This window comes from Hemitrygon akajei, chromosome 16 (assembly GCF_048418815.1).
Source record: "Hemitrygon akajei chromosome 16, sHemAka1.3, whole genome shotgun sequence".
Taxonomy (NCBI): domain Eukaryota; kingdom Metazoa; phylum Chordata; class Chondrichthyes; order Myliobatiformes; family Dasyatidae; genus Hemitrygon; species Hemitrygon akajei.
The window spans coordinates 69,904,786-69,976,874 of record NC_133139.1 but is presented as its reverse complement, the minus strand read 5'-3'; the positions used below and the strand labels follow the sequence as shown (position 1 = coordinate 69,976,874).

At 43.9% G+C, this 72,089-nt stretch overlaps 1 protein-coding gene across 1 annotated transcript; it reads right to left on the bottom strand.

Annotated features, from left to right (window-relative positions):
• Positions 1-21,154: 21,154 nt before the first annotated feature.
• On the bottom strand, positions 21,155-66,170 carry LOC140740400 (tetraspanin-1-like). The gene is made up of 8 exons (XM_073069537.1): positions 65,992-66,170; positions 42,344-42,424; positions 38,669-38,875; positions 32,781-32,855; positions 30,108-30,215; positions 26,306-26,431; positions 22,871-22,954; positions 21,155-21,472 (listed from the first exon to the last, which is right to left on the bottom strand). Exons 2-8 carry the CDS (start codon positions 42,398-42,400, stop codon positions 21,407-21,409), a joined length of 723 nt encoding a protein of 240 aa, XP_072925638.1. The 5' UTR covers positions 42,401-42,424; positions 65,992-66,170; the 3' UTR covers positions 21,155-21,406.
• Between the last annotated feature and the right edge of the window lie 5,919 nt (positions 66,171-72,089).

Here is a 72,089-nt window from a genome sequence, read left to right as displayed (position 1 = left end):
GGTTGTAGCGGTCAGGGACACTTCTCGCGGTTGTAGCAGTCAGGGACACTCCTCGCGGTTGTAGCGGTCAGGGGCACTCCTCGCGGTTGTAGCGGTCAGGGACACTTCTCGCTGTTGTAGCGGTCAGGGACACTTCTCGCTGTTGTAGCGGTCAGGGACACACTTCTCGCGGTTGTAGCGGTCAGGGGCACTTCTCGCGGTTGTAGCGGTCAGGGACACTTCTCGCTGTTGTAGCGGTCAGGGACACACTTCTCGCGGTTGTAGCGGTCAGGGACACTTCTCGCGGTTGTAGCGGTCAGGGACACTTCTCGCGGTTGTAGCGGTCAGGGACACTTCTCGCTGTTGTAGCGGTCAGGGACACTTCTCGCGGTTGTAGCGGTCAGGGACACTTCTCGCTGTTGTAGCGGTCAGGGACACTACCTTCCCACACCCTGCAAGAGGAACATCCCACATATACCCACGGTTCTATCAAACAATTCCAAAATCATGTTCCACCCAGCAATGTCTTAGTAGCAACAAATTAATGTGACATCCACATTAAGTTTAATGACATTCAGAAGGTAAGTGACAACAGCAATCAGAAAGAAGTGAAGCTGCAGAGACCCAGTCGGAAGCTTCCTGAGTTCACACTCCATCTGTAGTGCTCTGTACATTCTGACCAAGTTTAGTGAGAGCATAACCATTCTCCAACTGAGCAATCGTAACTTTCTGCATTTTAGGCTACAAATTCTATTTATTCTTCTTGCTTCTTTATTCTTCTGGTGCAAAGTTTTTGGTAAACTGCAGATTACTAAATAGGTGTTCAGTGATAGTCTACTGCGGATCCCTGGATTGGCAGGGTACAGCTCCATTTTAATGACAGAACTGTGCTATTATATACACACTGCAGCCTGATTTCCTCAAATCATTCAGTAATGATGTGACAAATTACTTCCTTAGTAACATTATGGATAACATACAAATATCACACAGACTACTATTGATATTACAAAAAAAAGATTGGAATGAAAATAGGCTCCATTAAACGTTTTGTCTGATGCTGGAGTTTTTAATAGCATGACAATAGTTTGCAGAGATTTTATTATGACACTGTTTTATTGACCTGTTTTATTAATCCTTTAATCTGAGTCTATTAGTGAAGCTGAGGAGAATTATGTGCATGCATTTGTATTGATTAGCATAAGGACTATGGACCAAGTGTTATTGAATAGTTGGATATTGTGAGCAAAGGGCCTTTTTCTGCACTATATGCTTCCATAAAATGAGCTTTGATGATGATTTTAATGAAGATGGCCGGATGAGTGAGGTCCTGACCATTTTCCAGCAATGTAGAATGTGCACCTTACGCGGAACAATCTGAGTCCAGTTGTAGACTCAGCCCAGTCCATCACAGGATAAGTTCTCCCCACCACTGAGCACATCTACAAGTAGCGTTGCCCAAAAGAAGCAGCATCCGTCATCAAGGGGCCTCATCATTCAGCCTCATCATGCTCTTTTCTTGCTTTTACCATCAGAAAGGAGGTGCAGGAGCCTCAGGTCCCATGCCACCAGGTTCAGGAACAGTTATTACCTATCATCCATCAGGCTTCTAAGCCAGCATGGATAACCTCACTCACTTCAGCACCTGAACAGATTCTACAACCTACCGACTCACTTTCAAGCACTCTACGACTCATGTTCTCAGTATTATTTATTTATTTTTTTGAAAACATTTTTTCTCAGCTCTGGCTGGTAAAACCTGAGGTACAGGCATGGCCAAGAATGCTTATTTCTCCTGATGAAGGGTCTCGGCCCGAAACGTTGACTGTTAGTTCCCACGGATACTGCCCATCCTGCTGAGTTCTTCCAGCTTGTTGTACATGTTGATGCTTATTTCTCAATTGCTAGGAACTGTCAGACTATTCTAGTGGTGTTTAGAATTGTGGCTTTCTGAAGAATTGCATTGCTGTGTAGCCGTAATTGTTTAATGCTATTGTGTCGTGCCTTTGGGATGATACCAGCTGTAGATATTACTATTGGGATAATGTATACCCTGTTCATGTTCCAAAGTCCTTGAATTCCCTCTCTTAATTCAGCATTGTTCTGGTAATTTTACTTACTGATTTCTGTAAGTTGTGTGTGTTTGGAATGGCTGTACCTATGAAATAAGTTGTTCTTGCTTGTTTATCATGTATTATTATATCCGGACAGTTATTATGGATTGCACTATCTGTAATAAGTGATCAATCATAATATAATTTCTGGTATTCTAACCCTAAAACTGGATGACGCTTGTAGTTATAGTAAGGTATGATTTCTTCTTTGAGTTTGCCTTTTAAAGCAACATTTTGGTGAATGATGTTTGACACTTGATTGTGCCTGTGTAAGTAATCAGATTGTGTTAAACTGCTACAGGATCCTGCTGCTGGATTGTTTCTGATTTTACTTGGCATTTTCTACATTTATCACCTTGAATTTGTTGGTCTTTTACTACGTGTTTTTGATAATATTTGGTGTTAACCACCTGGTCCTGTATTGCCACAACGCTTCCTTGCCAACATCTAGTGGGCTCGGATCATGTGGATGCCTTCCATGGAGGGTCATCTTTTCTTCACCTGTGATCATTTCTTCATTTTTCTGGGTTATGCTCTCATTTATGTTTAGTGGCATATACTTCTGATCAGAATTGTATATGGTCGTGTGGAGTGCTGAATCCTGTTTTTTTTTATTTATAAAAATATGTCCTCAGAAGCTTTAACTGACTGTTGTGTAGATTTTAATGTCTGTTATTCCTCTTCCCCTTCTGTCCTAGGTAGTGTAAATCTAAGCACATTCAAGAGTACAAAATGTTTTCTGAAATTTGTCATTTCAGTTCGTATTTTCTTCGTAAATTTTCCACTTCAGTTTCAGACAAAGTTATTATACTAAAAGAATATGTTAATATAGGCATAGCGAAAATGTATATTGCCTTTGTTATATTTTTGTTGTTGAGCTCTGTTTGGCAGATTTTCTTAAACACTGAAGTAAATTCTGTCAAAAGATTTTCCCTTTATTGCACTATGGTCGATATTCTTTCCTCGTTTATATCCCAGATACTTCTACGTTTCATACTCATCAATCGGTTGTATTGTATCCTGCTGCTCTGTTTTGTTTTCAATTAGCTCTGTTGTACCTTTCTTTATGCTTAATGTTTTGCATTTATCCAGTACAAAACTTAGCCTAGCAGAAAAGACAGTGGAACAGCAATGGCAGGTATTCTTGGAAATAATGCACAAGGTGCAAAATCAGTTCATCCCCCAGAGAAGGAAGAATTCAAAGGGGGGAAAGGGGCCACAGTGGTTGACAAAGGAAGTCAGAGATTGCATAGCATTAAAAAAAGGAAGTATGACAGAGCTAAGGTGAGTGGGAGGACAGATGATTGGGAAGTTTTTAAGGAACAACAGAACTTAACTAAAAAGACAATAGGGGGAGAAAAAATGAGGTACGAACGCAAGCTAGCCAGGAATATAAAGGAAGATAGCAAAAGCTTTTTTAGGTATGTGAAGAGAAAGAAGATAGTTAAGAACAATGTTGGGCCCTTGAAGAATGAATTGGGTGAAATTGTTATGGGAGACAGAGAAATGGCAGAAGAATTTAATGAGTACTTTAGATCTGTTTTCACTAAGGAAGACACAAGCAATCTCCCAGATGTATGGATGGGCCAAGGACATAGGGTAACAGAGGAAATGAAACAGATTGACATTAGGAAGGAAACGGTGATGAGAAGACTGATGGGACTGAAGGCTGACAAATCCCCAGGTCCAGATGGTCTGCATCCTAGGGTACCAAAGGAGGTGGCCCTGGAAATTGCGGATGCATTGGTAATCATTTTCCAATGTTCCTTAGCTTCAGGATCAGTTCCTGAGGATTGGAGAATAGCTAATGTTATCCCACTTTTTAAGAAAGGAGGGAGGGAGAAAACAGAGAACTATCGACCTGTCAGCCTAACATCGGTGGTGGGGAAGATGCTAGAGTCCATTATTAAAGATGAAATAGTGGCATATCTAGATAGCAGTGATAGGATTGGGCCAAGCCAGCATGGATTTACCAAGGGTAAATCATGCTTGACTAATCTGTTGGAGTTTTTCGAGGATGTAACCAGGAAGTTAGACGGGGGAGATCCAGTGGATGTAGTGTACCTCGATTTTCAGAAGGCATTTGATAAGGTCCCACATAGAAGATTGGTGGGTAAAATCAAAGCTCAGGGCATTGGGAGGAAGACATTGACATGGATAGAAAACTGGTTGGCAGATAGAAAGCAAAGGGTAGCGGTGAATGGGTGTTTCTCAGAATGGCAGGTGGTGACTAGTGGGGTGCCACAGGGCTCGGTATTGGGACCACAGCTGTTTACAATTTACATCAACGATTTGGATGAAGGCATTGAAAATAACATCAGCAAATTTGCTGATGATACTAAGCTGGGTGGCAGTGTGACATGTGATGAGGATGTTAGGAGAATTCAGGGTGACTTGGATAGGCTGGGTGAGTGGACAGATACTTGGCAGATGACGTTTAATGTGAATAAGTGTGAGGTTATCCACTTTGGGAGTAAGATCAGGAAGGCAGATTATTATCTGAATGGTGTAGAGTTAGGTAAGGGAGAAATACAAAGAGATCTAGGAGTCCTTGTTCATCAGTCACTGAAGGTGAATGAGCAAGTGCAGCAGGCAGTGAAGAAGGCTAATGGAATGTTGTCCTTTATTACAAAGGGAATTGAGTACAAGAGCAAGGAAATCCTCTTGCACTTGTACAGAGCCCTGGTGAGACCACACCTGGAGTATTGTGTACAGTTTTGGTCTCCAGGGTTAAGGAAGGACATCCTGGCTGTAGAGGAAGTGCAGCGTAGATTCACTGGGATGTCTGGACTGTCTTACGCAGAGAGGTTAGAGAGACTGGGCTTGTACACGCTGGAATTAAGGAGATTGAGAGGGGATCTGATTGAAACATATAAGATTATTAAGGGATTGGACAAGATAGAGGCAGGAAATATGTTCCAGATGCTGGGAGAGTCCAGTACCAGAGGGCATGGTTTGAGAATAAGGGGTAGGTCATTTAGGACAGAGTTAAGGAAAAACTTCTTCTCCCAGAGAGTTGTGGGGGTCTGGAATGCACTGCCTCGGAAGGTAGTGGAGGCCAATTCTCTGGATGCTTTCAAGAAGGAGCTAGATAGGTATCTTATGGATAGGGGAATCAAGGGATATGGGGACAAGGCAGGAACTGGGTATTGATAGGAATTGATCAGCCATGATCTCAAAATGGCGGTGCAGGCTCGAAGGGCCGAATGGTCTACTTCTGCTCCTATTGTCTATTGTCTATTGTCTAAAACTTATGTTTACATCTTTTGAAAATAGTTCTACTGTTTGAATTAATTGTTTTAGCTTTACTGATCAAGGTGCATATAACTTCAAATCATACATGTTTAGAGGGTGTGTTAAAATTTCATTGTTTCTGATTTGATACCCAATTTTCTTCTGATTCAGTAAATTGGAGGGTGGGTTTAAAGCTAGCCAGAACCATAGTGGACTTAGAGAGTCACCTTGGAAAATGCCTTGGTTTAGTTGGACAATGGCGACTGTTCTTTTTTGGTTGTTAATAGATTGGGTGATTATAGTACGCCAATGTTTCATCAGATGTTGAAGGATTTTGCAAGTATTGGATGTAGCTTATATATATTAAGAACTTCTATCAACTATGAATGTGAATACCTTTGGTAGTCACTGTAGCAACATGAAAGATCTCTGCTTTTTAGCCGGGCTTGATTTAGAATTACAAAATCAATTATCTGTTGGTTTTTACATCCTTCCATAACCTCCCGGCATCCTTTCTGCTGTTCTGTAAGTATATTGTGAATATCTGAGTGAATGCTGATTAGTTGTGAGATACATGGCTTACAATTTCACATATAGTTTGTCAACAAGTAATATTTTGATGGGTGAGTCATTTGTGATTTAGCCTTTAGGTAAAAGATATGTTTTACCTTCTGTGAAAAATTCAGGCAATTTCTCAGGATTTTTAAGAAAATTGTTGATATGCATTAATAGGTACAGATGAAAGCAAGTAAATTTTTTATACCTGTAATTATGAATATTATCACTTCCAGTACTTTTCCAGTTGTGGGTATTTTTCATAACCTCTTTCAGCATATCCACTGTAACTTCAGGTATTTACATTTTTCCAATCGTGTGTGTGCGCTCCTTGTCCTCCCTAACCCAGCCTGCTTCATGATTGTGCGTCACCCTGTTTGACCAAAAATTCATTATCTCTGTGTTTGTTGGTAATTCTGTGTTAGGGTTGTGACATTTTGGTGTGTCAAATTTAGTTTCAATGTCTTGTATAAACCCTTTTCATTGTTTCTGATCTGATAATTCTGTTTTCTTCAGCCAGTGCATTTTATGTACCAATTTAATCTGGCTTTGTGTGCATCAAGCTTTTGTTTTAGTGTATCTATAAACTCTACAGTGCTTTTGTTAGGTTGATCATATCTTGTATGGACCTTATATTTCCTTCAAATTTCCTTAGCTTTCCTCTCAACTTTCTTGCTCAGGTTATCCATGTTATACCTTATTAGGCAGGCTATTTCTGCTCTTAAGATTTCAATGTTGTTTTTCAGTCTCTTCTGCCATTTCGTTGTTTTCATTTCATTTCTCAGTTTTGAGTTTCTATTGATGTGGCCATTGCACTACACTGCTGTTAATGCTGCATGGTACATTATTGTGTGTAGTTCTTCAAATGTTTCAAATTTTCCTAAATGTTATGGTAATATAATGTTGTTGAAAGTATTATCTATTATTGCAAATTCTGATGATGTACTTTGTTTTGGTACATAGGGTCTTTTTGTTGGGTCAATCCCCGTATGTTCTGTTAGTGTAGTGTTAAATATTAGGATATCTTTGTCTGTAAGCTCAGCTTCATCATTGACATTCTCTAGATCTATGTTATCACTGTTAACATCCGATTGCGAAGCAATTGAAATAATTGTGTTTTCATCAGTCTTCAGTGGGTTGCATCTTCATTATTTTCTTGCGCAGTATTGTCACGGTCTTTAGGTTGTTTTTTTCTCTAGCTTTTGTGCGACTTCATGTTTTATTTGGTCTCGGTGCAGGTTGATGAGAGTAGGCAGTTTAAATATTTTTGGCATGGAATAGATGGGCCGAAGATCCTGTTTCAGCGCTCTGCTCTCTATGACTCTATGAAGGCTCTGAACCAAGTGCTAGTAAATGGTTGAAAGCTGGGCAAGGGCAAAGTGCCTTTTCTCTGTGTTATATGCTTTTATAAAATGATGTTTTTGATGATCTTGAGGGCACGAGAGAGGTTTTAAACTCTAACCCTACCTTGGCGATAGAGCACTATGGGCTACCTCTTGCGCTACTCTGGCCTTTACTCTTATTATTTTTTTTCACTGTGATCTTATTTATCCTCAATCTCTCTCATCCCTGTCTTGTGTTATTTGTGTGCACAAATATATCAGTGCTGTCCCAATTCTGCTCACCAGTCGTGGAATATCCAGCAGTAAAGTGTCATCCTTTTTACCTACCACGGGAGTTTTCTGGGGTCATTCTGATAGTGGTATACATTCCACCTCAGGCCAATGTCAATCAGGCTTTAGATGATCTGAGCAATGGGGTAACAAACACTAAACAGTGCACCCTAACGCCTTCACCATCGTTTTAGGAGATTTTAACCAGGCCAGTCTGAAAAAAATCACTAAGCAATTACTATCAACAGATCACTTGCAGTTCCAGAGGAAACGACACACTGGACCATTGCTACACCACCATCAAGAATGCCGACCATGCTATTCCACGCCCTCACGTCGGGAAGTCTGATCACCTGGCTGCACTTCTGCTCCCTGAGTACAGGCAGAGACTGAAGACTGCAGCACCAGCAGTGAGGACCAAGAAGGTATGGACAAGGGAAGCACAAGAGTGCCTACAGGACTGTTTTGAATCGATGGACTGGACTGTATTCAGGGATTCATCTTCGAACCTGAATGAGTATGCTGCAGTTGTTACCGACTTCATTAAAACCTGTGTGGATGAGTGTGTGCCCACAAAGACTTACTGTACATTCCCAAACCAAGAGCCGTGGATGAACCAAGAGGTACGTCGTCTGCTGAAGGCTAGATCTGGTACATTCAAGTCTGACAACCCAGGCCTGCACCAGAAAACCAGGTATGATTTGTGGAGGGCTATTTCAAGGGCAAAAAGATAACTTTGAACAAGGTTGGAGGTGATATCAGATGCATGGCAACTCTGGCAGGATCTGCAAGACATTAATTCCTACAAAGTGAAACCCAATAGTATGAATGGCAGCGTTGCTTCACTATCAGATGAAAACACCTTCTATGCACACCTTGAAAGGGAGAACACAACTACAGCTGTGAAGATCCCTGCTGCACCTGATGACCCTGTGATCTCCATCTCAGAGGCTGATGTTAGACTCACTTTAAAGAGAGTGAACCTTCACAAGCTAGAAGGTTACAATGGGGTACCTGTTAAGGCTCTGAAAATCTGTGCCAACCAACTAGCGGGAGTATTCAAAGACAGTTTCAACCTCTCACTGCTAAGTTCCCACTTCTTTCAGAAATGAAACAATTATACCAGTGCCAAAGAAGAATAATGTGGGCTAACTTAATGACTATCGCCCGGTAGCACTCACATCGACAATGGTGAAATGCTTTGAGAGGTTGGTTACGACTAGACTGAACTCCTACCTCAGCAAGGATCTGGACCCATTGCAAATTGCCTGTCGCCACTATAGGTCAATGGCAAATGCAATTTCAATGGCTCTCCACACAGCTTTAGACCACCTGGACAACATCTACACCTACATTAGGATGCTGTTCATTGACTATAGCTCAGCATTTAATACCATCATTCCCACAGTCCTGATTGAGAAGTTGCAGAACCTGGGCCTCTGCAATTGGATCTTTGACTTCATAAATGGAAGACCAAACTCTGTGCGAATTGGTGATAACGTATCCTCTTCGCTGACGATCAACACTGGCGCACCCCAGGGATGTGTGCTTAGCCCACTGCTCTAGTCTCTGTATACACATGACTGTGTGGCTAGGCATAGCTCAAATACCATCTATAAGTTTGCTGATGATAGAACCATTGTTGGTAGAATCTCAGGTGGAGACGAGAGGGCGTACAGGAGTGAGATATGTCAACCAATGGAATGGTGTTACAGCAACAACCTGGCACTCAACGTCAGTAAGACGAAAGAGCTGATTGTGGGCTTCAGGAAGGGTAAGATGAAGGAACACATACCAATCCTCATAGAGGAATCCAAAATAGAGAGAGTGAGCAGTTTCAAGTTCCTGGGTGTCAAGATCTCTGAGGATCTAACCTGGTCCCAACATATCGATGTAGTTATAAAGAAGGCAAGACAGCAGCTATACTTTATTAGGATTTTGAAGAGGTTTGGCATGTCAACAAATACACTCAAAAACTTCTATAGTTGTACTGTGGAGAGCATTCTGACAGGCTGCATCATTGTCTGGTACGGAGGGGCTAATGCACAGGACTGAAAGAAGCTGCAGAAGATTGTAAATCCCGTCAGCTCCATCTTGGGCACCTTTAGGGAGCGGTGTCTCAGAAAGGCGACGTCCATTATTAAGGATCTCCAGCACCCAGGGCATGCCCACTGGTTTCTCACTGTTACCATCAGGAAGGAGGTACAGAAGCCTGAAGGCACACACTCAGCGATTGAGGAACAGATTCTTCCCCTCCACCATCCGATTCCTAAATAGACATTGAAGCTTCTGACACTACCTCATTTTTTTTTAATATACAGTATTTCTGATTTAGCACATCTTTTTTAAACTATTCAATATATGTAATTGATTTACTTGTTTATTTATTATGTTTTTTTTGCTAGATTATGTATTGCGTTGAGCTGCTGCTGCTATGTTAACAAATTTCACGTCACATGCGGTGATTATAAACCTGATTCTGATTCTGATGCTGATCGTCATTCTCTGTGCTGTCTGTGCCTCGGGCCCGTGATGTTGCAACAAACAAGCTTTTCCTTGTATCTGTAGCTCGCTGTACAGGTGCACATCACAGCAAACATGCCTTGAAACTCCTTCCTGCAGTGCATTCACATCATGAATAAGTTAATCTTCAGGTGACCGAGCGGCATTCTGTGATTGGCATGGGGAACATCCTGGGGCCCTGGTCATAGAGTCTTAATAAGCTGGTAAGGAAGGCGGGCTCTGTCGTGGGCAAAGTACTGGAGAGTTTAACATCGGTAGCTGAGCGAAGGGCGCTGAGTAGGCTACGGTCAATTATGGATAACTCTGAACATCCTCTACATAGCACCATCCAGAGACAGAGAAGCAGTTTCAGCGACAGGTTACTATCGATGCAATGCTCCTCAGACAGGATGAAGAGGTCAATACTCCCCAATGCCATTAGGCTTTACAATTCAACCGCCAGGACTTAAGAACTTTTTAAAAGCTATTATTAATGCTTTTTGAGATAGTGATTTAGATGCATATCATATTTTTTTTACTGAGTTAAGTATTGTATGTAATTAGTTTTGCTACAACAAGTGTATGGGACATTGGAAAAAAGTTGAATTTCCCCATGGGGATGAATAAAGTATCTATCTATCTATCTATCTATCTATCTATCTATCTATCAGCTGTCCTCCTCTTTGATTTAAGCTTCAGAGCTCTTTACTGTCATCCATCAGTACACAAGTGTAAAGGAGAATGATCTGATTGTTGCTCCGGATCTGTTGCAGCATAAAAAAACACAATAAATATAAATACCTAAGTTTATTTTATATACATAGTCTGATTGTATGTACATAAAGTGATGCTAGGTGCAAGACTGTCAGAATCAGAATCAGGTTTATTATCACCGCCATGTGACATGAAATTTGTTAACTTAGCAGCAGCAGTTCAATGCAATACATAATATAGCAGACAAAAAGAGAAAAAAATAATAATGATAAATAAAATAAAACATAATAATGAATAAACAAGTAAATCAATTATGTATATTGAATAGATTATTTAAAAAGTGCAAAAACAGAAATACTGTATGTTAAAAAAAAGTGAGGTAGTGTCCAAAGCTTCAATGTTCATTTAGGAATCGGATGGCAGAGGGGAAGAAGCTGTTCCTGAATCGCTGAGTGTGTGCCTTCAGACTTCTGTACCTCCTTCCTGATGGTAACAGTGAGAAAAGGGCATGCCCTGGGTGTCTGCGCATAAGGTAACTCCAACAGGAAATGATAAAGTAGTGCTGGTGGGGGCTGCTGTAGATGGGTTATAGGTCGAAGTATTGATCAGCCTGAACGCTTGGGGAAATTATGGATGAAGCCACTCGACCAACATCCAAAACTGGGATCTACAATCCGCCAAGGTGTGCTGCCACTTTCCCAGAGAGCGGAATGACTTCCGACAGTGGATGAAGACCACGAACCCTTCCGCTGTCAGAGGTGAAGCCCTGGTTTCAGTGAGGGAGCTGTGGCTGCAGTGCCCTGACCTTACACCGTGTAAACAGTGAGTTTGCCCCTGACCAGACCCCATCGTCGTTAGGAAGAACTGCACAAAAGAGCTTAGTTGGAACCTGCAGTTGTACAGGGTCCTCATTCCCCACAATTCCAACACACATTTTCCAATTGGATCTCTTCCCCTTTCCTGCAGCATCAGAAACTGACTGTAGTTACTCGATTTTCCAAAATAACCTCATTACAGAATAAATCAATGGGTCTTTGTAACTTACTGTTTTCATAAGAGCATCCCATCCAGTACTTGCTAAGTTTTTGTCACCAAATCCAGTGTAGTTGTTTTTTAATAATTTAAGGGCCTCATCTTGAAATAGTAACGCAATCTAAAGGAAATACAGACACAGACAGTCGGCAATTACATCTTCCTGAATATTGTTACATCACAAGGTCAATATTTATTGTCCAACCTTACTTACTAAATTGACTTGCCCGGCTACTTCAGAGGCAATTTAACTGTTCACCACATTGATAAGGGTTTCGAGGCAGACTGGGTAGGGACAACAGAAATACACTGCACTGATATTTTTTCTACAGCATTCCACATTTTATTCTAACAATATTAAAACATTAGTAAGTGTCATAGACCTCAGGAATATTAGTCATGTGAAAAACACTGTGCTGACCCACACCATAGCTCCTATACTGAACTGTGCTGGAAATGTTTGTCAATTTTATTTAAGTCCAGACATCTGACAGCCCAAATCAGTCAGGTTTATTACACCACACTGACAATGTCATGACACTTGTTGCTTCATGGCAACAGTACAGTGCAAGATATAAAAAATGACTGTAAGATAGAATAAATAAATAGTGAAAAAAGAGGAATAGTGCTCATTTTTTCATGAACCATTCAGAAATCTGATGGCCAAGGGGGAGAAGCTGTTCCTAAAATGTTGAGTGTATGCCTTCAGGCTCCTGTAAATCCTCCCTACCAGTAGTAATGAAAAGAGGGCATGTTCTACACAGTGAGGGTCATTAATAATGAACACCTGCTTCTGGAGGTGCTGCCTTTTGCTGATATCATCAGTGTTGGGGAGGGCGGTGTGCCTGATGGAGCTAATTGAGTCTACAATGCCCTCATTTCAATCCTCTGCATTAGAGCCTCCATTTCTGGTGGGATGCAACCAGTCAGATTGTCTCCACCATACATCTGTAGAAATATGCCGGACTCCTTGGTGACACACCAGATCTCCTCAAACCCTAATGAAAGAAAGGTGGTGGTGACCCTTCTTTATGACTGAATCAACGTGTTGGGCCCAGGTAGATCTTTTAAGATGTTGGTGCCCAGTAACTTGAAGTTGCTCACCCTTCCCACCGCTGACCTCTCAATGAGGACTGGTGTGTGTTCCCCTGACCTCCCCTCCCTGAAGTCCACAACTCATTGGTCTTGCTGATGTTGAGTGCAAGGTTGTTGTTGCAACACCACGCAACCAGCTAATCTATCTGGCTCCTGTACGCCTCCTCGTTGCCAACAGAGATATCATCGACCAATCTACAGGGGGAGATTAGAGACAGTAGAGCAATTGTTTTATGCAGGATGCAATATATGCAAAAAGCAAAGAAATGAAAGTAAACAAAACAGCACACACAAAATGCTGGTGGAACACAGCAGGCCAGGCAGCATCTATAGGGAGAAGCGATGTCGACGTTTCGGGCCGAGACCCTTCGTCAGGACTAACCGAAAGGAAAGATAGTAAGAGATTTGAAAGTAGTGGGGGGAAGGGGAAATCCAAAATGATAGGAGAAGACCGGAGGGGGTGGGATGAAGCTAAGAGCTGGAAAGGTGATTGGCGAAAGATCCATGAACATTGACTTCTCTAACTTCTGTTAATGCCCCTCCTCCCCTTCTTAACCCATCCCTGACATATTTAGTTGTTTGTTTTTTTTTCTCTCTCTCTCTGCCCATCACCCTGCCTGTTCTCCATCTCCCTCTGGTGCTCCCCCCCTCCCCCTTTCTTTCTCCCGAGGCCTCCCGTCCCATGATCCTTTCCCTTCTCCAGCTCTGTATCCCTTTTGCCTATCACCTTTCCAGCTCTTAGCTTCATCCCACCCCCTCCGGTCTTCTCCTATCATTTAGCATTTCCCCCTCCCCCCACTACTTTCAAATCTCTAGAATCTCTCCTTTCAGTTAGTCCTGACGAAGGGTCTCGGCCCGAAACATCGACAGTGCTTCTTCCTATAGATGCTGCCTGGCCTGCTGTGTTCCACCAGCATTTTGTGTGTGTTGTTTGAATTTCCAGCATCTGTAGATTTTGTCGTGTTTGCAAAGTAAACAAAACTTGTGTTTTATTTTTGAAAGGTGAAATGAAAAGCTTGATAACGACAGTAATCTGACTTTCTATGTTTTCATGATGGAAGGTGCCATATAAGATGTAGAAGATTGAATGGGTGGAGTGAAAGGGCCAAGTAGACAAAACAGATTCATTGTGGAGAAAGGAAAGTTGAGGTAAATTGTTGAAGCTTGAGGTAATAGTTGGATGGACTATGATATCAAAAGCTGAGGAGATACAGGCAAGCAAATGTAAACAACTTTATGGATGTCGAAAAAGTTTTACAAATAAAAAATACGCATGGAACTTAAAGAGATTGTAAAGGGAGCTGGAAAAACATGTAATAAGGGTAATAACACAACTGTAATGGGGAACTTCAGTATGCAAGGGGGTTTGGAAAATCAGGTTGGTGTCGGGCCGCAAGAGAGGGAATTTGTTGAAGGCTGGCAAGATGGCTTTTTAGAACAGCTTGTGCTTGAGCCTACTTAACCCAGATCTTACTAGGGAGCTTCACGCAAAGGAACATTTAGGAGGCAATGATCATTATACGATTGAATTCATACTGCAATTTGAGAAGGAGCAGCATAAGTCACATGTATCAGTATCGCAATGGAATAAAGGGAATTACAGAAACATGAGAGAGGAGCTTGTCCAGTTGGGTTGGTGAAGGAAACTGGCAAGGATGATGGCAGAGCAAAGATGGCTGAAGTTTCTCAGAATAAATCACAAGGCGCAGGTTAGATATGACCCACAGAGGAAGAAGCTCTCAAATGACAGGTGTGGGCAACCATGGCTGATAAAGTCTGCATAAAAGCCAAGGAAAGAGCATATAAAATAGCAAAACTGAGTGGGAAGTTGGATTTTCAGAAGGCATTTGATAAGGTGCCACACATGAGGCTGCTTAAAAAGATAAAATCCTATGGTGTTACAGGAGAGATACTGGCATAGAGAGAGGAATGGCTGACAGGCAGGAGGCAGCAAGTAGAAGTAAAAGGAGCCTTTTCTGGTTGCTGCCAGTGACTAGTGCTGTTCCTCAGGGGTCAGTATTGGGACTGCTACCCTTCACATTGTTTGTCAATGATTTGGATAATGGAATTGATGGCTCTGTGGCAAAGTTTGTAGATGATACAAAGATAGGTGGAGGGGTAGGAAATACTGAGGAAGCAATGTGATTGCAGCAGGACTTAGACAAATTGGAAGAATGGGCAAAAAAGTGGCAGATGGAATACAGTCTTGGGAAATGTACTATAATGCATTTTGGTAAAAGAAACAATAGTGCAGACTATTATCTAAATGGGGAGAAGGTTCAAACATCAGAGGTTCAGAGAGACTTGGGAATCATTGGGCAAGGTTCCCAGAAGGTTAATTTACAGGTTAAGCCTGTGGTAAAGAAAGCAAATGCAATGTTGACATGCATTTCAAGGGGAATAGAATATAAAAGCACGGAGATAATGCTGAGCCTTTATAAGAGAGTAGTCAGGCCACGCTTGGAGTATTGTCAACAGTTTTGGGCCCTGTATCTCAGAAAGAATGTGTTGTCTTTGGAGAGAGTCCAGAGGAAGTTCACGAGGATGATTCCAGGAATGAAAGGGTTAACATATGCGGAGCGTTTGGCAGCTTTGGGCCTGTACTCACTGGAATTTAGCAGAATTCATTGAAAACTGCCAAATGCTGAAAGGACTGCACAGGGTGGATGCTGAAAGGATGTTTCTTGTGGTGGGGGTATCCAGAACTAGAGAGCAGAGCCTCAAAATTGAGGGGAGATCTTTCAGAACAGAGGTAAGGAGGATTTCTTTTAGCCAGAGAGTAGTGAATCTGTGGAATGCTCTGGAAGCCAAGTCCATGGGTGTATTTAAAGCAGAAGTTGATCAGTGAGGACATCAAAGGATACAGTGAGAAGGCAGGTGTATGGGGTTGAGTAGATCTGGGATCAGCCTTGACGAAACACATGGTGGAAACCCACATCAAGGAGCCCAGGAGGTATATCCATTTGGGTTACCCGGAAAAATTGCTGATAGCAGAACACTGCATTCGCAATGGCAATAGGATTGACTTCAACGACACAAAACTAATGTGTCATGTCAATGGCTTTTGGGACATCCTGGTAAAGGAAGCCATTGAAATCACACTAGGGGAAAAGAATTTTCACAAAGACGAAGGTCTCGCTCTACGTAAGAACGGGAATTCATTTGTAACCAAAGTGGGAGAGCAGAAACCTGATCGGATGAGGACTAACCAATCAGGAGGGAAGGAATACAGGGGTATAAATATCACCAGACTAGACATGCCCAGGCATCATCCCTGAAGAAGACGGCAGAATTTGTCATTGATATACTGGTTTTAATTGATACCTGTACCCGGCTGGAAACCCGAGAAGAGTTTTTGTTCGTCATATACGAAAGCACTAGGTCCTTTTTCAAAGTCAACATTGTTTAGAAGTTGGAAAATGATGTTTAAGCAAGAGCTTAAGATTGAAACTTCCCTCATTTAAAAATCAAATTAAGTTTGCAGGTCAAGAAATGATGCCATGGCTTGTATGATTAGTTCCAGGAAATGAAGGGGTTGGCTCACATTTAAATAAATTTTATTCTGCAAAATATTGAAAGTAGAACAAGCTTTCTTCATTTCCACAGCATGGTAATGCATGGTTATTTGAATTACTGTCGCTTCCCTGTCAGCTTCAACCAGTCTGGCCGTTCTCCTCTGATCTCTCTCATTAATGAGGTGTTCTTGCCCACAGATCTGCTGCTCACTGGATCTGTTTTTTTATTTTTCTCACCATTCTCTGTAAACTCTGAAGACTCCTGTGTGAAACTCCCAGGCGATAAGTAGTTTCTGAGATACTTAAACCACCCTATCTGGCACCAACAATCATTACACAGTCAAAATCACTTAGAACACATCTCTTGCCTATTCTGAACAACAACTGAACATTTTGACCACATCTGCATGCTTTTATACATTGAGTTGCTGCTACATGATTGGCTGATTAGATATTTGCATTAATGAGGTGTACCCAATAAAATAGGTACCAGTGTATGTCACGGGCATCATTAAAATCTAATTAAACTACATCCACTACCTTTCCTCGTTCTGTCTTGCCTCATGTTTAAAAGAAAAAATTACGTAAGTTGAAAAGACTCCCTTCATTTCAGCTGTACAATGCTATCGTTAACAATAAGTAAACCAACGATGTAAAATGAACACAGACAAAGTTCCTGCACATTCCCGTCACGTTTATTTAAACTGGGATTCTTTGCAAGTCCAGTCATCTATTGGAATCTCTTTGAATGGCAATACTAATTTCCTTTGAAATTATGCACAGGATTTTTGCTGCTTGGTTGAAAGCTTTAGAAATTGCATGGAATCAATCCCGATTATATTTTACAGAGGTTTATGAACAGGAAATACATAATAATGTGGTCACTTAGTGCATGTACTTTGGTTATAAAGTTACTTTGAATTTTGAGACAATTTCAGCAATGGAAAAGGTGAGCAGCTTGAACTTCGAACTTCCTTGGTGTCATTGTTTGAGGATCTATCTTGGGCCCAACACGTTAATGCAATCACAAAGAAGCCACACCAGTTGTTATACTTCACCAGGAGTTACAGGCGATTTGGGCATTTTCTGTGGATATTTGGTGGTGAGTATTCTGGCTGGATGCATCACAAGCTGCTCCAATCTGCACAACACAATGGAGCACAGATGTTCTGAAGTTAGTTTTATCAGCACGTGAATTGAGGAATTAGATCACCATCGCTCAACTTGTCACATTCCTCCAGCACAGCTTAATGTCTGCTCCTGTCCGCCATTGGACAGAGAGGTGGAAAGATCTGAATTCAACTGTAAAAGAAACAATGAACTATTGCTATTGGATGAGGGGCTCAAAATGTCCACAAGTTATTGGCTGGTGTTGTTTCTTCCCAAGTACAGGACTGAACTATGTTCCTGCTTTCTGCATCCATATTCATGCCTTAATAGGGCTTTGACGGATGTCCAATCTGGACATTGTCAGTGTGGAGAGGAGGGGCCTTCAATCAGGTCCACTGCCCGAGGATAAAAGGCAGGAGTGGTCTGTGGTCATATCATAGAGCTTTAAACAGTGGCCAATCCAGACATCAGAAGTTTGGAGAGAAAGGGCCTTCAATCAGGTCCACTGCCCGAGGATAAGAAGCAGGAGCGGTTCATGGCAGCACAATATAGCTTTGACCAGCAGCCGATCGGCGTTTGGGATTGATTAGTAAGAGCAAATTAAAGGGAAGCAGCGGCAAGCGGTCCCTGCAGTGGTCACTGTCGCAGGGGGCATCGTCTGAGTGGACATTGTCAGAGTGGTGATCGTAAGGCTTTCGCTCAGAGAGAGCAAAGGAAAGAAAAGCTCATTTTTTTCCTTCTCTTCTTTATGTCTGTTCAGCTAGGACTGTGGAGGTGACAGGCAGGATAGTGCAACGCTCTTCTTGCGGGCCGTGGGAAGGCAGGGTGACCTCCAGTATCGCTGACCACCACAAATGTGAGAAGTGCATTCAGCTGCAGCTGCTAACAAACCGTGTCAAGGAGCTGGAGCCAGAACTGGATGAACTCCCGATCATTCGGGAAGCTGAAGGGGTGATAGGTAGGACACATAGAGAGCTGGTTTCTCCCAAGGAAAATGCGTGACAGTCAGGAAGGGGAAAGGGGTTTCAGAGCCAGTGTAGAGTGCCCCTGTGGGCGTCCACCTCAACAACAGGTGTATCACTTTGGATACAGTCATGGGAGGGGGGAATGATCTAACAGAGGAAAGTCACGGTGGTCAGGTCTCTGGCACTGAGTCTGTGACTCAGAAAGAAAGTGGGAAGAAAAGGTATGCTGTGGTGATAGGGGATTTGTTAGTTAGGAGAACTTCAGGAGAATCAGTGAGCAAGAACAAGATTCCCAGATGGAATGTTGCCTCCCAGGTGCTAGGGTCCAGGATATCTCAGATTGACAGTCCTCAGTATGCTTAAACGTGTGGGTGAACAGCCAGAAGTTATAGTCCTTATAGGTACCACTGGCATGGGTAGGAGGAGTGTTGAGGTTCTGCATGGTGAGTTCAAGGAGTTAGGTGTTAAGATAAAAGGGCAGGTCTTCCAAGGTTGTGATCTCAGTGTTGCTACCAGTGCCATGTTCTACTGAGGCTAGAACTAGGAAGATTATATAATTTAACACGTGGCTAAGGAGTTGGTGTAGGAGGGAGGGCATAAGATTTTTGGATCTTTGAGCTCTTTTCCAGGGAAGGTGGGACCTGTACAGAAGGGACGGTTTGCATCTGAAATGGAAGACTAATATCCTAGTGGGAAGGTCTGTTAATGCTGCATGGTGGGTTTTAATCTAGAGTTACAGGGGGTTGGGAACCAGAGTGACAGAAGAGGTGAAGGGTAGAATAAAGGGAGTCTTTTCTGGCTGGATGCCAGTGACAAGTAGTGTTCCACAGGGGTGCATGTTAGGAATGGTTCTTTTTACATTATATGTCACTGATTGGGATGATGGAATTAATGGCTTTGTTGCAAAGTTTGCATATAATATGAAGCTAAATGGAAGGGTGGGTAGTTCTGAGGAAATAAAGAGGCTACAGGAGGAATTACACAGATTAGGAGAATGGGCAAGGAGATGTTAGATGCTGTACAGTGTCGGGAAGTGTATGGTCATGCGCTTTGGTAGAAGAAATGAAAGGGATGACTATTTTTAAATGGAGAGAAAATACAAAATAAAAATGAGGTGCAAAGAGACTTGGAAGTCCCTGTGCAGGATTCCCTAAAGGTTAATTTGCAGGTTGAGCCTGTGGTGAGGAAGGCAAATGCAATGTTAGCATTCATTTCAAGAGGACTAGAATACAAAAGCAAGGGTGCTATTTTAGGAATTTATAAATCACTGATGAGGCCTCACTTGGTGTATTGTGAGCAGGTTTGGAGCCCTTATCTTAGAAAGGAGGTGCTGAAACTGGAGTGGGTTCAAAGGAAGTTCACGAAAATGATTCCAGGATTGAAAGTGTTTGATGGCTCTTGGCCTGTGTTCACTGGAATTCAGAAGACTGAAGGGTGAGCAGATTGAAAGCTATCAAATGGTGAAGGGCCTTGATAAGATTGACTGTGGAGAGGATGTTTCGTATGGTGGGAGAGTCTAAGACCAGAGGACACTGCCTCAGAATAGGGGGGCATCCTTTTAGAACAGAGATGAGAAGGAATTTCTTCAGCCAGAGAGTGGTGATTATGTGGAGTTCTTTGCCACAGGCAGCTGTAGAGGCCAAGTCTTTATGTGTATATAAGGGAGATGTTGATAGATCCTTGAATGGTCAGGGCATGAAGGGACTGGGGATGTTGTTACCATTTATTTCCTCTCCAAATTCCATGAGGCAAAAGATGCAGTGCATAATGCAATTGGACATTCGTCTCAATAATACTGTAGTGTGGAATCTATTATTCACCAGGATTATAACCTGCTAGGGAAATATGATTTAATTCACTCTTTACCTCCCCTGCCTCCCTTCCTGACATCTATGATGACCATTAAAATAGGCATTTTTACAGCAAAAAGTACAATATGCAGAACAGTATGAGAAATTCAACATTGCATTCAGTAATCCTATAGCCATTATTTGCAGAACAATGTTAGTTTAATAGACTTTATCTGATGGCAGTAACACGTTTTAGAATGACTTTTGTTAATGATTCTTCCCCCCTCACTTAACTTGCCAGAGGAAAATCAGCCACGTTTTACAATATTTAGGCATATAACATCTTTTCTGTCGGGACTAATCTCTGGTGATCTTGCACTCAACCAGCCCGTAAAATCCTTCAGAACTTGTAGAGGCTGCAGGAAAATTTACATTTCCACAATAGACAGAGAAGACGAAGATTAATATTATCTTATTTTGTCACATGTACATTGAAACGTGCAGTGCGATGTAGTTCAAGTGACCAGCACAGTCCGAGGATGTGCCAGGTACAGCCTTCAAATGTCGCCATGCTTCCAGCACCAATATTGCATGCCCACAACTTACCCTAACCAGTACATCTTTTGCAATGTGGGAAGAAACTGGACCACTTGGAGGAAACCCATGTGGTCATGGGAAAATGGACAAACTCATTACAAAGAGCGGCAGGAATTGAACCCTGATTTTCTGATCACTGGCCAGTAAAGCATTATACAGACCACTACACAACCGTGTTTAGGCATATAAGCCTTCATTGTCTGCCAGAGACTTAGTAATATTTCTGGCCTCAAGATTTAACTTCGGCAATGATGTCTATGAGGTCAATTTGCTGGTACTGAGTAAGAGGCAGCTGGTTGGTTGAAATACCACTGGTGACCAAACTACTGTAAACTTCAGGGAGGTTAACAACTGTGGAGTCACTGGATGATCCAGAACATGAGGGATACAGTTGTTGACTGAGTGGAGGGAATAATGAGATGACAATTGTGAGGATTCACATTTTTCTCTCACTGATGCCCTCTGTAAATGCAATAGACAGTGATTGAAAAGCTTTCATTTATTAGCAATGATCTCTCTTTACATAAAAGCAATCAAAAGGAGGAAGAAACCATAAACTAAATGGTGTTGCAAACACAGTTTTCTCCATTCTCAAGCAACGTTTGACATTTTATCGATCTGGCAGTACATGATCATGGATGATGCCATTGCCCCCATCTGTAAAATCACAGAAAAAAGATGCAATTATTTCATGTTCAATTAAATTAAAACCATAATTTTTTTTTACTTATGGGAAAGGGGGACATGCCAGTGAACTAAATGCAATTTTTAAAAAGTGGATTTTATAGATAAGTTAGAAATAAGTTTTAGAAGTTACTTATTTAACTGCACTTCAGGAGTGCTATGAATATGAATATGAGTGGTTTACTGAAAGAATCATGAAAAGATGATAGACCAATTTACTGAAATATTTGATTTCTTTTCATCCCAAGACTCTGACATGTTCCGATGGGACACCTTTTCCAAACCCTGCTCATCATGTAGATGATCTAGCTTTCAAACACACTCAAAAACCCTCTGCGATATTTCAGTAGTTGAGAATATATAAATAAATTGTTAAAATGTTTTCACTAAATGAACTATCTTGATCTTCAGTGAACAATTAAAAGATTAAATTAAGATGCAATTTCATGCTTGCAGAATAATTCATAAAAATTAGTTATGGCAAATCAGACTCTGAATGTGTAAATTATTTTTTATGCTGGAGAACAGGCACTGGCTTTGAACATCAATTGAATTAAACTCAGTTGGCTAGAGCTTCATGATGTCTGTACTAGTGAATTGAGAGGGCAGTGTGAAGGAAATGAATGAAGTTTATACAAGGGCTTGCTGGTACATAAGCCCACACTGCCACAGGTCCTGCACATTAGCCACACATCAGACCTTCTTCTGGGGTAAAACCTCTTGTACAATGCAATTCCGTCAAGGAAATAGGGCCACTCCTGGCTGGTAGGTGGGTGAATGAGAAGGGAGATGTCAGCAGATTGGTAACTGGTGGGGGCAGAGTGCTGGGAGTGGCAGTTGAAGTGATCGATAGTGGTCAAAATTGAAATTTAGTTTAGGAAATACCTGCCATTTTCTTACTTACCTGACGAGCTGTAGAATCAGATAGCCATGGAGTTCCACAGTATTGACACAGGCCCTTCAGCCCATCATGTCTGTGGCTAATATGAGAGGGAACGTTTCTTTAGACACTTGGAGGAAAGTACAAGTGGTGTGTCAGAGTTAGGTGTTTTATACAGAGAATGGTGAGTGTGTGGAATATGTTGCCAGGCACGTTGGTAGAGTCAGATAGTTTGGGGAAATTTAAAGGACTCTTAGATAGACACATGGATGAAATAAAAATGGAAAGTGATGTGGGAGGGAAGTGTTAGATTGATCTTGGAGTAGGTCAATATTTCAACACAACATTGTAGGGCAAAGGGCATACTGTATATTTCACAGTACTCTTCAATGTTCTATAAGGCTGACAAATCTCATAAGTTAACCGTGTTAGCTACATACATAGTCAATATCACATTTTAAACATGCTCACTTCGCGAGTTAATACATTACCTCAAGTACCGCGATCACCAGGGCAATGATACCAAGTATTACGGTGTTGTTCTTCAGGAAGTTTAGGAGTACCTGATAGCAACCCTGAAAGCAACAAAACCACATTCTGTTCACTCTTGTGACTATTGTTCTGCCACATTTTCTTGTCTTCCTCTTCCCTTCAACATATCAAGAAACAAAACTCCTACATGTGGAAACATTGCTGGAGGGAGGAGTACGGTAGGAAAGCATTTCCAACCGGCTGCTTGTGATGGCATTCCCGTTGCTAAGAACAGGGTTGTGTCAGGTATTGGGCAGGAAGCGCGTGCTGTCCTCTGGGGGCGAGCCTTATTCTGATTGTCGAAAGTCACTTCCATTGTGATTGGTTAGTTTAGAAGCTGCAGCTGCTTTTCCCATTGGATATTGCCTGGTGTCCAGTTTCAGATATCCTGGGTGAATAAAACAACACGTGGAAGGGGCATGCTCTCTTCTTCCTTTGTTTAAGATATGGATGCACATGATTAGGAAGCTATGCTCCACGAGCACTTTTAATTAAGTTGAATGTACTTATGCTTGTTGAGTATTCAGCTTTCTGATGTCTGTAACTTGGGAAACATGAATGTTTGGTCGAATTTTTACTGCTGATAAATAAATTATTAATATACCTATTCGAAGTCAGTGCATTTCCTGTCTCACTTGCCAGACCCACCAACCTGATTCAACATTACACATGCTTCACCAATTCCCCAGCTACTATTGTCCAGGATCCGAGGTGTGCCAGCCAGCTGCGGACTGCTTTAATTAAACACAAAACAAGACCTTTTGACAGACACAGGTTGAGATGGGTTTTTGAGGAGAACTTTTGCTGAGATTTTAGGAAACATAGAAACATAGAAAATAGGTGCAGGAGTAGGCCATTCGGCCCTTTGAGCCTGCACCGCCATTCAGTATGATCATAGCTGATCATCCAACTCAGAACCCTGTACCTGCTTTCTCTCCATACCCCCTGATCCCTTTAGCCACAAGGGCCATATCTAACTTCCTCTTAAATATAGCCAATGAACCGGCCTCAACTGTTTCCTGTGGCAGAGAATTCCACAGATTCACCACTCTCTGTGTGAAGAAACCTAGACTGTTGCTGAACACCATATTGTTCTGGGATTTCAGGATGGTGTTGAGTTGAGAAACTACACAGAGACCCTCTCCCCACTGGGATTTCCTGGAAACACTGGGCAAAAACTGGACTCATCCCATAAAGAGGATCATCTTTGAGCTTTGCCACATTTCTACTCTTTCAAGAGGAACATTAACATGGGCCTCCCTCTGCTCTGAATCAGTTGCTCCTCCTCAAAGATACTTACTTCATTCAGCAGCTAATTGCCAGGTCAGTGTTAGAACCACGGCACTTATCGTAGTTCTGATTGATTGATTCACAAAGCCCATGATCTGGTGAGATGAGCAGTCAATAGTCTGCAGTACAGTTAGCCCGCTGCCTCCTTCCTGAAAGAGGCTCCACACACCTCCCGTAGCACTGGCTCAAGGTAATGCTCTTGCCTCTGAGTCACAAGGTGGGTTTCAACTGCAGTGTCGGACCGAGGGGATTCTTGCTGCCAGCAAGTTTTGAATGAGACTTTAAGTAATGAAGTTCTCTGCTGGTGAATGTAAAAATTAGTCTAGGGTGCCCTACTTGTGTCCTGGTTTCCAACTATCATTCACTGACAACAGAAACTAGGTTAACTTGTCATGATTTCATTCTGGCTTTGTGCATCCTCTGTGTGAAAATGGTTTGTCCTGTTTAAACCTCATTTTAAATAGTAAAAGAATGCAATGAACAATGAGGTTATGAAAGAGTTTGGTAATTTCAAATTTCTTGTTTCCTTTTAGATTCTTACTTAATTTCTTTGCATTTCAGTGATTCAGCAGACGGCATGACTGAGATTAAAACTTGCACGGTGATGTTGTACATGATGGAAACGGTTCTGCACCTTAATATCGAAAGAACTTGCCCGGTAAACACTAGAGAAGGAGGAAGGTAAAATGAGAGTGTGCAAGAGACAGGGTGGAGTGAGAGACAGTGGGAGGGAAAGACTCCTCCCTGGAAGATGAGCTGGACTGTGGTTGCCAGTGACCGAACCAGTGTGAGATGAGGAACTGCTGCATACTTGTTCTTGCGGAAACATGGCTCCAGGGCAATATCCCATGTACCATCAAGCTTCAGGCCATGCCCCTCAGGGATCTGGTATGTTAGCATTATTTTGTGACTGTATGTGCTATTGTAACTATATCTGTTTTACGCTGTGTGTGACTGGATGTATTGTGTTTTGCACCTTGGCCTTAGAGGAATGCTGTTTCCTTTAGCTGAATTAAACTTGAACTTGAAACAGAGAGAGAGAGAGATGGGTGTGAGAGGTGGGGGTGGATGCAGAGCCTCTGGGGTGGCACATTAGTGTAGCAGTTAGCAGCAGGCTCATACACAACTCCAGTGATCCAGTCCAAACCTGACCTTCCATGCTGTTTGTGCAGAGCTTGCACACTTCCTTGTGATTGTGTGGGTTTCCTCGCGGTGCTCTGGTTTCCTCCCACAGGTTGTTTAGTAACTCTCAATGCCACTGCTACAGAGGCTGGCAGAAAGTTCAGAGACATTCGTGGCAAATTGGTTACAAGGAAATAAATGAGGCTGGTAAGAATGGTCTTAGCTAGCATAGATTTGATGGGCCAAAAGGACTTCTATTGATGATGTTGAGCTTCGGAGAGGGTGCAGAAGAGGTTTACCAGGATGCTGCCTTGTTTAAAAGGCATTCGCTATCATGAGAGGCTGAACAAATTTGGGTTGTTTCCTTTGGCTGAAGGGAGATCTGATAAGAGGTTTATAAGATTATGAGAGGCATTATGAGTAAACAGGGAGTGTCTTTTTCCCAGGGTAGAACTGTTTAATACCAACGGCATGCTTTGAAGGTAAGAGGGGGTAGGTTCAAAGGGAATGTGAAGGGTAAGGTTCCTTATTCAGAGATGGTGGAAACCCGGAATGTGCTCCCTGGTATGGTGGTACAGGCAAGAACATTAGAGGCTTTTAAGAGATGTTTAAATAGGCACATGAATGTGAGGAAGATGGAGGAATATGGATAATGTGTCAGTAGGTAGGAGGGATTAGTTTTTTGGGGGTTTTGATTCACTTTTTAGCTGGTTGAGCTCAACGCTGTTTATGTATAGTTCTATATTCTATGTATAGGTTACAGGGACATAAACGTGAATACAGGACTGATAGAGATGGTTTTAGATAACATAGACTTGACGGGCCTAAAGGATGTTTAAATTGCATGGAAATATTGATCTGATTGATGATAAAGTCTCTGCCTTTCACCACTCAGACCAACGGTGGTTTTAGGGCATATGACAGATTTCATACAGACACAAATATCCACCGACTTCGAGATGGTTTAGAAATATACGGCTTACCTGCGCAGTTCCTGGAAGGATGCAAGTAATCAGATTGGTGCAGCAAGCTTTGGGAAATTTTCCAGTGCTGTTGACGAAATGTGAGTTTAAAAAATCGGTGGAACCACTCATTCCACAACACTTAAACTGGAAAAGAGAAATGATTGAATAATTAGCTTATTTAAAGATGACAGTAATGTCAGAATCTACATTTTTCTATAACCTGAGATTTTTACACTAACATCAGAATAATGCCGAGAGAGCTTAGGGTGAAAATTATATATCGCCTGCTTTTGTTTTACAGGAATCTGTGTGATTCTGTGCACAATTTGTATCAGTTTTGCATGGAGCCACTTTGGGTGAGACAGCTCCCTTCAACCCTGCGAGCTGCGGGGACCTTGCACAATCGATTGTTTTGGCAGTGACTTTGCCACGTCTGAACCTGCTGCAGTGTTCAGTGATGGGTGGTTGATCCATCTGGAGTTACTCTCAGTGTGGTTTAATGTAGCGTGATTTCTGGGCTCCTTCCGGGCCATTTCAGAGTACCGTTGAAGACGAGCAACACTGCAGGAACTTCCTGCAATCTAAATCCAACCTGTATCTATTGTTTCAGAATGTGATCTCCTTGTTCACAACCCTGCAATTAACTTCTCAGGGGTTAGTTTTCCATCTTGCTAAATAATGCAGCTCGTACTTATCTGTTAAAAGTTATGTTTAAGTATAACGTGACTGAAAAGGAAGTCACCTAGTTGTAAGTCACAGACTAAAAGAAAACAAGTCTGAGAACTCTGGGTTTGTCCAAAGCTTCGGTAACTTGTGAAAGTCACTGAGAATTCCAGTGACTTCAGCAGGTGTTCCCAGTCAATGTAAAGTATCAGGGCTAGCTTCTAAATTGAACTCTCTGTTTTAGAAAGTCAATCCTTGTGTTAAGTATTGGTGCGATCTCTGATCTCATTGCTCCTTTCCAGTTCAATCTCCACCAGAGCTCCCTCACTGCCCAGCCTTTGAGTAACGTCACTGAAATTTGTATCATCCACACGCTCCACCCTCTGCCCCTTTTGCCTATTTATTTTTATTTATTTATTCAGATACAACGCAGAATAGCCTTTCCGGCCCTTTGACCAAAACCGCCCAATAATCCCCCAATTTAACCCTAGCCCATCATGGGACAACTGACAATGACCAATTATCCTACCAATCAGTACGGCTTTGGGCTGTGGGAGGAAATGGGGAGAACGTTTCAACTCCTTACAGGCAGTGGCGGGAATTGAACCTGGGTTAGCAGTTCTGTCAAGCGTTGTGCTCCCAGTACACTACTGTGCTACTGGTCTCCCCACTGCCCTTGCAACTTTATTCCAAACTTGGCCCATTTCTGATGAAAGGACTTCAGTCTGTTTCTATTTCACTCTACACAAATGCTGTTCGACCAGCTGAGAATTTCCAGCCTATTTTTCTGTTTCTAAATTAGATGACTTACTGGGATCTGTACACCAACACCAAAGGGGAGGTCTCTTGTTTTGTAAACTGTAGCCAACTAGAGAATAATCCAGTGGTTGATGAAGCTGTTTCATGATGCAGCCAGCTTGTGTGTCACTGCAGACAGGTCAATTCACACTTCAGTGGGGAACAGCTCTCCTGAACGTTGCATTGGAGTCCAAAATAGTTATTTTTCTTGTGGTTTAATTTTCTTACGCTGACGTACATTTTTATTTATGTGATCACCTGTTTGTGTGTAATTGTTCAGTAAGTCTTCAGTAATTTTACTATAACTAGTGATGCATTTTACTGTTTCTCTGCAGCCTGGGTCACACCACTGAATCTGACTGTTACTTCTTATCAATGGAATGTCCTTTCTCTGTCCAGTCTGAGCTAGTTTTTAGTGGAAGGTCACCATGACTTCTCTTGTTCTTTGCCTTTTCTTTGCTCGTTCTTTGTTCTCCTTTCTCTATAGCAAAGTGACTTGGTTACGTTTTTTTCTTTGTCATGAACACAGAACAAAGATATACCACAAGGTTTAGACCTCATTCTTGATTCCGAAGAACCTCCTGGATCACATCATCTCCAGTCCAACACCAACAAAACAAGCAAAAGACAAAACTCATTCTGACAGATTATTAACTCAGTGAGCCAAACTAAATTACTGCAGATGTTGAACATCTGAAATACAAAAAGAACATAAAGCTTCCTAGACTTCAATTTGTGTTCATCTCCCTCCTGTCTGCTGTCTCACACCTACAGCATTCACGGTCTATTTCTCATCCTGTAATGACAGAATTCTCCCCTCTCCTGATTACACCTGTCCCATTTCACTGGATGCTGTATGTTTCACACAGTTCCACAGCAGATCACGTCAGCCAAACTCTCCCGGACTCCGCTCGTCACTTATCACCTCTGTCCCTCAACCCTCCCACTGCATTTTGTTTCTTTAATATTCCAGGCAGCAATCTGGTCATCTCCTCTGCACCTTTTCTAAAGCTTCCACATCCCTATATTGGGGCAATCAGAACTGATCTCAACTTTCCAAGTGTGATCTAACCAGATGGCCTGAAACATTAGTTCTTCTTCCACCTATTGCTCAGTAATTCAAACATCTTCTATTTTGTTTCCTCCTCCAGGTTTCCAACACCTGCAGTATATATATGGAATATAGAATAGTATGGCGTAGTATAGGCCCTTCACCCATAATGTTCTACCAACCTTTCAGAACATAGAACAAAGAAATCTACAGCACATAACAGGCCCTTCAGCCCACAATATTGTGCCGTCCATGTAACCTACTCTAGAAACTGCCTAGAATTTCTCTAATGCAAAGCCCTCTATTTTCTAACCTCCATGTACCTGTCTAAGAGGGTCTTAACAGACCCTATTGTATCCATCTCTACCACCGTTGCTAGCAGAGCCTTCAGTGCACCCATCAATCTCTGCATGAAAAACTCACCTCTGACATCCACCCTATACCTACTTCCAAACATTTTTAAACTGTTCCCCCTCATGTTAGCCATTTCAGACCCAGGGAGAATCCTCTAGCTATCCACATGATCAATGCCTCCCATTATCTTATACACCTCTATCAGGTCACCTTTCATCCTCCGTCACTCCAAGGACAAAAGGCCAAGCTCATAAGGCATGCTCTCCAATCCAGGCAACATCCTCGTAAATCTCCTCTGCACTCTCTCTATAGTATCCACATCCTTCCTGTAGTGAGGTGACCAGAACTGAACACAGGACTCCAAGTGGGGTCTAACTAAGGTATTTTATCGTACTCTAACATAAATCTAACCCTTCCCTCCTACATAGGCCTCCATTTTTCTTTCATCGATGTGCCCATCTAAGAGTTTGTAAGCTCCCCCAACGTATCTATCTCTACCGCTACCCTGGCAGGGCTTCGACACACCAATCACTGTGTAAAACATTTCTCATATATTTTCCTCCAATCCCTTTTAAGATTATGCCCCCTTGAATTATTTTCTCATTGGGAAAAAGTTTCTGGCCATCCAATCTACAAACGTATAACTCTTATTATCTTGTAGAATTCTATAAAGTCCCCTCCCATCCTCTTTCACTTCAGAGAGAAAATCCCTAGCTTGCTCAACCTTTCAGCATAAAACATAGAGTCTATTCCAGGCATCCTGGTTAATCTCTTTCGTATCCTCTCTGAAGTTCCACATCCTTCCTATAATGAGGCAATTGGAACTGAACACAATACTACAAGTGTGCTCTAACCAGAATTTTGTAGAGCTGCAACATTACCTTGCAGCTCTTGGAATCTTTTGTAATTAGTAATTACTTTTAGTGATTAAAAAGTGTATGTTGTATTACATACCTGAAGCATCAAAGCATCAAATACCTCAGTCAACTCCGGAATTCTACCATAATCGTTTTTAAAGAAATCCCTGAGCCACGTTGCAATATAGCTCATAAAGATGTCTGCCTGAAAAACAGAACACGTTTGATTTTCAAGTGAGAATTCGAAAACTTCAGAAGTTATATTTATAGTAAGCAACTTTATTATAAATGTAATCACATTTAGCTTGTTGGCCATTTAATCAAAATATATTCCATAATATGTCATTGTCACAAATATATTCTACAAACTCAACTGCTGCTTCTCAGTTTCTGATCCTAAATTTTCCCTTTTTGATCTGTTAGAATACTTTGTAATGCAGGTTAAATGTAGGACACATCCACAATTTAATCAAGTTTGTATCATGTGTTCTGTCTTGTTTTTGGATTATTTTCAAGATTTACCAAGTCAAAGAAAATGACATTAAATGGGATTTAAACTTCTAAGGAATTCAAAATACCCCATGCTGAAATGGTAAACTGACATGCCCTAGAACACAGAACAGTACAGCACAGGAACAGGCCATTCAGCCCACAGCGTTCTGCCAAACCAGCTAAAAAGCAAATCAAAAACACCCAACCAAACACTGATCCGTCCTACCTTCACCATATCCATATTCCTACATCTTCCTTTCATTCATGTGTCTAGGCACACCTCTCTTTAAAAGCCTCTAATGTATTTGCCTCTATCACCACACCAGGCAACACTTTCCAGGCATCCACAACCCTCTGCGTAAAGAACTTACCATAAGCCTATATGATATAGGAGCAGAATTAAGCCATTTGGCCCATCAAGTCTGCTTCGCCATTTCATCATGGCTGATGCATTTTTCCTCTCAACCACAATCTCCTGCCTTCTCCCCATATCCCTTCATACCCTGACCAATCAAGAATCTGTCAACCTCTGCCTTAACTATACATAAAGACGGCCTCCACAGCTGCCTGTGGCAAAGAATTCCACAGATTCATCACTCTCTGGCATAAGAAATACCTCGTCATCTCCATTCTAAAAGGATGCCCCTTTATTCTGAGGCAGTGTCCTCTGGTCTTAGACCCTCCCATCATAGTAAACATTTTCTCCACATCCACTCTATCAATGACTTCCACCATTCAATAGGTTTCAATGAGGTCACCTCTCATTCTTCTGGATTCTAGTGAATGCAAGCCCAGAGCCATCAAACACTCTTCAGATGACAAGCCATTTAATACTGGAATCATTTTTGTCAACCTCCTTTGAACCATCTCCAGTTTCAGCACATCCTTTCTAAGACTGTTCACTATATTCCAAGTATTCACTATACTTCACTATACTTACAAATTCTCAACATTACATCTTTTGCTTTTATATTTTAGTACTCTTGAAATATGTGCTAACATTACATTTGTCTTCCTTACAACAAACATAATATGCAACCTGCACTCATTCTCCGCACATTCTCATCAATTACCCCTACAGCTTACTACACACACCAAGGCAATGTATTTTAGATATTTGGGATATGGGAGGAAACCGGAGAACCCGGGAAAATAAAACATGCTCAGGAGGAGACCTTGCAAACTCCACACAGACAGTACCAAAGGTCAGGATCAGCATTGGACCTCGGGCACAGTGAGGCAGCTCTACTGAGTGTGCCAATGTTGCTCATAGAACAACGGCATGGTTTTGTTTTTTGGACAACTTTCATCATTCTTCCCTTGCCTCCTTTTGCAAATGATACCTGAGGAATCCGCTTCCTTGGTCTCCAGAAATCAAATATCAGGGTCTTTCAGAATTACATGTTTATTCCTGAGTGAATACTGACCCTGATTATTAGCTGGCTTGTCCATACCACATCACAGCTGCCCATATCTGACAGGGTTGTATTTACAAGAAGAACCCAAAGTCGATTTCCCTTCCCCTCACCTGCACACCACGGGTGAAGGCAATTGCTCAAATGTTACCTTCAATGGGAATGGCTAACTCAACAAATAACTTCTGACAAATCAAGTGGTTCAATTTACTATTGGAGAATGCACACAGTTCACAACCTGAAATTCTTACTCTTCACAGAGACATCCACAGAACAAACAACCCTAAAGGATGAATGATGGTAATATCAGAACCCCAATGTCCCATCTCTCCCCTCCCATGCACAAGCATTGACTCACCCCTTCCCACTCACTCCACTTGCAACAGCAGAAGCACCACCTCCTTCCCACCACCCCACCATACAAATGCCCCCAAAGAGACATTGATCTTGGATCCATCAGAAACACAGTCCAACCCAGCACTTTGATATTCTAGACAGACCCTCTCTCACCTGCAAGGGAGAGAGAGATTGTTCTTGCACACCGGGAGCAGGAGACCAGCAACTGGATGTCCCAACGTTACATCTTCCGCATCATTTCCCCAAATCCCCCAACCCCCCACCCAACAGGCCCACGTCCTCTATCAAGAGAGAGAGGGAAGGATCGCTCAAGTGCAGGGGCCTTCTCCAACAGCAGTGCACACCATCTGCTGTCTCGATGTTTTCGTTTCCCATGAAGCTTCAGCACATTTAAGCCACAGCACCACTGTGGGACTTCTTGTTTAACCTGCATTTCTTAAATAGATTTCCTTACCTATCTGATAACACTTCAATATCAAACAGTCTTACTTTTAAAGGAACCTTACCAAGCCAGAAAATGCCAGGATAACCACAGCAGCCACAAGCTGAGCCAAGAAGATCACCAGGATTACCAAGAAAAACTGGGAAGAGAAATGACAAAAATTAACACCCTGTTTTTTTAACTTGCTTCCGGTACCATGGGAATTTAAAATGCTTCAGAAATATTTTCTGTTTGTACACTTAATTAAAAAACAACAGCTTTAGCTTGAGGGAGCTCAGTGAACCGAGGTACCAAATTATTGAATCTGTAGAAAAATTAAGTTAATTATTTTAGTGCTGCCCGTGTGGACTTTGCACATTCCCCATGTGACCACTTGAGTTTTTTCTGGGTGATCTGGTTTCCTCCCACACCTGTTGTTTGTGATATATTGTATACAGATAACATGGATGAAAATACAGATGGTTGCCTTGATAGGTTTGCAGATGACACAAAGATTGGTGGTGTTGTAGACAGTGTATGGTATATAGATCAGAGGATACAACAGGATGTAGATCAGCTCTGGACATGGGCAGAGGAATGGCAGATGAAGTTTAATCCAAGCAAGTGTGACATGTTGCACTCTTGCAGGACCAATGTACATTTCATTGCAGAACCCTCAACAACATTGATAAATAGAAGAATTTTGGAGTCCAAGGTGTTCCCTCACACCCTATGGAAGGCAAGTACAGAAATTGCCAGGACCCTAGTGGAGATAGTTAAATGATGCTTAGCGACAGGAGTGATACTAGAGGACTGGAGGCTAGCCAATGTTGTTCCACTGTTTTAAAAAAGCACTAAATGTAAGCTAGAAAATTACAGGTCAGTGAACCAGTTGTGGGAAAGTTATTGTAAGGCATTCTAAGGGATGGGATATATTAGGATTTGGATAGATATGGACTGACTAAGGATAGTCAACATAGCTTCATGCGTGGTAGGTCATATCTAACCAATCTTATAGAGTTTTTTGAGGAAGTTACCAGGAAAGTGGATGAAGGCAAGGCTGTGGATGTTTGACCAGGCCCCGTGTAGGAAGCTAGTCAAGAAGCTTCAGCCGCTCAGCATTCAAGATGACGTACTAAACTGGGCTAGACAATGGCTTTATGGGAGAAGCCACAGCGTGGTAGAAGATGGTTGCGTCTCTGACAGGAGGCCTGTGGCTTACGGTGTGTTGCAGGGATCGGTGCTGGGTTCTTTGTTGTCTGTCATCTAAATCAATGATCTGGTTGATAATGTGGTTAACTGGATCAGCAAATTTGCGGATGACACCAAGATTGGGGGTGTAGTGGACAGCGAGGAAGGCTATCAGAGCTTGCAGAGGGATCTGCATCAGCTGCAAAGATGGGTTGAAAGTAGCAGATGGAATTTAATGCAGAAAAGTGAGAGGTGGTGTACTTTGGTAGGACCAAACAGTGTAGGTCTTACACAGTGAATGGTAGGGCATTGAGGAATGTGGTAGAATGAAGGGATCTGTGAATACTGGTCCATAATTCATTGAAAGTGGTGTCACGTATAGATAGGGTCATAAAGAAGGTTTTCATAAATCAAAGCATTGAGTACAGGTGATGGGATGTTATGTTGAAGTTGTATCAGGTATTGGTGAGGCCTAATTTGGAGTTTTGTGTTCTGTTTTGGTCATCTACCTACAGGAAAAATATATACAAGATTGAAGGAGTGCAGAGAAAATTTACAAGGATGTTGTCAGGTCTGAGTTATAAGGAAAGATTGAATAGGTTTTACTTAGAGTGTAGAGGATTGAGAGATTTGATAGAGGTATACAAAGTTATGGGGAGTATAGATAGGGTAAATGCAAGCAGGCTTTTTCCACTGAGGTTGGGTGGTACTGCAACCAGAGGTCATGGGTTAAGGGTGAAAGGTAAAAAGTTTAAGATGACCATGAGAGGAAACTTCCTCACTCAGAGGGTCGTGAGATTGTGGACTGCGCTGCTAGTGCAAATGTGCATATGAGCTTGGCTTCAACATTTAAGAGAAGTCTGCATAGGTGAATGGATGGCAGGGGTATGGTCCCGGTGCAAGTTGCTGGGAGCCCGCAGTTTAAGTGGTTTTGGCATGGACTAGATGGGCTGAAGGGCCTGTTTCTCTGCTGTACTTCTCTATGACTCTATAACAGCATCTCTGAATGCCAAAGCTTGACATGGGTGGGCTACAGTAGGTTCCACTCCTGCAGCCACATTATTTGGCACACTCCTGTATCTAATAAAGTGGTCACTGAGACTAGACGAATGTCACAGCCACAGCCTTAACTAGATCATCCACTGAACACCAAGAAAGTAACTAACCCCTATCCACCCTCCAAAACCACGTATTATTTAAAGGGACCATCAACTACCTCAGCTTCCTTCTGGATCTTGCTATTATGCTCATCACAGAGAAAGAAAGAGTTATTAGGTTCAACCTGACCTGAAACTGACAATGAAAGCACTAAAGTGAATCCTGATCATTCACTCATTTGCCGTCCCCATTTGCTCATTCAGCAGATTATTATCAAGAGTTTAGAGCTGAATAAATGTACAAACTTTATGTTAATATCTCACCATTGTATATTACTCCAGTGTGCGGGAATATGATTTTCATACCTGTGGAATTCCTTGACATTTTTAAACAAAAAGATAAACATCATTGAAAGAACAACTTCAGTTCCCTAATTCCCATTCCTACAGATTAAACCTGATGATATCCATAACTTCTGGGGAATATTCATTAATCTTAAATGATTTTCTCTCTCCAAAGCTTAACTTGTTACTCTCTTAACAAACTTATTACTTCCTGAACAAACTTGTTACCAACCCTTATTCTCCATGTTTCTGTATAAACATCAGTATTTTTGCTTTTATATCATCTTCTTGTTCTTGTGATGCTTCCATTTTACATCTATGAACTTTCCTATTGAGATGCCAAATTGAATTGAATTGACTTTATTTCTTACATCCTTCACATACATGAGGAGTAAAAATCTTTATGTTACGTCTCCATCTAAATCTGCCATGTGCAATCATAGTAATTTCTAATAATTTATAATAAATAGAACAGTAAATGTACACTCAAATCAGCGTAAGGTCATCAGTCTGATGGCCTGGTGGAAGAAGTTGTCCTGGAGCCTGTTGGCCCTGGCTTTTAAACTACGGTACCACTTCCCAGATGGTAGCAGATGGAACAGATTGTGGTTGGGATGACTTGGATCCCCAATGATCCTACAGGCCCTTTTTACACACCTGTCCCTGTAAATGTCCTGAATCATGGGAAGTTCACACCACTCTCTGCAGAGTCCTGCGATTAAGGGAGATACAGTTCCCATACCAAGTAGTGATGTAGCCAGTCAGGATGCTCTTAATTGTGCCCCTGTAGAAGGCTCTTAGCATTTGGGGGCCCATACCAAACATCCTCAACCGTCTGAGCGGAAAGAGGCGCTGTTGTGCCTTTTGTACCACACAGCCAGTATGCACAGATCACATGATGTCCTTGCTGATGTGGATGCCGAGGAACTTGAAGCTGTTTACCCTCGCAACCTCAGATCCATTGATGTCAATAGGGGCTACCATCGCTAACTGTCACCGTGTATCCATGCCCACTCAGATCAGATCTGTGTCTCGTCCTTCCTGCTAGTCTGCTGTAACTATTTCTGAGCCCATCCTGTATTTCTTTGGTAATGCTCCTCACTGTTGTATCTTTCATTAATTAAATGCTCTAACTCTGTGTCCTGTCACAGACGTTACCCTGTTCTCACCTTCCACCTGTTAATCAGCTCTTAATCTGCTTTTGAAACTTAACTCTCCAACACTGACTGATGGTCATTGATCCGAAGCAGCAACCTCATCAGAATTCCTGCCTCCGTTGCTGAACCTTTTCCGATTTCCACCTCATTGTGGAGGGAGGAGACTCTCGCCACAGCAGGAATAGGTTAAACCCGGGCGGTCCGGACAGTGCACCGATTCAGTTCAATATTGAAAATGGAAAGAAATATAATTAAACCCAAAAACAAAATTTTGCAGACTCTAGAAATCTGAAATAAATCGGCTGCAAATTCTCAGCAGGTCGAGCAGTTGCTGTGGTGATAGAAACAGTTATTATATCGGGTCAATAACTTAACTTGTAAATGCATTTTGTGATTCTGGAGTTTGTAATTGCACTTCATTCTGGAAGCTTAGATAATTATTCAGGTTCTCTTATTTCACGTCCACCTTGTGGTGTATTTATGCAGAAGTTGTAAATAAGCCATGTGGTTATTGAACATAATGATCTCATCATGTCTATATGCAACAGAAGCACCATCTGTTGGCTGGTCTCACTTCTAAACCAGAATAAAGTACACAGCATTGTTTATACTCCCCTGGTATGCTGTAGATATTGTGGCTCGACTTTACCAGCACTGCCACAGGAACAAAGTCCTGCCTTCTGCTATTCACTCGCCCCGTTACCGTGAGCATTCACCTTGCACTGTCATCCCATCCCTTTTGCCTTCCATCTCATCCCGGCACCTTCCATGTGTTCACTCTGCACGTTCCCCTCACTCTGCAGCTCAAGACTCTTCTTGTCTCCAACATTTCTCAGAGCATCAAGCTGAAGCGGTAATTTCTGGATCCACCCATGCCGCTCAGGATTTTCAGCACTTTCTTTTAGAGTCACAGAGTCAAACAGCAGGGAAAAAGACCCCTTGACCCATCAGCTCCATGCTAACCATTCAGCACCCATGTGTGCTAATTTTATTTTGCTTTCCCCACATTCCCGTCAACAGCCCCGGTTTCTACCAATCACCTTCACACCAGGAGCAATTTATTTAGGACAAATAACCTTCCCACCTTCATATCTTACGTTTTATTGGTTTTGGTTTTAATTAGGATTCCCCTCCACCATCAGATTTCTGAACGGCCCATGAACCCATGAACACTGCCCCACTATTTTGCTCTACTTATAGAGTAATAGAGCACTGCCACACAGAAACAGGTCCTTCAGCCCCTCTAGTCTGTGCCAAACCTTTATTGTCCCCAGTACCATCAACCTGCAACTGGACTATAGCTCCCCCCCACAGCTCTCCTATCCATGAAACTTCACTTAAGTACTGAAATCAAATCGACATCCACCAATTCAGCAGGCAGCTCGTTTCACACTTACAGTTCTTATTGTAATTCATATCTTTTAATGTCTTGCACTGTAAGGCTGGCACAAAGTAACAAATTACACGATATTATGTACTTCAGTGATTCTGATCACGACGTGACTCTCATTATCTCACAGTGATTACAGTGAACCTCCTGTTCCTAATAAAGTAGTCACTGAGTTTGCATTTGTCAACTTCTGCTGCTGTAGCTCACACACGTCAAGCTTCGATGTGTTGTGCATTCAGAAATTATCTTCTGCGCACCACTGTCATAATGCATTGCTATTTAAGTAACTGTCACCTTCTTGTCAGCTTGGAAACAGTTTGCCCATTCTCCTCGGACCTCTCTCATTATCAAGGCATTTTCGCCCACGGAAATGCCGCTCACCGGTTTTTTTTTTGTTTTTCACACCATTCACTGTATACCCTGGAGACTTGTGTGTGTAAAAATCCCAGGAGATCAGCAGTATTCTGAGATACTGAAAACACCCCGTCTGGTGCCATCAGTCATTCTGTGGTCAAAGTCACTTAGATCACATTTCTTCCCCATTCTGATGTTTGTTCTAAACAACAACTGAACCTCTTGACCATGTCGGCATGCTTTTATACGCTGAGTTGCAGCCACATGATAGGCTATTTAGATATTTGCATTAACAAGCAGGTGTACAGGTGTACTTAATAAAGAGGCCCCTGAGTATATAACAAGATCAATCAATTGAAGCTTAACAAGAAAGTCAGAGCTGTCAGCTTCTTTCCTTTGGACAATGAGAAGAGAAAACAAAGAAGAATGTGTTACTCACTATCATTAGCATGCACTTGTTTTCTTTCATTGCACCACAGCATCCCAGGAAGCCAATGACCATTAAGAAGGCCCCTAGTGCAATGCAGAGATATCCAACATTAGCTACCACCTTCAGGGATGATGACACTTGCGCCAGGACTGCAAAGAAGGATCCACCATCCACTTTAATCCAGATCCCTACGCCCATTATAGCGGCACCTCCGACCTGCAAAAGACACCGACACCTTGTTACTAAGAGAAGGGCTGACCATCTACGTGGAGGGAGACTGCAGACGCTGGAAATCTGGAACAACACACACGGAATTCAGCAGGGCGGCACTGTAGCATTGCGATTGGCGCAACGCTCTGCAGCGCCCGCTGTAATTTCAGAGTTTGATTCCCGCTGCCATCTGTGAGGAGGTTGTAAGTTCTCCCTATGTCCGTGTGGGTTTCGTCCCACATTCCAAATAGGTCCAGGTTGTGGTTAGTGAGCTGCGAGCATGCTACGTTGGCGCTGGAATCATGGCGACACCTTACTGCCCAGCACTATTCTCGCTGATCTGATTTAACGCAAACGACGCATTTCGCTGTATGTTTCGATGTACATGTCACAACTGAAGCTAACGGCTGATCTCTTTAAATAAACAGTCATCATTCAGGCTGAGATTCTTCAATCAGGACCTGATGAAGAGTCTGAACATGGGCTTTTTACCTTTATAGTTGCTGCCTGACCTGCTGAGTTCCTCCAGCATTTGTGTGTGTGTGTTGCTCAGGATTACCGGTATCTGCAGAATCTCTTGGGTTTATGACCCAGATTACTATGAATTTCTGGTCTCTCAGCCTAAACAGATACATATTAGCCATCAGGAAGTGTAGCATAGATTCATGTTACTGGACAGGTGGGATTGTCATACGAGGATTAGAGGACAAAACAGACTGCAGATGCTGGTATCTACATTAAGAAAGCAGAACACTGTCAGCAAGACAAACAAGCACCCAAGGCGGCAAGGGTGTAAGTTTTTCCCACCCCCAGCCTCACTACTACTATGCACTGGTAACCTTTCCTGTTCCAAAAAATAAACAGTTTACTCCTCTCTATAGATGCTGCCTGACCTGCTGAGTTCCTCTAGCATTTTGTACATGTTGTCCTTATATGAAGCATTGCTTTTACCTCCCAGACCGTTCACTGTTGAAGAGATACTTGCATTCATACTTTGCCATTTATATCGTTTTCAGGGTGTCTCCAAGCACACGTCGGAGACAATGGAAAACTATATGAGAAAGGCAGCAGCCACTTTGTGCACAGGAAAATCCCACAACAACAATAATGGCTGGATATTGATTGAAATATAAATACTGATTGCAGGCATTAGGATAATCCTCAGAATTATCCCCACACTGGGAATAAGTCACCTGTATTTCTTCTTTATAGTCGTCTAAGGAGTCCTTTACCTCCACCCAAGAGAGTGGACTGAGGTGATGTTTGACACAGTCAAGCAAACAGTTCCTTCTAACTGTTGCACTGAAGAGTCAGGCTCAATTATTTAAAAGCAATTTAAAAATCTGGTTAAATATTCCATTCAAACATGTCATTCAAATCAAACGTCTAAGTAGATTTGAGCCAAAACAGGGAAATGGGTACAGTTTGGGAAATCGGAATAAAATCATCTAAATTTGCAACAAGGAGCTGAATTGTATTCGATATGCTGAGACAGCAGCCTGCAATGTTGTGCTGGTGAACTCCATTCCATCATGAATTTGTGATCTTTTAAGGGGATTCCGTCTCATTCCCATTGCTGTGAATGGGAACAGCAGAAGGATCAGGCCGGACGGCCCCTCCTTCCTGCTCGGACTTTCAAATGGATGGTGGCTGCTTCGGTCTTCCTCTCAGTTCCACGGCCCTGCTTGCTTTCCATAGACCAGGACTAATTTATAGCCCAGTGACCTGTCAGCCTGACTCCGGAACATAACCAATGCCTACACAACTCTCTACTGTAGACGCAATCATGACCAGGGAGATGGAATTCATCCTCCTGTCCATCGTAAGGGATTATTGCTTACAGGGAGACTTTACCCCGGCACTGGATTTCCCATTACGGACACAGGTTTTCAGTACATCCCTTCTGGAGCTTGTTTGGAATTTTCAGGAAGATAATGTTTAGTATCAACCCACTTTGCAGACCTTTGGTACGAATGTGCCGCAACTCTGAGGGGCCGAAGGGTACAAAGTCGCCCCCTCCTTTTTGAGAATCGCAAGATCGCTATTAATTCGGGTCTGGGACCCAGGAAATGAGAGAGAATCCACAAGGTTTGGAATGTGTCCTGGCCTCAGCGAAACAAAAACCCCTGATAACGGCTATTGTCTCTTGGAGACGGAATTGTGTATTGAGTACTGTACTATTCATTGAAGCCCCTCAGGGGACGACCAGAGTGGGCTGGTTGAGGGATTGCATCATCCCAACCTGATTGACATCTGAGACCCTGTGAGTAAGGTTAAAAGAGGGTCTGGGGAACAACCCCTTTAGACGCACCAGGAGAAATGCTAGAAATCCCGTGACAGCGTTTAATAGCGACAGCCGGTGGGGGCTCGTGTGCGTCCTTCCCTTGCCTGGGATTGGCGGGCTCACCACGGAAGAACGGCTTTAGCTAAAGGAGACGCAACAAGTGAACGGCCACACCAACGAGACTCCGATGGATCGAAATCATAAAAGGTAAAGCCGGCAAGTTTTTCTCCCAAAAATCTCTCTCTCTCTCCAACCATTGCAAACCCAGCGGTCCCCAAAGGCTGCAGCCTGCATGAACTGAGTGACTTTTATATTTCCATCGGACAATACATTATCCCTTAGACAACGATAGAGCTATTTCTTATTATTATTATACCTGCACTTTTAGATTTAGTATTGACGACGTATATTATCTGTATGTTTGCATTGATATTATTTTTGTGTAATTTTACTAATAAATACTGTTAAAAATAGTATCATCAGACTTCATCGGACCTCTCTATCTTTGCTGGTAAGTGACCCAGTTATGGGGTTCGTAACACCTTACTGTAAGTCTGGGCATCAAACAAGTTTGTTCTTCTTTCAACCTATCAATAGCATTGCACCAATCTGTAGTAAGACCATAAGACATAGGAACTGAATTAGGCCATTCGGCCCATTGAGTATGCTCTGCCATTCCATCATGGCTGATTATTAGCCCTGTGGACCCTATTCTCCCTTTTCTCCCTGTAATCTTTGATGTCCTTACTAATCAAGAATCTATCAACCTCCACCTTAAACATATCCAACGACTTGGGCTCCTCAGCCGTCTGTGGCAAGGAATTCCATAGATTCCCTTTGGCGTCCACATCTCTGTTCTAAAGGTGCGTTCTTATACTTTCAGGCTGTGCCCTCTATTCCTAGCCTCCCGCTCTTTAGAAAACATCCTCTCCGCATCCACTCTGTCTAGGTCTTTCAATGTTCAATAGGTTTCAATGAGATCCCCCCCCCCCCCATTCTTCTAAACTCCATTGTGTAAAGGCCCAGGGCCATCGAATGCTCCTCATATGTTAACCATTTCATACCCAGTACATTCTGGTGAACCTTCTCCAATGCCATCACATTCTTTCTGAGGTAAGGAGCCCAAAGCTGCTCACGATACTCCACACGGTAACAAGCACTTCTAGTGAAGTATTCAATGGTTTACTTACAAAGATGATGAAATTGACAGCAAACATTGCCATCTTCAAGAATTTGTAGAGCGACATCTTTTTACTTGTGCTTCGTACAATCTGAAAATAAAAATAAAGATAATTTTATTTAATATTCTTTATTATAAATAATTCATTCTGTAGAATCCTGTAAAGCAGAACAGCAAGAACAGTTCCCTCCCGTGATCTCCTGCTCAGAATTCTTTGGTGGTGTCATTGCTGGGGGGGCACATTAGGAATGTACCAGCAATGACCAGATCTCCAGCAAGCAAGTTCTACTGATCAAGCAGCACTGTGTGTAAACAGTTATACAATTAGATATAATTATAAACACATGTAACAAAACCAAATCAAGGAGGAACAAGCAAATTTGCAGCTACATTTAGTACATACTTAATTCACATTAACTTAGAAAGTATACAATACAAACAATTCCTAGTTCAAATATTTTCAAGGGCTCCTATGTAACATGGAACCTGTGATCCACAACTCTGTGCAACCCATACACATGAAACAACTTACTTACTGGCTGTTACGCCGCTGGTGTCTAAGGCAGCAGTGAAGGTCCTCCATTGCTAGTGGTGTTCAGAGCTTCCTGCCTTGTGTCAGTAGCTTCTTCTCGGTTTTCACTACTGTCAGACATACAAATTCCGTGTGGAGACTCAGAAAACATAGAAACGTAGAAATCTACAGGCCAACCACATAACCTACTCTAGAAAGTGCCTAGAATCTCCTTACTGCTCAGCCCTCTATGTTTCTAAACTCCATATACCACTCAGATGCAGAAACATTCTTCATTGCTGTTTCTGTAACAATGTTGTTTTACCAGTCGGGGTTGTTAGCCCTGAGATGAACTCCTGAATCTGGAGGATTGGTGGACCGCTCTAACTCTGGCATCTACTCTTTGACCTGTTTGGCACAGGTGATCCTACCAAAAGCCAAAACATAAAGCCCTAACCCCAGCCGGCATAGCTCTCCAGGTCAGTGAGGCACACAAGCCTCCAAACCATGACAAGGTTGTGGTCCTCTTGGAGGAAATTTTAAGACATCGCACATGCAGGAGTTAAACAGTTCAACAGAAGGATTAGCCAACCTAATAAAAGGGCATTGGCATGTAACATGGAACTCTTTTTCTTTCTGTACAGATGCTACCTGACCTGCTGATCATCCGATATTTTCTGTATCTAATATTTCCAGCGTTCTATTTTGCTCTTGGAAGTTTTTTGCAAATTGTGGTTTGTGTGCAAGGTTCTGGTCAACACGCTCTGGGAAAGACCATAAGACATAGGAGCAGAATTAGGCCATTTGGCCCATCGAGTCTGCTCTGCCATTTGGTTGTGGCTGATTTATTATCCCTCTCAACCCCATTCTCCTGCTTTCTCCCTGTAATTCTTGACACCCTAACTAATCAAGAACCTATCAAGTTCCACTTTAAATACAGCCAATGACTTGTCCTCCACAGCCAGCTTTGGCAATGAATTCCACTGATACACCACACTCTGGCTAAAGAAATTCCTCCTTGACGCAAGGATGGTTGGGAAGAGATTAATCGTGTTTTGATGCCTGGTTTAGAAGAGTGGAAAGAGAGACGCTGTACCTGTTGGCAAATAATTCAACCACCATCAGTCAGTGTTTGTAAAAGGGATGTGGACAACCACCCGAGAGTGAATTAAAGCAGAACTATGGGGAAAGAGTGGGGGAATGGCCTGACAGGCCAATCCTCATGATGCAAGACGAATCTTCTGGAGAGTGAACCCATGGAAAGCATCTCGCCTGGATGGTTTCTCTGGCTGTGTCCTTCTACTGTGCAGATCAGATCAGCAAGAAAATTTGCAGACTTTTTTAACCTCTTCCTGCTACAATCCGTGACTCCTTCCTGCTTTAAGAAGACCACTGTCATCCTGGTCCCTAAGAAAAACAAGATAATGTGCCTAAACGACTGCCACCCAGTGAGTCTATCATCTACCGTCACGAAGTGCTTCGAAGTGGTCATGGCACACATCAACTCCTGCCTTCCAGACAACCTCAACCCAATGCACAACCTTTCCTGCTGGCACAGGGCTACAGTGGACGCCGTCTCTCTGGTCCTACTCTCATCTCTGGGGCATCTGGACGGTAAAGACACCTGCAGCAGACCGGCCCCAAAATGTCAACTGTTTACTCATTTCCATAGCTGCTGCCTGGCCTGCTGGGTTTTGTGTGTGTGATGTCAGACTATTGCTTATTGACTACAATTCTGCCTTCAATACTATAATTCCAAGCAAACGCATCAGCAGACTCTGAAACCTGGGATTCAGCATCTCCTTCTGCAACTGGATCCTTTACAGGCTGCAGTCAGAAACGATAGCAGCAACACATCCGAAACAACTAATCTAAACACTGGCACTCAACAAGGTTGCACCCTCAGCCCCCACCGTACCCCCTGTGCACACACAACGGCATATGGCCAGATACAAGTTTGCAGGGGTAGGAGATGGATGAATAGCTTCGAGACAATAACCTTTCCTCAATGACAGCTAAATGACGGAGACGACCATTGCCTTCAGGAAGGGAATAGGTGCACGCGCTCTTCTCTACATCAATGATGTTGAGTGGGGTGAAAGCTTCAAGTACCTATAGTTTGTACTAGCCCAACCACATAGACTGCATGACAAGAAAGCTCACCAATGCCTCTACTTTCTTAGGAGGCTAAAGAAATTCGGCATGTTCCTGCCGACCCTTACCAATTTTTATCGATGCACCATAGAAAGCATCCTATTTGTATGCATTAAGGTTTGGTGAAACAACTGCTCTGCAGATGACTGCAGAAACTGACCATGCCATTAGATCCTGTGCAGATTAGCTGGCAGGAGTACTTTCAGACGCTCTTAACCTTTCCCTGCTTCAGTCTGTGATTTCCACCTGCTTTAAGACCACTATCGTCCTGCTACCTAAGAAAAGCAGGTTAGCGTGCATAAACGAGCACCGTCCAGTGTCTCTAACATCTACGATCACAAAGCACTTTGCCAGGCTGGTCGTGACATTGCTTCAGTAAGACAGCCAAGATAGTCAAAGACCTCTTCTCTCTTCTCTCCTCTCTCCCATCGAGCTCAAAAGAAGGCATAAAAGCCCGAAAGCCCGTACCACCAGGCTCAAGGATAGCTTCTACCCTGCTGTTAGAAGACTATTAAACGATTCCCTAGTAGAATAGGATGGACTCTTGGCCTTGCATTTTATTGTGTACTGCACTTTCTCTGTAGCTGTTAGATTTTATTCTACATTGTTATTGCTTTACTTTGTTCCACCTCAATGCACCGTGCAAGACTAGCTTTTCACTGTACCTTGGTATGTGTGACAGCAACAAAGAAATCCCATGAGGAGCTGGCATAGACTCAACAGGCAAAGCAATATTTTCGTGTGGCATGACTATTTACAGATCCCCTTACAACACAGGAAGAAGTCATTTGGCCCATCAAGCCCGTGCTGACTCAAAGCTATGCAATAACCCTAAAAATTTTCCTATTAACCCAATCTTCCCTCATTCCAACAATCCCCACCCAGATTCCATCATTCACCCAGTCCACTTATTCACACTAGGGGCTCTGGAGCCGCCATTTTACTGTCAACCTGCACATCTTTGGGAGACCCACGGAAATCTTCACTCAGCTCAACTCCCAATTGATTCCACAACCCACAGACTCACTCTCAAGGACTCTGCAACTGATGTTCGCAGTCTTATGTATTTATTTTTTAATTGTACAATTTTGTCTGCTTTTGTACATCTGTCAGTCTTTATTTATAAATTCTATTGTATTTCATTACATTCCTGCAAATTCCTGCAATAAAATGAATCTCAGGGTGTATATTGTGACATATACAAACTTTGATGATAAATTTACTTCCAACTTTGACCTACACAATCACAGGAGATCATGCAAACACCACACAGACAGCATCAGAATTACTGAAGCTGTGAAGCAGGCTCTGCTAGCTGCACCATGGAGTTGTCTTAAACCTGCACACAGCAAGAGCAATTTTACTCACAAGGAAGATGACGGAGACATGGAACAGTGGAAAACAGAATACATGCATTAATCCATGTTATACTTTGTAATGAATAATACCCTAATAAATGATTATCAAAATACAATAACAACACGTCAGATAGTTGAAGTTCTATTGTAGCTTTTCATAAATAAAACGATGTGAGGTGGTTCATTCTTAAGAAAAACTGTATCGACTCATTTATTGTACTCCAAACACTGACCACAAAGCGCGGTAACTGAACTTCATATAATTACGTCATCACATCAGACCAGCCTCTAAAGGTGAACCCCAACTGAGTGTCAGTGGTTGTGAATCTGAGTCAAAATCAGGCTTAATATCACCGGCGTATGTCGTGAAATGTGTTAACTTAGCAGCAGCGGTACATTGCAATACATGATAAATATAGGGGGAAAAAAGACAAAAACAGTGCAAAAGCAGAATAAAATGTAAGAGTGAGGTAGGGTTCATGGATTCAATGTCCATTTAGGAATCGGATGGCAGAGGAGACGAAGCTGTTCCTGAATCGCTGAGTGTGTGCCTTCAGGCTTCTGTACCTCCTCCCTGACAGTAACAATGAGAAGAGGGCATGTCCTGGGTGATGGGATCCTTGATAATGGATGCTGACTTTCCGAGGCACTGCTCCTTGAAGACGTCTTATGGACATTTCCACCAATTACATTACCCTGCACAGGACTCACCCCACGCTCCCCCGCCCCCCAGAATTCACTAAAACCGCATCGTAGGCCTGTCCTGAGCTTGGATGAGCCGCTCAGCTCAGGTCCTACGTTCCCTGGGTGAAGGAACAGCAGGGGCCTCTGGCTCACCCAGAGGCAGGGGCATGGTAGCAGAATCCTCCAAATCTTGCCGGGCCGGTTTAAGGCGGTCTACCGGAATACATTCAGGTCTACCTCTCATGTATGACAGAAACCTTTCCTCTCCATTCCAAAGCGCAAAACGGGCCATCATACGAGCCGAAAGGGCGGTTTAAGATATCACACAGGAGAGAAATCCTAGCTTCCCTGAACTTAGTGTCAGCAAACCGCAAGTCCGTTGCTGATATTCGGTAAGCCCGGACCTCTGGGTCAGCAGCTTGGTCTGTTGGCATGCCAGCGTAGTCAACCCCTATGTGTATGGCCTCAGTGGTTGGCTGAGAGAGGCAATCTGCCGCAGCATTATTTTTCCCCTTGATATGTTGCATACCTATGTGAACACTGATATGCAGGCCAGGAGGTATTGCTGCCATGCAGATTGAGGGTCTGATATTTTGGCCAAAACATGCACGAGGGGCTTGTGGTCGACGAAAGCTGTGAAATGGCATCCCGCCAGATGAAAAATTGAAATGGCGGACAGCCAGTTAGAGACTGAGAAACTCGTGCCGTACTTCCTGTCGGGGGGTGGGGGGAGATGAAGCTGCTGGCTGAAGTAGGAGAGAGGGTACCACACACCTCCATCCAACCATTCGCGTACAGTAGCCACAGCATAGTCCGACATGTCAGCAGTGATGTCTGCAGGTGCATCTGGGAGTAGGTGTACCAGTAGGGTCAAGTTAGGAAGAGCTTCTTTGGTATCATCAAGTGCCCTGGTCACGTTCAATGACCAGTCAAGCCCGTCATTAGCGGTATTGTCTTTAAGTGCACTATACAGGGGGAGCACAAGTTCAGCAGCTTGTCGAATGAGGCCGTCATTTAAAAAAAATCACAATATCTAAAAACGCCTGTAGATTCTTAGTAGTGTGGGATGGTGGGAAATCCATAACAGAGCCTACCTTTGGTGGGAGTTGTTTCCACCTTCTGTGGAGATGCGAAGGCCAAGAACGTCAATGGTTGACGACCCAAACTGGCATTTAGCAGATTTAATAATAAACCCGTGTTGGCTTGCACTCAAACAGTGTGTGGAGATGAGAAAGATGTCAAAGCTTCGATTCCCTGGCGACAAGTGTGCTATCCAGTAGACGAAAAGAAAGTCTAAGTCTTTTAACACAGAGTCCATCAGCCGTTGGAAAGCCTGTGCTGCATTTTTCAGCCCGAGCGACATGAGCAGAAACTCAAAGAGGCCAAACGGGGTTATCACAGCCATTTTAGGAATGTCCTCTGAGCATACAGGCACCTGATGGTAGCCCATACCTCTGTTGACTTTAGGAAAACTTAACTTCCAGCCAAACATGCTGAATTATCTTGGATGTGTGGGACCAGATAACAATTGGGGACTGGTGACCTCATAAAGGTGTCGGTGATTGCCACATGGGCCGCGACCATCATCGGACTTAGGGACCATATGGAGGATGCAGTCCAGGGGATATTCAACCGGTGTACAATGCCAGGTCTTTGCGATGACCAGCTTGTCTGGGTCCAGTCTATGTGCGCAGGTGTGGACTGGCGGGCCAGTTGTGGGAACGTGGTGCTCGACCCCATGTTTTGTGATTGTAGTGGAGATTGTAGGCTGGGTGAGGCTGGGGAGTTCACCCTGCAGTCGAGTAAACTCTCATGCGGTGATGCAAGCGCTTGACAGAGTCGTGAGGAGCTTACTGGGGGGAGCAGGGCATCGACCCAAAGTCCTTGGCAACCACAAGCCGGCAGTTCTTAAAATCAACTAATAGTCCTTGGGCACACAGGAAATCTGTACCAAGCAGAGGTCTAGCCACCTTAGCCAGGACGGAATCCCACTGAAGCAGATCGTCACCCATCATGACCTGTGAGTCTGGATCCTGCTGCCGTTGACGGCCTTCAGCGAGCTTCCATCACTCTTTACCTTCTCATCTATAGGCAGCGCACTCACCTGGGCACCCGCGTCACACAGAAACCTCACCCTGAAAGGGTGTCCATGATGAAGAGTAGACCACCCCGGCAGCAGGACCCCATGGTGTTCACAGACCGATGCGCTGACTCTGCCGAAGCAGTGTGGCGGTCAGCACTTCCTAGCGTTCATACGGAAGTGAGCGTGGTAAAAACACAGAGCCGGCATTGTCTGCTTGTAGCCGCAGGCATCCTTCAGCCGTGAGCCTTGCTGACCAGGCTTACTGAGGCAGGAAAAGGAGGGGGAATGATGCACCTCTGCCTGGCTAAGGGTGGGCTATCTGCCATTTTACCAACCTCCCTATCACCCTTCACGGGTGCATTAGTGAGGGCCATGCACACTTGATCACGCTTTTGCTGCATGAGGAGTTCGTTGAAAATAAAAGAAGGATGGTGATTTCCCAGGAGAAGCAGCGGGTGGCCCATTCGCTCCGACAACTTAACATCCCTGGGTAAGGAGAGCAACTGTTTGGCGCGTTCAGACTCCGATAGTCCAAAAGTCTGCAAAAGGTAAGCTTTCAGCGATCGGTATTTATCGTGCTCCAGCCGTGGAGTTGCTGAGCGACACTACCACATAGTAGTATTGGCATTGACGGAGATTCTCACAGCACAGATTGAGCCTCAGCTTGTACTATCCAAACAATAGCATTTTCCTCCCAAAACTCCAGCAGTTTCAAAGCGACTGCATTGGCTGACATGTTGAATAATTTAGGGATCGTCCTAGAGCATTGAATTTACCAATGTAGGCTTACGCAAATAAAACAGTGTGAGGCGTCTTATGTTTAGGAAAAAACATATGAACTTATATATTGTACTCCTAACTCTGAACTCAAAGCGCGGCAACTGAACTTCACATAATTACATCATCACGTCAGACCAGCCTCTTAAGATGAGCCCCAAGTCAATGTCGATGGTTGTTAATTATGTATGTTTCCACCTGTTATTACATGACCTTACAGTATAAGACATTGATGAGGCCTAATTTGGAGTATTGTGTGCAGTTCTTACCACCTACCTACAAGAAAGATAGCAATTAAGATTGAAAGAGTATAGGGAAACTTCACAAGAATGTTGCCGGTTTGTGAGGACTTGAGTAACAGGGAAAAATGGAATACGTTAGAACTTTATTCCATAGGAGAATAAGGGGTGATTTAATAGAGGTATATAAAATTATGAGGGGCATTGGTGAGGCCAGATTTGGAGTATTGTGTACAGTTCTGGTCACCGAATTACAGGAAAGATGTCAACAAAATAGAGAGAGTACAAAGGAGATTTAATAGAATGTTACCTGGGTTTCAGCACCTAAGTTACAGAGAAAGGTTGAACAAGTTAGGTCTTTATTCTTTGGAGCGTAGAAGGTTGAGGGGGGACTTGATAGAGGTATTTAAAATTATAAGGGGGATAGATAGAGCTGACGTGGATAGGCTTTTTCCATTGAGAGTAGGAGAGATCCAAACAAGAAGACATGAGTTGAGAGTTAAGGGGCAAAAGTTTAGGGATAACAGGAGGGGGAATTTCTTTACTCAGAGAGCGGTAGCTGTATGGAACGAGCTTCCAGTAGAAGTGGTAGAGGCAGGTTCGATTTTGTCATTTAAAAAAAAATTGGATAGGTATATGGACAGGAAAGGAATGGAGGGTTATGGGCTGAGTGCAGGCCAGTGGGACTAGGTGAGAGTAAGCGTTCGGCACAGACTAGAAGGACCGAGATGGCCTGTTTCCGTGCTGTAATGGTTATATGGTTATATAGATAGGGTAAATATAAGAAAGCACCACTGGATACCAATGAACAGGTATTGCCCATGAGTAAAGGCAGGAAGCCTGCAGGCTGGGGCTTGTAGGAGTGGCCAAGAGGGTGTAAATCCGATCCAGGGTGTGTCAGGGATCAGGGAGATGGACTGGAGTTGGAGGGAGCATAAGCTGTGTGCTGAGCTGTACGTCTTTGACCTGTGTATGATATGTGATGGAAGTTCAGCTAGAATATTAACGGTTAATTGTACTGGTTGGTTGGAGACCCTACCCTATGAATAAGAAGAAAGTGGAGACGCAAGAAAAGAAGTGGCACAGTACAACACTTGTACAAGTGTCAGCACAAGTGTTGTGTCAGCACAACACTTTACAGTGCCAGCAACACGGGCTCATTTCCCACCACTGCCTCTCGGAGCTGCTTCAGTTTTCTCCCACAGTCCAAAGACGTACCGTTCGGTAGGTTAATTTGTCGTTGTAAATTGCCCCGTGATTAGGCTGGGGTTAAAATCTGGGACCCGCGAGGCGGTGTGTTTCGAAGGGCCTACTCCATGCTGTAGCTCAATAAATAACTAAATAAAGCTGGAATCCAATGCAGGAGGGACTCGATACGTCAGGCAGTGTCTGTACAGGCCGAGCACTAGTCGAGACCCTGAAGCCGAGTGTGGAGGGGAGATGGTCAGTATAAAGAGGGGAGAGGGATTGTCGAGGCAGAGGCTGGCACGATAGGTGGAACCTGATGTATGGTGGGGGGGTGATGATGGACAGATGTGGAAGGGGAGAGTAACTGGCAGGTGATAGGTGGAACCCGGTGGGTCGGGGGATGATAGACAGCTGGGGGTGGAGTGTGCAGCTGGCAGGTGATAGGTGGAACCCGGTGGGTCGGGGGATGATAGACAGCTGGGGGTGGAGTGAGCAGCTGGCAGGTGATAGGTGGAACCCGGTGGGTCGGGGGATGATAGACGGCTGGGGGTGGAGTGAGCATCTGGCAGGTGATAGGTGGAACCCGGTGGGTCGGGGGATGATAGACAGCTGGGGGTGGAGTGAGCAGCTGGCAGGTGATAGGTGGAACCCGGTGGGTCGGGGGATGATAGACGGCTGGGGGTGGAGTGAGCAGCTGGCAGGTGATAGGTGGAACCCGGTGGGTCGGGGGATGGTAGACAGCTGGGGGTGGAGTGTGCAGCTGGCAGGTGATAGGTGGAACCCGGTGGGTCGGGGGATGATAGACAGCTGGGATTGGAGTGAGCAGCTGGCAGGTGATAGGTGGAACCCGGTGGGTCGGGGGATGGTAGACAGCTGGGGGTGGAGTGAGCAGCTGGCAGGTGATAGGTGGAACCCGGTGGGTCGGGGGATGATAGACAGCTGGGGGTGGAGTGAGCATCTGGCAGGTGATAGGTGGAACCCGGTGGGTCGGGGGATGATAGACAGCTGGGATTGGAGTGAGCAGCTGGCAGGTGATAGGTGGAACCCGGTGGGTCGGGGGATGGTAGACAGCTGGGGGTGGAGTGAGCAGCTGGCAGGTGATAGGTGGAACCCGGTGGGTCGGGGGATGATAGACAGCTGGGGGTGGTGTGAGCAGCTGGCAGGTGATAGGTGGAACCCGGTGGGTCGGGGGATGATAGACAGCTGGGGGTGGAGTGAGCAGCTGGCAGGTGATAGGTGGAACCCGGTGGGTCGGGGGATGATAGACAGCTGGGGGTGGCGTGAGCAGCTGGCAGGTGATAGGTGGAACCCGGTGGGTCGGGGGATGGTAGACAGCTGGGGGTGGAGTGAGCAACTGGCAGGTGATAGGTGGAACCCGGTGGGTCGGGGGAAGATAGACAGCTGGGGGTGGAGTGAGCAGCTGGCAGGTGATAGGTGGAACCCGGTGGGTCGGGGGATGATAGACAGCTGGGGGTGGCGTGAGCAGCTGGCAGGTGATAGGTGGAACCCGGTGGGTCGGGGGATGGTAGACAGCTGGGGGTGGAGTGAGCAACTGGCAGGTGATAGGTGGAACCCGGTGGGTCGGGGGAAGATAGACAGCTGGGGGTGGAGTGAGCAGCTGGCAGGTGATAGGTGGAACCCGGTGGGTCGGGGGATGATAGACAGCTGGGGGTGGAGTGAGCAGCTGGCAGGTGATAGGTGGAACCCGGTGGGTCGGGGGATGATAGACAGCTGGGGGTGGAGTGAGCAGCTGGCAGGTGATAGGTGGAACCCGGTGGGTCGGGGGATGATAGACAGCTGGGGGTGGAGTGAGCAGCTGGCAGGTGATAGGTGGAACCCGGTGGGTTGGGGGATGATAGACGGCTGGGGGTGGAGTGAGCAGCTGGCAGGTGATAGGTGGAACCCGGTGGGTCGGGGGATGATAGACGGCTGGGGGTGGAGTGAGCAGCTGGCAGGTGATAGGTGGAACCCGGTGGGTCGGGGGATGATAGACAGCTGGGGGTGGAGTGAGCAGCTGGCAGGTGATAGGTGGAACCCGGTGGGTCGGGGGATGATAGACAGCTGGGGGTGGAGTGAGCAGCTGGCAGGTGATAGGTGGAACCCGGTGGGTCGGGGGATGGTAGACAGCTGGGGGTGGAGTGAGCAACTGGCAGGTGATAGGTGGAACCCGGTGGGTCGGGGGAAGATAGACAGCTGGGGGTGGAGTGAGCATCTGGCAGGTGATAGGTGGAACCCGGTGGGTCGGGGGATGATAGACAGCTGGGGGTGGAGTGAGCATCTGGCAGGTGATAGGTGGAACCCGGTGGGTCGGGGGATGATAGACAGCTGGGGGTGGAGTGAGCATCTGGCAGGTGATAGGTGGAACCCGGTGGGTCAGGGGATGATAGACAGCTGGGGGTGGAGTGAGCAGCTGGCAGGTGATAGGTGGAACCCGGTGGGTCAGGGGATGATAGACAGCTGGGGGTGGAGTGAGCAGCTGGCAGGTGATAGGTGGAACCCGGTGGGTCAGGGGATGATAGACAGCTGGGGGTGGAGTGAGCATCTGGCAGGTGATAGGTGGAACCCGGTGGGTCGGGGGATGATAGACAGCTGGGATTGGAGTGAGCAGCTGGCAGGTGATAGGTGGAACCCGGTGGGTCGGGGGATGATAGACAGCTGGGGGTGGAGTGAGCAGCTGACAGGTGATAGGTGGAACCCGGTGGGTCGGGGGATGATAGACAGCTGGGGGTGGAGTGAGCAGCTGGCAGGTGATAGGTGGAACCCGGTGGGTCGGGGGATGATAGACAGCTGGGGGTGGAGTGAGCAGCTGGCAGGTGATAGGTGGAACCCGGTGGGTCGGGGGATGATAGACAGCTGGGGGTGGAGTGAGCAGCTGGCAGGTGATAGGTGGAACCCGGTGGGTCGGGGGATGATAGACAGCTGGGGGTGGAGTGAGCATCTGGCAGGTGATAGGTGGAACCCGGTGCTGGGGTGGGGGGATGATAGACGGCTGGGGGTGGAGTGAGCAGCTGGCAGGTGATAGGTGGAACCCGGTGGGTCGGGGGATGATAGACAGTTGGGGGTGGAGTGAGCATCTGGCAGGTGATAGGTGGAACCCGGTGGGTCGGGGGATGATAGACAGCTGGGGGTGGAGTGAGCATCTGGCAGGTGATAGGTGGAACCCGGTGGGTCGGGGGATGATAGACAGCTGGGGGTGGAGTGAGCAGCTGGCAGGTGATAGGTGGAACCCGGTGGGTCGGGGGAAGATAGACAGCTGGGGGTGGAGTGAGCAGCTGGCAGGTGATAGGTGGAACCCGGTGGGTCGGGGGATGATAGACAGCTGGGGGTGGAGTGAGCAGCTGGCAGGTGATAGGTGGAACCCGGTGGGTCGGGGGATGATAGACAGCTGGGGGTGGAGTGAGCAGCTGGCAGGTGATAGGTGGAACCCGGTGGGTCGGGGGATGATAGACAGCTGGGGGTGGAGTGAGCAGCTGACAGGTGATAGGTGGAACCCGGTGGGTCGGGGGATGATAGACAGCTGGGGGTGGAGTGAGCAGCTGGCAGGTGATAGGTGGAACCCGGTGGGTCGGGGGATGATAGACAGCTGGGGGTGGAGTGAGCAGCTGGCAGGTGATAGGAGGAACCCGGTGGGTCGGGGGATGATAGACAGCTGGGGGTGGAGTGAGCAGCTGGCAGGTGATAGGTGGAACCCGGTGGGTCGGGGGATGATAGACAGTTGGGGGTGGAGTGAGCAGCTGGCAGGTGATAGGTGGAACCCGGTGGGTCGGGGGAAGATAGACAGCTGGGGGTGGAGTGAGCAGCTGGCAGGTGATAGGTGGAACCCGGTGGGTCGGGGGATGATAGACAGCTGGGGGTGGAGTGAGCAGCTGGCAGGTGATAGGTGGAACCCGGTGGGTCGGGGGATGATAGACAGCTGGGGGTGGAGTGAGCAGCTGGCAGGTGATAGGTGGAACCCGGTGGGTCGGGGGATGATAGACAGTTGGGGGTGGAGTGAGCAGCTGGCAGGTGATAGGTGGAACCCGGTGGGTCGGGGGATGATAGACGGCTGGGGGTGGAGTGAGCAGCTGGCAGGTGATGGGTGGAACCCGGTGGGTCGGGGGATGATAGACGGCTGGGGGTGGAGTGAGCATCTGGCAGGTGATAGGTGGAACCCGGTGGGTCGGGGGATGATAGACAGCTGGGGTGGTGGAGTGAGCATCTGGCAGGTGATAGGTGGAACCCGGTGGGTCGGGGGATGGTAGACAGTTGGGGGTGGAGTGAGCATCTGGCAGGTGATAGGTGGAACCCCGTGGGTTGGGGGATGATAGACAGCTGGGGGTGGAGTGAGCAGCTGGCAGGTGATAGGTGGAACCCGGTGGGTCGGGGGATGATAGACAGCTGGGTGTGGAGTGAGCAGCTGGCAGGTGATAGGTGGAACCCGGTGGGTCGGGGGATGATAGACAGCTGGGGGTGGAGTGAGCAGCTGGCAGGTGATAGGTGGAACCCGGTGGGTCGGGGGATGATAGACAGCTGGGGGTGGAGTGAGCATCTGGCAGGTGATAGGTGGAACCCGGTGCTGGGGTGGGGGGATGATAGACGGCTGGGGGTGGAGTGAGCAGCTGGCAGGTGATAGGTGGAACCCGGTGGGTCAGGGGATGATAGACAGTTGGGGGTGGAGTGAGCATCTGGCAGGTGATAGGTGGAACCCGGTGGGTCGGGGGATGATAGACAGCTGGGGGTGGAGTGAGCATCTGGCAGGTGATAGGTGGAACCCGGTGGGTCGGGGGATGATAGATGGCTGGGGGTGGAGTGAGCAGCTGGCAGGTGATAGGTGGAACCCGGTGCTGGGGTGGGGGGAGGAGAGAGCAACCGGCAGATTAAAGGTGGAACCAGTTGAGGAGGCCGATGATGGACAGCTGGTGGAGGGGATATCAGTAGATTTTATAAACCCACTAACCCTCACAGCTATCTGGATTATACCTCCTCCCAACCTGTAACTTCTAAAACACCACCCCCTTCTCTCCATCTCCACTGCATCTGCTCTCAGGATGAGGCTTTTCATTCCAGAACAACGGAAGTGTCCTCCATCTTCAGAGAAAGGGGCTTCCTTTCCTCCACCATCGATGTTGCCCTCAGTCATATCTCTTCCACTTCACACACATCTGTCCTCACCTCATCCTCCCGCTGGTTCCTCTTGTCCTCACTTACCACCCCACTAGCCTCCGTGTCCAGCCATCTCCAACGGGATCCCACCACCAAGCACATCTTTCCCTCCCCCCCACCTTTCTGCTTTCTGCAGGGATCGCTCCCTGCACGACTCCCTCGTCCATTCGTCCTTCCCCACTGATCTCCCTCCTGGTACTTACCCTCGCAAGAGCAACAGGTGCTACACCTGCCCCTAATAGTTCCTCCCACACTACCATTCAGGGCCCCAAACAGTCCTTCCAGATGAGGCAACAATTCAACTGTGAATCAGTTGGAGTGGCATCCTGTGTCCGGTGCTCCCGATGTGGCCTCCTGTATATCGGTGAGGCACAACATAGATTGGGAAACTGCTTTGCCGAGCGCCTTTATTCTGGCCGTCACAAAAAGAAGGATCTCCTGGTGGCCACCCATTTCAATTCTACTTCCCATTCCCAATTGGACATGTCTGTCTATGGCCTCCTCTACTGCCAGGCTGAGGGCACACTCAAGCTGGAGGAACAACACCTTTTATTCCGTCTGGGTAGCCTCCAACCTGAAAGCTCGAACTTCTAGTAATTGTCTCCCTCACCGTTCCCCATTCCTGTCTCCCTCTCTCACCATATCTCCTCACCTGCCTATCACCTCCCTCTGGTGCTCCTCCTCCTTCCCTTCCTTCCATTGTCTTCTCCTGTCAGATTCCCCCTTCTGCAGCCCTTCATCTCTTTCACCAATCAACTTCCCAGCTCTTTACTTCACCCCTTCCCCCTCTCCCAGTTTCACCTATTACTTGCCATCTTGTACTTCTTCCTCCCCTCCTCCCTCATCTTTACTCTGACATCTCCCCTTCCACAGATGTGGTATAACACGCTGTTCTTCTCCAGCAAGTTGTTTTTTAGCTCCAAAAAAAAACGTACTCTGGCTTCTTGCCTCCCTTCCTTTCAGTCCTGGTGAAAGGTCTCAGCCTAAAGCGTTGACTGTTTATTTCCCTTCATAGATGCTGCCTGACCTGCTGAGTTCCTCCATCACTTAGTGTGTCTTGCTTGGGATTTCCAGCATCTACAGAATTGCTTGTGTTAATAACATGCCTTGTGTAATAGTTACAGCAGTTTTGTTTTTAGTAATCCCAAATTAAATAACGTCTTTTTTTTAGATAATTTATTCCAAGTACTTGTTTCTTGTCTATCTCTCACTATGGAAACCTTTCAGAATGGGTCTGAAGTGACTTATAGGCCAATCCTGGTAAGGATTGCAAATAAACACTAGAGATTCTACAGATGCTGGAAATCCAGAGCAACACGCACAAAGAGTATGAGGTACTCTGCAGGTCAGGCAGCATCTGTGGAGAAGAACAAACCTGATGAAAGATCTCGGCCCGAAATGTTGACTGCTCATTCCTTTCCATAGATGCTGCCTAACCTGCTCCGGCATTTTATAAGGATCACAAATGTTGTTCCTTTTAGGACATTAGCGAACTGCAGTAGATGGGCTATTTCAACCATCTGGGATGTTGTTTCCTGAAGGACATTTGTGAACTAGATGATTTTTACAACAACCTGGCTGCTTCATTGTTCAATTCACCAGGAACCAAATATTTATTTCAAATCCTGTTATTTAGTTTGACAAATTTAAAGACAGATCCACAATTATGGAAAAAGGAAAAATAATGCAAAGATGGTCAGAATACATCAAAGACCTATACAACGACAAAGACCGAGAGGACAACTTTGATATCGGCAACAACGAGGGCCCAGCAATACTGAAAGAAAAACTGGAACATGCTATGAAGAAAATGCGAAAGGGGAAATCATCAGGACCAGATAACATTCCGGTTGAACTATATGAAGCGCCAGAAGATTTTGGTGTAGAGAAATTAACAATCTTATTGAATAGAATATACAACAGTGGCAAAGCACCAGAAGATCTTTTAAAGACGTTATTCATTGAACTGCCAAAGAAACCAGGTGCAACAGAGTGTGGACAACACAGAACAATTAGTTTAATGAGCCACCTCACAACAATTCTACTTAGAATCATCATGTTCAGAATAAGAAAGAAAATTAAACCAGAGATCAGTGAAGAACAGTACGGCTTTGTCGAAGGCAAGGGAACATCAAACGCAACTTATATTCTCAGAAATATTATCGAAAGGTCAATAGAAGTACAACAAGACCTATACTTCTGTATCATTGACTACACAAAAGCCTTTGACACAGTGAAACTCCAAGCCATCATGAAAATGCTTAAAGATATTAATATCGAGAGAAAAGATCTAAGAATGATCAGGAATTTCTACTGGCAACAAAGTGCAGCCATACAGATAGACAACGAGATTGGTGAATATCAGCCAATAAAGTGAAGAGTCAGACAGGGTTGTGTTCTATCATCAGACCTGTTCTCCCTGTACGGTGAAAACATCATGAGAATCGTACAAGACCTACCTGGAATAAGTACAGGAGGATACAATATCAACAAACTCCGCTACGCGGATGATACAGTACTGACAGCAAACAGTGAAGTAAATTTACAGAAACTAGTATCTACCATCAACACAGAGAGCGAAAGACTTGGTCTAACCTTAAACAAAAAGAAAACTGAAGTAATGGTAATATCAAAGAAACCTGATACCCCAAACTGTAGGATTGTATCGGCAAATGAAATCCTGAAACAAGTTCACAACTTCAAGTACCTTGGATCATGGGTAACATCTGATGGCAAATGCGAAACAGACATAAAAGCAAGAATAGCAATGGCAAGAACAGCATTTACAGAAATAAGAAACATCCTAACGAACAAGAAAATAGCAATTGACATCCGCCTTGGAACTCTCAGCTGCTACATTCTTTCTATATTGATGTATGACTGCGAGTCATGAACCATCACAAATGCAATGGAAAAAAGAATCAACGCAGCAGAGATGTGGTTCCTCAGAAGAATGCTCTGCATATCATATACAGACAGGATCACCAACGAAGAAGTTCTACAGAGAACGAAAACTAAATATACATGACTTTAAAAAAAATCAGAAAACAGCAATCAAAATTCTTTGGACACATCATGTGAAGAGAGACATTGGAACATTTAGTTACAACTGGAAAGCTGGAAGGAAAAAGAAGCAGAGGCAGAGAGAGAGTGAGAATGAGAGATGGATTAACATCACGGTTAGAAACAGGGGAGGCAACAACTACAATTCGGAGGGTCAGGGACCGTGATGGATGGAGAGACATGATCGCCCATGCCGAACGCCAAGGCATCTGAACACACACACATTTAAATTCACCAGCTCCCAGAGTGGGATTTGAACTCATGACTCTGAGTCAATGGCCAAGATCTCTTGCTGCTGTTCTAATATTAGAGGTAAAGAGATCCATGGAGACATAAAGGGCACAAGCGGGCCTTGCAGTCCATTGAGTCCACGATGACAATTTACATTAGTCCCACCATAGAACACATGAAAATTGGAAAAAATTCTGCAACATTTTTGGCAGGAGGGCATTGAACATGATGAAATCCATTGTCCTTTCTTTGTCAATCAAATTGGATATCTGAAATAATCAGGGTGCAGAGGAGATTCAGCCGGATGTTGCCTATGAGGGCATGCTTTACTTATGAGTCTGAAGAGGCTGGGCCATTTTTCCCTAGAGTAGGGGGATGAAGTGGGAACATGATTATGGTATCTAAATTTCTGAGGGGCATGGATAGGATGGACTGAAGAAACTATTTCCCTATCAGTGGTATAGTAAATATATAACCACATAACAATTACAGCACGGAAACAGGGCATCTCGGCCCTTCTAGTCTGTGCCTAATGCTTACTCTCACTTAATTCACCAATACAATACAATTGGAGGCCATAGATTTAGGGTAAAGGAGTGAGAAATTTAGAGGGGATTTGCCAGGGAGGGGGTGCTTTTTCACCCAGAGAGTGAGAACCTGATGGACACTGCCTGAGAGAGCAGTGAAAGCAGAGTTGATGGCAGAATCTCGATGAGCACCTGATTTGTCCAGACATTGAAGGCTCTGGGCCAAGTACTAGAAAATTCAATGAATACAGATGGGAGCCCAACGGTCAGCATAGATGTGATGGGCCGAAAGGCTTGTTTCAGTGCTTTACAGTTCTCTATGACTCTAAAAGCAGTAAAATTCGTAAAAACTCAACGTGTTGGGGAAGAGAAAGAATTAAGGACTCAGCACCTTCTGCGATTTCTTTGTACACAAAAATATTTGTCATGACTTTTTATTTATCCCTTTGAAGAAACATGAGTCACTTTTAGTTGTTGGAATTCCTTTGAATGTTAATTACACATGGCTACCTTATTATTTCTACCTAGAATCACACAGGCATCTAGGTCCAATTTAAATTGAACAAACAGTGTTGTTTTTTTTTATTATTTACAGTCATGATGTTGGTGAACTGTTGCGGAATGAGTCGATCCCGTGGGAGGGTACAACACTCGACTTCCTGGTACAGCAGCATTTTACTAAACATGGAATATGAAAATCACATGATATCCCATTGCAAAATAGCACCCGTTGTTTAAAGAATATCTTTTAAACCATGGATCATTTTACAAGTTACAATGAATTTTATGAATACATCCCCTTAAGATTACTGTGTAAATGAAGGGACACAACAGCTGTCTAATTATTCAATGCGATTGGATAAATCACACTGTGGGGTGATGTTCCTTAAAAGGTTCCTACCAATAGGTTATTGTATTCTCAAAATGCACATTAATATATATTTTTCACGCCTAGTTTCTATCTTCTCATCATATGACTAGCCTGCGAAGATATGGACGTGGAAAACATTCTGACTGGTTGCATCAGCATTTGCTCTGGAGGGTAAGTGCACAGGGTTGGAAAAAGTTGCAGAGACAACTCAGCCAAATCTATCATAGGCACGAGTCTCCCCAGCATCTTCAAAAGGTGACGCCTCAAACTTCATTGCTAAGGACCCCCATCAGCCCGGGCACATGCTCTCTTTGCATTGCTACCATCAGGAAGGAGGTACGAGTCAAGTCAAGATACTTTTTATTGTCATTTTGACCATAAACTGCTGGTACAGTACATAGTAAAAACGAAACAACGTTCCTCCAGGACCCTGGTGCTACATGAAACAACACAAAACTACACTAGACTATGTGAGACAACTCGAGGCTACACTAGACTACGTGAAAACAACACAAAAACTACACTAGACAACAGACCTACACGGGACTACATAAAGTGCACAAAACAGTGCAGGGTAGTACAATAATTAATTAATAAATAAATAATAAACAAGACAATAGGCACAGTGGAGGTCAAATTTCAATATAATAATAAATGATGTAGATGTCAATCTAGACTCTGGGTATTGAGGAGTCTGATAGCTTGGGGGAAGAAACTGTTACATAGTCTGGTCGTGAGAGCCCGAATGCTTCAGTATCTTTTGTCAGATGGCAGGAGGGAGAAGAGTTTCTATGAGGGGTGCATGGGGTCCTTCATAATGCTGTTTGCTTTGCAGATGCAGCGTGTAGTGTAAATGTCCGTAATGGCGGGAAGAGAGACCCCGATGATCTTCTCAGCTGACCTCACTATCCACTGCAGGGTCTTGCGATCCAAGATGGTGCAATTCCCGAACCAGGCAGTGATGCAGCTGCTCAGGATGCTCTCAATACAACCCCCGTAGAATGTGATGAGGATGGGTGGTGGGAGATGGACTTTCCTCAGCCTTCACAGAAAGTAGTGACACTGCGAAGAGCCTAAAGATACACACTCAAAGTGTTAGGAACTGCTTCCTCTCCTCCACCATCATATTTCTGTACAGACAATGAACCAATCCATAAATAGTACCATCTCACTATTCTGGTCTCTTTTTGCACTACCTATTAATAAGAAATATATATCACACCATTCTCTGTAAACTCCAGAGATGTTGTGCATGAAAATCTCAGAGATCAACCGTTTCTGAGGTATTCAAACCATCCCGTCTGGCACCAACAATCATTCCACGGTCAAAGTCACTTAGATCTAACTTTTCCCCTTCTGATGTTTGGTCTGAATATCAACTGAACCTCTTGACTATGCCTACATGCATTTATGCATTGAGCTGCTGCCACATGATTGGTTGATTTGATACTTGCTTAATGAGCAGGTGTACAAGTGTACTTAACAAACTGGCCACTGAAGGTAGGTCATGGTCTAATAGAAGAGTGAAGCATATTCAAAGGATTATATGGCTTTTTATGACTTTCAATCTGCTTACCCATTCAAGATGAAATCAGGAATGAGAAAGAGCAAAAATATTTTGATACAGCAATGAAATGCTTTTACACTTCGCACATTTCACGTTTTTGTATAATTTATCACCTTGTACGTTCAGCAGCAACCCAACTTTACTGACTGAAGCCAACTTACGTGCTGTTTTGCCCTTTAGGAAAGGGATGAGAATCTACCTGCTGCAATAGTTGAGAACTGTTATTTAGGGTATAAATACATCTCATTTAAAATTTAAATATAGGGACTTTCAGACTGGTTGCTGCTTAGGACTCAATGAAGTATGGAAAATTAATCCTCATGTAATACTGAGCAACTAGAATGTAACATCAGAATGTCAGAAATATTTTTCTTCACCACATCAAACCAGCCACCATCAGGTTCAGGAACAGTTATTACTCTGCAAGCATCAGACCCCTGAACCAGTGTGGATTACTTCACTCACCTCCGCATTGAACTGAATCCATCAGCTATGGACTCACTTTTTAGGACTCTTGTTCACTGTTTTACTTATTTATTATTTTTGTTGACTTACACAGCTTGTCTTCTGTTATACACTGGTTGTTCATCAGTCTTTGTGTATAATTTTTCATGGATTCGATTGTATTTATTCTGTTGTCAATGCCTGCAAAGCAACTCAGGGTTGTATATAATGACATATAATATATGTACTTTGATAATAAATTTCATTTGATCTTTGTCTTTGAAATACTATTGCATGAGGAAGCAAGAACAAGGGTGGAGGAGCCTGTTTTTGTTGTTCCATGAGACCACTGCCGATCTGCTGCTGTAAGATCATATATCTGCCTTTTCCCTAATAACAACGGTTAACACGACTGCATTATAGATTAAAGATCAAAGAGCAAGGTTACTACACTTCAGAGTTCAATTCTTGCACCGTCTGTAAGGAGTTTGTACATTCTCCCTGTGACCACGTGGTCCAAGGATGAGATGGTCATTAGGTTAATTGTCCTGTGATTAGGCTAGAGTGAGCTGCTGGACAGCGTAGTTCATTGGGTCGGAAGGGTCTGTTCCATGCTGTTCCTCCAAATAACATAAAAATTATAAAAGATGTGATTGTACTGCAAGGAGATTGCCAAGACTGGAAAATTTTAGCCATGAGGGATCATTGGAGGAGCTGGAATTGATTCTGTTGGACCAGAGAAGGCTGAGAAAAAAAAACTTAACTGAGGTGTTTAAAATTAGTTTAAAACTATACCTTCCTGCCTGTGTTTCTCTGTGCAGAGAGGTAAGGAAATACAAAGGCAAATTAATTAGGGAAAGACTTTTGGGGAGGAAGATAAATACTCTCAAATTGGAGCAAGGATTTGCAAATCCCTTTCTAAAAGGGAGATGGAGGCAGCAAATATAATCACAAGAGATTCTACAGATGCTGGATTCCAGTGTAACACAGACAAATGCTGGAGGAACTCAGCAGGTCAGGCAGCATCTATGGAAAAGAATAAATAGTAATAAATAAGAGAAAGCCTCCTCCTATTGACAGAGTGCTTGTATGTGTATTAGTAGAACAGTGGGTGACTTTAATTCAAATCCTAGACCGTGGGATTAGAATGTGCAGACTACCTTTACCAGCATAATGGTCAAACATTGTCCTTTGACATTACAAACTTCCCCTGCTTCTCTCAGTCTCCGATTTAAAATTAACAATTGTCTTTGCATTGTTTGTCCATTGCAAAAGCACTTCATAATATTCCACCTCTTTACAGAGTATAATAATTTGTGATAATTAAGCAGAAATAAAACATTTACAATTTCTTCTTGTTTTATAATTGGAGGAAGCACTTAATATTTTTTTTTAAATTGTTGCATTTGGCCTATCTATTTTTGTTTGCTTTTCCTGAAGAAAACACTCAGAAATGGGTCAAAATTCTGAAGTTACTGGAGACAAAGGGGACTACAGATAAAGGACCAGCTTTATTGGCCATACACATCTACATGTATTAACAATTTGCTGCGGTGCATTGGTGCAAAATGCAACAATTGTCCTGTTTATTATTTATTGTAATGCCTGCACTGTTTTTGTGCACTTTACGCAGTCCTGTGTAGGTCTGTAGTCTAGCGTAGCTTTCTCTGTGTTGTCTTTTTACGTAGTTCAGTCTAGTTTTTGTACTGTGTCATGTAACACCATGGTCCTGAAAAACATTGTCTCATTTTTACTATGCACTGTACCAGCAGTTATGGTTGAAATTACAATAAAAGTGACTTGACTTTTGACTTAAACAAAAACAACATTCAGCAACTTCAATGTCAGAGATTCAGAAAGTGGAATCTGGAGCAATCAGCTATCTGCTAGATAAACTCAGCAGCTTGAGAATCGTCTTCAGTGAGAATAGGAAATTGTCAATGCTTCAGGTTGAAACCCTACATCAGACACATCGACAATTCCCATCCACCACCGGTGCTGCTTGATCGGCTGAGTTCTTCCAGCAGCGTGCTTGCTGACTCTCAATTCACTGATTCCCTTTGCCCAGTCTTTGCTGGAGTGTAGATAAACACTCTCTACAATTCCACGAACACTTGAGGGCCATTTTGCTTTGAAATCCTTTCCAGAGTAGGAAATCATTGTAAATAAATTGAATTAATATTTAATCTTGCTATCACCTGGACATACAAAGATTTAGTTAGAGTTTAGATGAACATTTTCTTTTTTTTAAGCTAACCAAATAAATTAAATTGCCTTGACAGTTTAAAAGAAACATTTTAATGCTATTGCACAATCTATAGTGTAATATTATCGTGCTATACCTAATTCTAAAGGCATTCTGTGACATTAAATGCAGTGTAGAATTTTCCTTCTCACATTCAGCTGCACTCTCTCTTTAATTCTCTTTATTGACCAAGTAAGGTGAACAGTCCTCAGCCTCTTCTGAGCCATCAGAAGAAACATAACGCTCTCTGAATAAGAGGACAGCGCTGTTTTTCCAGCCCCAACCAATCTCACTGGCGTTTAGGAACTGGTCAGATTTTGAGGATGAGGGAGTTAAAAGATTATCTACTCAATTTATACCTAATGTTTCCTGATCAACTTGGAAATCTGCTCTAAGATAAAATCAGGTAAAGTAGAAATCAATATACATTTTCAAGACAAGAAACAAAAATCACAAATCATGTAATTAAAATGAATGCATATCATAGGAAATTACTCGGTCCAAAAAAATGTCATCTGCATTGCATCCTAAAACTACTAGTGCCAGGGAAAAGAAAAAGAACATGCTTACGTACCTGGTTAAAACTAAGTCCTCTCAAATGTAAAGGTGAGTTGGTCTTCCTACAAACCTCCAACTAGGAATTTTGTGTCTACATTCAGTTCAAAATCTAATTTTCAATGCTGGAGTCTTGTTGTTTTAAACGTCTGAAAGAAAATGGCTTTTTGTGCTCATGGAAATGCCCAGGTGGAAAGACTGCTTCTCTACACCTGATCTCCCAATCTCTTCCTCTTTTCTCTGGGGGGAGGTTCTGAATCATCTTTGCATTTTCACCTCACTGGTTGACTGCCATGTTTTGCAGGAAGCAATATCAACAACACTGGAGTATCTGATAAAGCTGTTTTTGAATTTGCAAAATAATATTTTGCAAGATAACCCTTGACTCGGCTGTGACAGTTCATTGGTTACCCCTCTCCTGAAATGTAGATTCCGAAGTGGTTGGTGATCCATTGTGGGGTGAGGAGAGTGCTCCCTTCCACAGATGGGGCAGGAGGTAGCAGACAGGGTGACGGGAGGGTAGTTGCTGAGGAGGAGCTCTCATTCCACAGTGGCCTCTGTGTGCTCCTAATCCATGACCTCAAGGTTCTCAAAGTCAAAGGAAATTTATTATCCAAGTATGTATATGTTGACATATGCTACCTTGAGATTAATTTCCTTGAAGCTATTTACAGGAAAATAAAGAAATAATTTATGAAAAACTATAAAACTAATGGGTGGAGATACTTCTCAACCAAAGGAGGGGTAAGGTGCTCCTTCCCTCTGCTAGCCTGCAGGTCGCTCTTGGGTAAGGTGTAGTACTTGCTTAGCCCCCACCCCCCCCCCCCCCGATCAGAGTCATTTCAAGCCATGGGAGCAGATGGTGGATGATCGTATGAGAAGCTGGTACATATCACAAAGCCTGGTTATGTGACCACTGACGCCAGGCAGACAATCTCTGAAGAGTATTGATATTGGCTGGGATCACCCGTCTTGTAAAGACACTGCCCAGAAAAAGGCAATGGCAAACCACTTCTGTAGAAAAGTTTGCCAAGAACAATCGTGGTCAAAGACCAGGATTCGCCTGCGTCATACGACACGGGACATAATAATGACGATAAAACTGTAAACAAAGACTGACAAACAACCAATAATCAAAAGAAAACAAATTGTGCAAGTATGTAGGAAGGTAGGTAGGGAGGGAGATAATGCTGAGAACTTGAGTTGTAGAGTCCTTGTTAATAACTCTGCAGGTTGTGGAATCAGTTGTGAATGGTGAAGTTACCCAGCCTGGTTCATGAGCCTGATGATCGTAGGGTAATAACTGTTCCTGGACCTGATGGTTGGGACCTAAGGCTCCTGTAGTCCCTGTGCAAGGGTAGTAGCTGTGATCATTTTCAGGACTATTGCAGATCCTCATCCTCACCCTGGAGTGTTCACAGGCAAGGGCATTCCCAGGAGTCAGTGCAGATGTTGTATTGCTTTAATAAGGCTTTGGGCCTTCCCTGGACCTCTGGATGATCTCCCCCTGTGACAGAGCCCAGAATAGAGGGTCTGTTTTGAGAGTCTGGTGTCACTCCACCAGCCTGGTGTAGTGACCGAAGGAACCCGAGCCTCACAACTGGTCTGAGAGAAGAGAGTGACCTTGGTTCACTTGTCCTTCAGGTGTAGTTGGAATGGTTTGTGGACACAAGGAGTTGGCATTATTTCTTCAGTATTAAAAAATCAAACTGATGGAAAAACCCAGCAGGTCAGACAGCATCTATGGCAGGGGTTCCCAACCATGGACCGAAACCATTAAGCAAGGGGTCTGTGAGCTCCAGGCTGGGAACGCCTGATCCATGAAGAGAGAAGCAGCAGGTATGTCAGATTTGCCACCATTTGTCAGTTCAGAGAGTTTACAGGATTTATTTCAGATTTTTGACGTCTACACTTTCTCAAATTTTCCTTTGTTGTTTTTGCAATGTTACATTCTTCCTTTCACTAGCTGCTCCTCCCAGGGTTATTCCCACTCTGCACCTTGCAGGCCCCTCCGCTCTGAACGACTGTCCAAAGTCACAGAATGGAGAATGATCAAATATTTTCTCTTTATTGAATTTCCCTTTGCAAGTTACGTCTTAGTCTGTTTCCAAACGGTAGCCGCTCTCGCTGTCAGACGGTCTGCACCTCATGTCTGCAGTCAATCTTTACATCTGTTCACTTTGGTTAAAGACACGTGTGCCACCAGAAAATGTTTTCTCTTTATGTTGGTACAAATACAAGTCCTACTTTCTAAGATAAACAAGTTCAGCTTCTCAAATATATTTCTTTACACTTCAGGGGTAACTATCTACGTAATCTCATGAAACTACTGGACAAACCACCTCAGATTAGGGATAAGCACATTCGCATTGAGGACGCCTTGATGTCCGTCGAGCACTTATCACATCAAACTACAGCAATTTCACAACAGCTGGACAGTTTGTTTGAATGAAATGCTTCAGGCATTTTGATGGGTGCACTCACTCATGATTGAAGGTCCATAAAGGGTGATGTGCAGAGCCCTCGAGAATGAACAGTGAACTGCTTGGTTGTCATCAAACCTACTGCCAACATCCTCCTGGTGCTCCCAATGCGACTGAAGGTATAGAAAGTTCATCATTTCTGCTATTTAAAATTAATGAAGGAATGAGGTAGAGAGAGAGGCTGAGAGAGACACGCAAGGAGAGTAACAGACAGACAGAAACAGTGTGAGAAATAGAGAGAGAGAGAAAGAGACAGACAGAGAGAAAGAGAAAAAGAGAGAGAAGAGGGAGAGAGAAAGAATGTGAGAGAGAAAGAAAGAGGAGAGAGGGAAAAAAAGGAGAGAAGGAAAAAGAGATGGGGAGAGAATGAGAAGGAAAGAAAGGGAGAGGGGAGAGAGAAAGAAAGGGGGAAAGAGGAGAAAGTGAAGAACAGAGAGAGGAGGGGAGAGAGAGAGAGAGAGGAAGAGAGGAGAACAAGAAAGAGGATGGAAGAGAGAATGAAAGAGACAACACACCCTGCGCACACACACACACACCTTGGATTACATTGGACATCAACTCTACTCAAAATGGAACTCGTACTGAGCCATCACAGTGAGTTATCTCCCACTGCCAGTTTAAATTGTTTCTATTATATTTTGTGGCTAAATGCCTTTCATTTAAATTACAAACAAAGTGATTGAGATCTCTCATTCTGCCCTTGCATATCTTCAGACCATGCACTGTATTTCACAGATGTTGAGGTAAAGATTAGATTGCATACTCTGATATAATCGTTCATGCAAAAATATGGAGACTATATTGCAAACAAGAGAAAATCTGCCAATTCTGGTTGTATCAGAGGGATAGGAACAAGGAAATACAAAAGGAAAATAGTATAACCATGGTGACAAGGGAAGTGAAATCAAATGTAAGGGCAAAAGAGAGGGCATATAACAAAGCAAAAATTAATGGCAAGACAGAGGATTGGGAAGCTTTTAAAACCCTACAGAGAGCAACTAAAGGAATCATTAGGAGGGAAAAGATGAAATATGAAAGCAAGCTAGCAAACAATATCAAAGTGGATAGTGAAAGCTTTTTCAAGTATGTAAAAAATCAAAGAGAGTGGATATAGGACTGCTAGAAAATGAGGACAAAGAAGTAATAATGGGGAAGAAGGAGATGGCAGATGAACTAAATGAGCATTGTGTATCAGTCGTCACTGTGGAAGACACTAGCAGTGTACCAGATGTTGAAGGGTGGGAGGGAAAAGAAGTTACTGTTACAAGGGAGAAGGTGCTCAAAAAACTGAAAGAGCTAAAAGTACATAAGTCACCCAGACTAGATGAACTACACCCAAGGGTTCTGAAAGAGGTAGCGGTAGAGATTGTGGAAGCATTAGTAATGATTTTTCAGAAATCATTGGACTCTGGCATGGTGCTAGAGGACTGGAAAATTGCAAATGTCACTCCACTCTTTATGAAAGGAGGAAGGTAGTAGAAAGGAAATTACAGACCAGTTCAACTGACCTCAGTGGTTGGGAAGATGTTGGAGTCAATTGTTAAGGATGAGGTTATGGAGTACTTGGTGACACAGGACAAGATAGAACAAAGTCAACAGGGAAAAATCCTGCCTGCTGAACATGTTAGAATTCTTTGAGGAGATTACAAGCAGGATAGATAAAGGGGCTGTTGTGGATGTTGTATATTTGTACTTTCAGAAGGCCTTTGACAAGGTGCCACACATGAGGCTGCTTACCAAGTTAAGAGCCCATGGTAATACAGGAAAGTTACTGGCATGGTTAGAGTATTGACTGATTAGTAGGAGGCAGTGAGTGGGAATACAAGGATCCTTTTCTGGTTGGCTGTCAGTGACTAGTGGTGTTCTATAGGGGTCAGTGTGGGACTGCTTCTTTTTATGCTGTGTATCAATGATTTAGATGGAATAGCTGGCTTTGTTGCCAAGTTTGCAGATGATACAAAGTCCACTGGAGGGGCAGGTAGTGTTGAGGAAATAGGTAGGCAGCAGAAAGACTCAGATTAGGAGAATGGACAAGAGAGTGGCAAATGAAATACAATGTTGGAAGATGCATGGTCATGCACTTTGGAAGTAGAAATAAACGTGCAGACTATTTTCTAAACAGGGAGAAAATCCAAAAATCTACGATGCAAAGAGATTTTGGAGTCCTTGTGCAGAACACCCTAAAGGTTAGTTTGCGGGTTGAGTCAGTGGTGAGGAAGGTAAATGCAATGTTAACATTCATTTCAAGTGTTCTAGAATACAAGAGCAAGGATGTGATGCTGAGGCACTGGTGAGGCCTCACCTTGAGTATTGTGAACAGTTTTGGGCCCCTCATCTAAGAAGAGGTGTGCTGGCATAGGGGAGGGTTCAGAGGAGGTTCACAAGGATGATTCCAGGAATGAAAGGGTTATCATACGAAGAATGTTTGATAGCTCTGGGTCTGTACTCGCTGGAATTTAGAAGGATGAGGGGGATCTCTTTGAAACCTATTGAATGTTGAAAGGCTTAGACAGGGTAGATGTGGAAAGGATGTTTCCCATGGTGGGGGAGTCTAGGACAAGAGGGCACAGCCTCAGGTTAGAGGGGCGTACATTTAAAGCAGAGAGGTGGGGAAACTTCTTTAGCCAGAGGGTGGTGAATTTGTGGAATTTATTACCACAGGCACCTGTGGAGACCAGGTCATTGTGTGTATTTAGGACAAAGCTTGATAGGTTCTTTATTGGATACAGCATCCAAGGTTACAGGGGGAGCTTGGGGAGTGGGGCTGAGAAGAGGAAGAAAGGGTCAGCCATGATTGATTGGCAGAGCAGATTTGATGGTCCAAATGGCTTAATTCTGCTCCTATGTCTTATGGGTGGGCTACAGCAACAGAAGCTTAGGAACATACCTCAGTGGCCACTTTATTAGTACAGAGAGACCTAATAAAGTGACTACTGAGTGTACACTGATTGGATCACAAAGGGTCACTAAAGGATTTATTGCAGGTTAAATAATATTTTTCTTCAGAACTAACTCACTAATGTAAGAGGCATCAGTTTGGGTTATACTTTGTATAACTGAGGTTTTATAGAACCTTTAATTACCTTACATCAGATTATTGGTGCGGTTCCTGCGAGAGATAACAGAAGATAGGGGTTCCAATCAACCTTCCCCCAGTCCACCTGCTCATGGCTGGATCCAGGGAAGTGGCAGTAATGTGTGTGAATGGCTGATAAAACATGGATTAACATATAAACTGTGGACAATTATTCAATCGCTTTATTCTTACAATGCTGAAAATAACTAAATATCATACCCATTGTTTTTGGGAAATACACTGGGAAATGTCCAGCTTGGATCTGGATCCATGGTACCGTGTTAAGTAGCTGCATATGTTTCGTACAAACCTTCCAGATGGTTCCCAAAAAACATCCTTGCAAGATGCTGAAGGCTTAGATTTCACTAGAATGTATTTCTGCATAACAATGTTCTAATTAAAAGGTATAGCCTGGTTTTCACTTTCTTTCTTTCTTTGTTGATTAACGTTGTTTGTGCTGCCAGATTCCAAACATTTAAAGCCTTGGATTGGAGAGAATGGATTACAGGACTGTAGGGTAACCTAAGGGTTTATAATGTTTTAAAGTAACGCCTCAGA

What these genes read in the sequence shown, in the direction of transcription:
- LOC140740400 (XM_073069537.1), bottom strand. Translation starts at nt 42,400, where the DNA reads ATGTCGCTCTACAAATTCTTGAAGATGGCAATGTTTGCTGTCAATTTC. An exon ending in TCCTGGCATTTTCTGGCTTG is followed by an intron (nt 30,216 to 32,780) that starts GTAAGGTTCCTT and finishes TCTGTTTTTCAG; the next exon opens with GCAGACATCTTTATGAGCTA. An exon ending in TTGATGCTTTGATGCTTCAG is followed by an intron (nt 26,432 to 30,107) that starts GTATGTAATACA and finishes TCTCTTTTCCAG; the next exon opens with TTTAAGTGTTGTGGAATGAG.